This window comes from Sinohyriopsis cumingii, unplaced genomic scaffold (genome assembly GCF_028554795.1).
Source record: "Sinohyriopsis cumingii isolate HCF-2022 unplaced genomic scaffold, ASM2855479v2 utg000160l, whole genome shotgun sequence".
In the NCBI taxonomy this organism is placed as follows: domain Eukaryota; kingdom Metazoa; phylum Mollusca; class Bivalvia; order Unionida; family Unionidae; genus Sinohyriopsis; species Sinohyriopsis cumingii.
In genome coordinates, this window is record NW_028315873.1 from 10,623,423 (window position 1) to 10,695,511 (window position 72,089).

Here is a 72,089-nt window from a genome sequence, read left to right on the forward strand (position 1 = left end):
TTCATCAAGGGGATCTAACTCACGATCGGATATAATTTTTCTTAGCTGTCTTGCACGCGTATTAATTACCTTCCTGGCTTCGTATTCTTCCGATAACGCTAATCTAATTTTTTCGATTCCACGGCAGAGAGGGACAAATTCATCTAGTTGCTGTTCTTGTATTGTAGCCATTGATTTATACAACGCTGTTTGGATTCTCTTTGTGAATTTATACTAAGCGGGTAAAATATACCGACCTTCCAATTTAGCCTCATATAGCGCTTCAAAGTCAGACATGATTATTTTCAGGTTTTAATTCATCAGATATATTAATTTTGTATTCTTGTAATTTTTTAATAGAAACAATTAATTGATTGATATTTTCGTAGCTCATTATTTATATAAGTATTTAATTAAAAGAAAAAATAAACAGTTTTATCTTGATGAGCGGTTATCAATCATGGGTCTTGCACTGGACTATGTGTCTCCACGAAGGTCCTTTCAAACCATTTGTCCCAAGATTTTATCTTCGGAGACTTTTGTCTTACAGATCGTTTCTTGTCGATTCTCGGCATCCTTCGTGAATCGTTTCTTTTTGGCCGCATTCTTTCTGAATGTTTTGTTTTTGTGGGACCCATGTTACGTAGAGCTTTCTGCATCCAAGGCAACTGTTTATTTTGGGGGGTGGTCGTATTCACAAAGATACCTCCAGCGAATTCTCTAAGCAAAAGCTAGGCGAAATGTTAGAGTATTCAGAAGGCTGTCTGTGTATTTTTCATGTACATAACCCCCATGGATTAATTCCCATGGGTGATAAAACGTCACTCCCACGATTTAACGTGGAGGAGGATATGTTCATGAAGGGCCTTTGCTGGGCCCGCCACTATAAAAGCCATAATGTCGGCACCGTCAACATATGTCCGTGACGGGATTCGATCTGAAGGCAGCGATAAGTCAGAGACGAAAGTCGGCTGAGCTAACCACTACACCACGATCGCATCTGAAAATATAAGATTTGAAAAAGCATCATATAGGTAACTATTGACAGAAATGCGGCTAAATTCTTTTCTGAACTAGATTTTAAGTTCTGAACTAGATTTTGTGAAAATAATATTTACCTGTACTGACAATTGTTGATTTTATCAAACGCGGAAGTATTAATGCGAAAATAGGCTGCTGCTAGTGTGTATCTACAATAAGATGGTTACAAATGGCTGTGAAAAACTGTATATAGTTCTGCCCGCCGCTGGGTAATGCACCTTTACAGGTAATAATATGTGTTGTGCAATCTCCTGAAACATTTACCTGGGCTGACAATCAAGTGCAAGGTGAAAATAGACTGCCGCTAGTGTGCATATAATTGGCTGTGTAAAAAAAAACTATATATAGTTCTGATCTCTGGATTTACAGGTAATGACCTTGACTCGTCAAGGGGATAACTGCATCATTGAATTTTACACAGCCGCTACAGAGTTATCTCCGTTATCTTCATCTACATAACGAAATGAAATCCAGCTATTAAATTTGTATGAAAACATTGATTTGTATATTTTATCTGCAACAAATTTAACCGAATGCGACTGAATACCGAAATACTTGCCAGCCGCGTTCAATGACTTAAATATTTTTTCTTCACCGGTGCTTATGTTGAGATATCTGACAGCTCTGGGAATTTTTACAAATTTACCAGTACCTCCTCGTGCAGAAATTTCGCTCTGTGTGATGGCCTGTAAGTTTTATAGAGCGCTATTAAGTTTATTTTTGTCAATATGATCGATCACAAGGCCGTCTTTAATCTCTCCAAAGAAACATTCGAATACAAACATGTGATTGTAATATATTCTTTTCTTCCCAGCGGTAAATCTAAATGTCAACAAGACCAACTGGTATTTTCAACCTGCAATTTCTAATTTCACCATTACGCGACGCTTCGCAATTCTTGATCATAGGGTGTCGGACTAATTTCTGGTTCATTTTATATAATAATGTTATTTGCCTAATATATATTTGTCTGAAAACTTTAGTTATATAATAGCGCTCACATTTTAGCATATCATTTTTATTTATTTTTTGTTATTAATATCGCTTAAGTTCACGGTATCGCTTACCCCCACAACCCGCGCACAATTATGTTTTACCCCTGACCCAAATACCACATTGCAGACATGGTATTGATCCTGACCCTCCCCTTCGGATACTTTGGGAATGTTCTCCGCAGAATTCTTTTCTGCATGATTTGTTACAAACAGTCACAGATCCTACTTTGAGACACTTGCAATGGTTCATTATATATATAATATTTTTATTTAAATGTTTCCCTTAAATATAATTTGGAGGAAGTTGAGAGATTATCTGCAGTTAAGCCCCGGAAAGCTTCTAGATTTGATCTCGACAGATTAACCCCTGATTCGCGAAGGCGAACCCTGACTGATCTGTTTGATATTAACAGAGATGCCAAAAACGAATTTCGTAATGATGGAGCATCTCACGTGTGGTGCACATTCAAAATTATACCCAACATTGACGAAGTCAATGTCGACGAAGTCATTGATGCTACAATGAGCCACACACGAGCGAAAACAGTCATCAATTACCTCAATCAGAAATACCATTTCAGAATAAAGTTTATTGTGCAGGCAGATTCCGGTACGTAGATTATCCGTGACAAATGTGACCCTGTCCTTGCTGGTGGAAAAACTGCTCTGTTAAGTAAAGATTCCAAACCAGGAATGCTGACTGGGATTGACCAACCATATTACGCTCGAGCGTATCCTGTAACAGCGGTCATTTATGGAATTTATCCGATAAAAAACCCAACATAAATGATCTCGCCCCGATGAAATTTTCAAAGCTGAAATGTGCAGCCGAGCGAGTAATAGAACATTTTAAAAATGTGAAACGTGGAAACGGTTCAACTGATCTGCGACGTGAAAAAGTAAGCACATGGGCCGAGTCGGTTAAGGATACAGAAGCGTCAATAAATGATGTTGCTGAGTTATCAAGTAAATTGAAATTTCCAAGGACAGTAAAAACATTAACGGGAGAGGTTTTATATGAATCAGCGAATAAAGGAAAAGGAGCACCAATTGAAATTATTGACCATAACTCTCATGCTTGGACCAATGCAGTCACAATATTTCCACGAAATCGTGTTGTGAGATATTACTCGTCATAGAGCTTTTGGAGTGGAATATTTGATGCTATCAGCCAAATAAGCAAAAACGATCCTGTGTCAGTGTGGTTTTAATTAAAAGTTCCGAAGAAGGCGAGTATAATCAGTTTGTAAGACGTAACGGCGAATTATATCGTAAAGAATCTCTTCACGAAGAAATGAGAAAACTGGCACAGAAATATTCAGAAAATACTGAGCAGTTATTAACTAATTGTTTTACAGTCCCGTCAATTGCTCCCCATGACGCGAGAGAAAAAAATTCATGGAGACCAACACACGCTGAGTTCCTTGAAGATGTCCAGGATAGTTGTATCGAATACGGACACGACGGTTTGTGGAACACCAAGTATAATTCCGGTGAGATGGTTTCCGTAGACATGACCGCATGTTATCCGGGACGTTTTCTTGGGATGGACGAGTGCGCCGGATATTTTGTGAGGCTTGGTCATCCTCGTCATGAGATGGTAAGAGTATGGATTAATGGTCCATTACCTGATTTTGATCTGACAGGATTTGCTCGTGTAACGTCGTTTGAATTCACTATGAATCTTCATCCGATTTGTTATGTTTGGTTTGGCAGACACTTCTCAGAGAAACTTTGGGCGCCAATAGTGTTATTACGATATATGCTTGACAGTAAAATACTGATATCGTTGGTTGTCAGTGAAGCAATTATATCGTACCGAAAACAGACTTCGGTTTGGTTACCAACACCGGAATGTATCAGTCTCGAAGAATGTAAACAGCAATATCCGGACCTGTCCACGGATGTCTGTGTTAATATTCTTAAGATTAAACTCAACAACAGTGAAAAAACCTCAAAAGATCTTGGTAGAAGAATAATCGGTAAATTTACTCAAGGTGGTGCATATGATCATAAACGACATCACTCACGATTGATTATCGATGATGCTGAATTAGATTTCATAATTAATGATGCCACTGCGAGAGATATATTTCGTAATCGGGAAGACGCTTACTTGTCTGACGGAACAAAGTTGGGTACAATTGTTAGTTACATCGAAGGAGAATCGCCTCAGTACACCCATTTAAGATCTTCGATGCTCGCTTATGGTTCTATAAATTTACTATCGATGATAAATAGATTTCCTGACACTGCAGTTAGAGTTGCTACGGATTCATTTTATATTGCTAAAAATATTCAGAATTACTGGCTCGTTTCACAATCAATGACGAATCATGGAGTTCATGGAGAATAAAAAAAGAAATATTACATTATTATTGTGAATCCGCTGATGTTGCGGTTAAAGATAGTTATTATAAATCAGAATTATCAGAAATATCAAATGCACCATCTGTGTACGATCCAGTATCCAGACACAAAACCGTTTATTTGAACGGGGCGGGTTGATCTGGTAAGACAACTCGAGCAATCGAATTATTTCGGGAAAAATCTTCATGTATGATTGTGCTAACACCAACACACGGGCTTGCCAGGGAGATAAAACAACGAAGAGTCAATTCTAGTACTTATCACAGCTTTTTCAAATACAGCGGTGGTGTGTGGACTCCAGATCGAATGGGAGAGAAATATATTCCAAAGGTTATTATCTGGGATGAAATATGTACGGTACCGTTAGAAACATTAAAAACATTTCTCGATTGGTTATTAGCAAAAAATACAGCTGTGGTTATGCGCGGCGATCACGGTCAACCACCTCCGTTTGTTTTTGTTGGACCATCTCCACACGATTGGTTGAAGAATTTTGCTGATTATTACGAAGTAGTGGCTGATGATCATAGATCTCTCGATGCAGAATTAAAGGAATTTAAGAAATTAATCAGACTGCAACCGAATAAAATTCAGTGCAAAATTATGCGCGAGGTGATTTCCGAAACTTCCTTGAACAACATTTTGAAAACGTGGAAACCAAACGATTTGATAGTGGCAAGTAGAAAGATAGTCAGAGACACACTTCAACGGCAGTTATTTCAATTACACAAGAAAAAATTCCCAACGTTACCAGTGCCATTGTGTTATAGACCAGCTGATACATGGTTACAGAATATCGACATTGATATACCAGGACAGACCGAAAAACAGAATTTACTATTAAATGATGTTGTTGCGGTTGATATCAATGTTGTTGAAGATGCACTGCTCGCAGATAAATCCCCGTGGACGCTAGGATACGCAATGACAATACATTTATCTCAAGGACTAACTATCTCTGATACGGTTGTTTGGATCGTTGATGATCGAATCGAGTGGTCAAACTTAGTTTACTTGGCTGTGTCTAGAGAAAGAAGAATATCTCAAATGCGAAGGATTGTCTTGGATGAGTCAATAGCTGATAAAATTAAAAATGAGAACAACAATGATATAATAAGACAAAAATTAACCGGTTACAAACAGAGTGACAAAAAAATAATCGCGATTTTGACCTTAATGTTGAATTTATCATGACACTGAAGCTACAGCAGAATAATCATTGTGCAAGCTGTAATTGTGTAATGTTGTGGCAGTATTCGAGTAAACATTCAAGACAATTCACCGTAGATAGAAAAGATAATCGTCTTGGTCATACAAACAAAAATATGATGCTGACCTGTCTTGAGTGTAATTAAAGTCGTGGTGCTAGTTAAGTGATTTGAGTGGTAATTGTGTTTCCTCGGGAATTACTTGTAATTGTTCACGTGTAAACCCACGTTGAGGAGCAGTTGAATCCAACCTGTAGATTGCTGGTCTACCGGTAGATCTAGTTATGTAAGATATCTTATGTGTAGTGATGCTCCAGATGGGATCAGTCGCTCTTTTTTACCCTTTTCAAGTTCACCTGGTTCATATAAATATCTCACACTGACATCACCCAGTATTGGTTGTGCTGAAAAATCACGTCGTACGGGTATATGTTTTTGGTAATTGCGTTAATAGGTTTCATGTTGGTTGTTCGAGTAATTTCATTATTTATTGCAGCTATCACGCTTGGTAATCTCGCGACCCATTCGCGTGATCTTTTATTTTGAATGAATTCCTTCGCGTATTGATATCCAAATAACCGCTCAGCAAGTGTTCGATTAAATCGCTCAACAATTGCCTGATCACGGTGAATTTCAGTATGTCCTCGTCTGATGGTGACGTTATGTTGTTTCATCAGCGATGATACTGCACCCTGAAATTCTTTTCCAGGATCAACGTGTAATAAATTTGGCCATCGTAGACCACCTCGTTGATAAATTCTTTCAAACGCAGAAGCAACCTCAGATGCTGTTTTAGTCGTTAACGGTTCCGCATCTTTGTATCGACTTGCAACATCAACTACAGTTAACGCGTATTTGCATGTGTTTTGACGTCTTAGAATTTTAATGGTATCATGTGGCAGAAATAATATGTCAGCCTAATGAACTTCATTTGGCACATTAACTCTGAAATGTGCAAAGTGAATTTGTTTAGGCGGTGGTTGGTAAATTTGCCATATTGCCTGTTTGGATAACCACTTTTTAGCAGTATAGCGCGTAACTTTTGCTGCTTCAGCGAGTTTACTAATTGCTGCGCTACCCCTCCAATATCCTTTTGGGGAATAATATAATTAATTACCAGCACCTAGTGCTAATTTACCTTTCATCGCTTATTTTATAACCAGCTAGCTTATTTTTCCTTCATAAATTTGTCAGTGATGCAATTTAACGAGTGAATTAATTTCACATCTGCGAGATGCCTGTCTTGTAGATTTTTACTTTTATAAGCTACATCATGAGCATGACACGCTTTATCAATAGCGTGTATCGGATACTCACCTGGTTTTGGTTGATTCTCGTCATCAAGTCTGATATCAAGTCGGGTTCCAGGGCCGAAGTAACTATATCCTGGAAGATGTTTTTCTCCTGGGTATTTAGCCCACGGAGTCCCCGGTAATTTTGTTAATTTTGCTGCAATATCACCTTAGTGTTGCTATTGTTTTTTCTTGATTTTGACCTTGGTTTTGGTTTTGGTTTTGACTTTGGTTTTGATTTTGGCTTTGACTTTTGCTTTGGTTTTTCACCTGATTTGCCATTGCAGATAAATTTAAATTTCTTTGTACCGCGTCGATCACACTTACCCTTAACAGCAGATCTATTATTTTTTGTTGTATTGGTTGTTAAATCACTTGTGGGTGTGCGCGCCCTACATTTCACAGAATATAAATCCATATTCTTTTTATATATTTTCTAATGGAAATCACTGACTTTTCTGCTACAAAACGACGAGAACCAGTTAAGCATCACGCAGCGCTACCACATTCTGTTCGTATGATTCTCATAGGTCCATCTGGAAGTGGCAAGACGCAATTGTTACTTTATTTAATAATGAAGTAGATGAAATGGGATAAATTATATCTGGTAGCACCATCTGTGGACGATCAGCGTTGTTATGATGTAATAAAAGATTATAATGAAAGCGCAAAATCATTAAGCGGAGATGATGTTGTTGAATTTATAACTGACATCAATGAAGTGCCAAGTATCGATGATATTGATGGGTCAATTAACAATTTAGTTGTTTACGATGATATTATGCTGGACAAACAATCAAACCCTGCCAGGATATTTTCCTGAGGTAGACACAAAAACACAGATGTAATTTATGTAACCCAGCGGTATACACAGATTCCTAAAGTGATCAGGGATAACTGTAATATTCTTACTGTCTTTAACGGAGTTGATACTCACACGTTACGAAATATACATCAAACCTGGTGTAACGGTGATATGGACATAAATAAATTAAAAAAATTCTTTAGTCGTGCTAAAATAACCCCACACGGATTTGTAACAATAAACTTACATGATCCTCGAACACGGTATCGAATCAGGTTAGATAAAATTTTTAATTAAGCAGCAGGGAGGGCGATTCTCTCAACGCGTCACCGACACTATCGCGTAGTTTTTTAAGTTACATCGAAGAAAAAAAACTATCAGCGATAACAGGTAAGCCAATTTGTCGTTGACGGAGTTGTCTTACACTGAGTATCACATTTTTTTAACGATTTTTTACGATCCCCCAGGAAGTTGTATTTTGCGAAAATACAGGTAAATCAATTAGAGGTTGTTCGCCCTCCCTGCTGCTCTTGTTGAACATCCAAAGATAGCATACTACTATTTATTAAATAATTCGACACCCAAATAAATACCCTATTTTAAGAGGCGTTTGTATTTTCAAATTTTTGATTGCTAGCTTTAAAGTTCTAAAGTGAAATTATTTCCACAATCCCTTTTAAATGTTCACACACGATATTTATAGTAATCTAACTTAAGTTATATTGAATTATCCTACTTTGTTCGTATAAAAGCGTGTGAATTGTTTGGAAAGGGTAACGCAGTCTAATATGAATGGAATTTTATACGATATTAGAATTATCAAAGAAAATCAAGGTACACTCAACGGTAAACTAATTTTATTCAGCCTGAATCAGCAGCATACAGTAATTCAAAACTTCAGAATAAACAACCAGCTTAAACAAGATACTCATCCATCCAGTTTTAGGGATTAAAATCTGCGACAACTAAAACACGTACAACTCAACTCAGTTGCTATTAAAAACTCCTTCTGCATCTTGGTTCCTCTGGTTAACAATATGGTGAGAGAATAAAGTAGCAAAAATACTAAGCAAAACGCTTCAGCTCATCCACACCTGGGAAATACCAGAATGCCCCTTTGACGTTGCGAGACATTAACATGATATCATCATTCTCTTCTCCAGTTTTTCCAACCATCCTGTTCAACATAAAGTTGAAGTTATCTGGCGATGCAGCGTAGGCGATGACGAAAAGACCCGCTTCACCCGTCACAGACCCGTAAGGCAGGGATTGGCGCACTATCTCAAAAGCCTTAGGATTCTGAAAGGCATTGCCTAAAAAATAAAAGGTACTCTCTCTCATTCTCCTCTGCCATATTTATAAGCAGAGAAGCATTTTTCGTTAAATGGAAGCTTTATAGAACGAGTGGTATATCAAAGATACAGTGAACATACAATACATATATTACATATAAATACTTATAGTTGCCTACTGAATAGCGCTAACATTGACTGCAGGCTAGAATGTGTTGACTTAATGTTAATGAACTCCTCACATCCATGCCGAGTGTTTCCGCAATAAAATGTAGTTCTGTGCCTTTTGCGCTATTCACATTCCCCTTTGCAAATGTATAGGTTGATTGTTTTCTCTTTGAGTTTATATTTGTATTCGCAGTGATTTAATCGATATATGGCAAACTTATAATTTATACATGAAATGTGGATTTAATGAAGAAAGTTTTGCAATGTGAACTTATATGCTTGAACTCTGAACACGCAACCATTCGCGTACCGGAGTAGGAAAGTGAAATGACGAATTAACATGCGATAATTCAAATATTTTGGTATATTTACAGATAATCTGTCATTATTTTGCTTTAACTAACATTACTACCCACCATAACTTAACTCTCTCTCTCTCTCCCTCTCCCTCCCTCTCTCTCTCTCTCTAGTCTGTTTGACTCAACATGTAGCATTTTCATATTTAATTAATAAAAACCCTCGGTGACTTAGGAGCTTGCCTATCCTTGCATGCAAAGCCAGTTTCGACAGACTGGGCGGAAGAGATCAACTGAGTGATCCAACGGCCACGAAGGCGAATCTGTAAACGCTTTGTGGAGAGCGCAGGGTATGACAAGTCACGGAAGACGTCATAGCCATCCAATGCAGCCGAAGTCGTCCCGAGCCGTAACGAATCTTTGTACCACTGAGTTCTAACTACCAAGGCAGAGAGAGTGAGGCTGTCTCTGTGCAAAGGCTGTTTCACTTTAATCTCCTTCACGCACAGGTTATGTTGTGCACCTATCGCACAACTTGTCTTCCTCGACTCTAGAGACTACGGTTATTATTATTTAATTAATAATAAGCGATTTTTAGAACCTTATAATGGGCTTAATAAACATCAACAACTACAACAACCAAATATTAAATATACATTCATATACAAATTTGCTTTAGCCCAAAACTTTAAATTTTAATTTGTGCAGTACGAATAAACAAATATATGTAATATATATGTATTTTATGTACGCTGTATCAGTGATATACCACAAGGATATAAATTATTCATTAAAAGGAAACGACCCTTGCAGAGCTTCCGTTTAATGATAAATTCATGCAAGTACACATATTTGCCATTATAACGGAGTTAAGATTTGCTCCGGGCAAATGTGTTTTGACATAGAATAAGCTCCACACATCCCTACGAGTGTGTTCACTACAAAATGTAGTTCTATGCCTTTTCTTCTTGTTCACAATCACATTTGCAAATTGATAAGCTGGATGTTTTCTGCTTAAGTTTCTATTTTTTCAAATTGATTAAATCAATATAAAACACACTTAAGATTTAAGCATGAAATATTGTTTTTATGAAGAAACTAGAACACTAAGAACACGTTAGCTTCTTGTACACACTGAACTCTGAGGCATTCACGTACTGGCGTATGAACATTAGCTTGGAATATACACTATGAGAAATGGCAAACCTACAAGAGGTAATTAAAACATTTAAATATATTTGCAGTTGATCTAAGTTATTATGCTGCTTTAATAAATTTGATTTGACTGATCATAAAATGCTCTCTCTCATAATGTGATGTTTTATTGTTTTATTGTTGTTGTTTCTTAACCGTAATATCATGTTCTAAAAATTATTAATTAAATATGAAAAGGTCTCTCTTTTCCTTTTCCTGTGGCCTGTTTGACTTAACTTTACCATCATTCTTAGGTCGTATGACACAAGCGAAAATCCCCAATGCTAGTATTTTCATGGATTTTTGCCCATATCTTGCCACCATGATCCAGAGAGAGAGAGAGAGAGAGAGAGAGAGAGAGAGGTGGGCTTGGCGGCGTTTAGACATTTTCATATTTAATAAATAATAATTGAGTCTCTGAACATTATGATAAGTTTAAGAAACAACAACAAAAATGAAGCATTAAATACGCTGCAGTATGTATGCCTCGTAACCGACATTTTTAACTTATATTGTCGACCGGATATTTGCAACTATGTATCATTGATATTATGAAGAAAGTAGACAGATCCCAAGGAAAGTGTAGACATACCGTTACGACTAACCATATTCTTGTAAGTTACTTGGTGCAAGATCAGTTTTATGGTTTTTTTCCAACCCAAATTGTTTTTCTGTCTCACTCCATATTTCTACGTCTTGCCCCTTATGCATTATAGGGGCGAGGGGAACGGAAATAAGAAAGCATTGAGATGAAATTGTGTACCATTTTAAACTGGCTTAGAAAACGGGAACTATTAATACATTTTATCGTTATTTTCATGCGTCATTAATGATTGGAAATTCGTCATTGAGTCATAGACCTGCAGTTGAAAGGATGCTTGTATATTCGTATTATTGCGCTATGGGCGGATCACAATTTGTTATGCCAATAGTATTGGGACATCAATTTCCTTTATACCAACAGATTATATTCCATGTTATTTTTAATGTATATATATATATATATATATGTTTTCATGAATTTGGGTATTATTCTTTAACATTTGGGACTATAATCAAAGCATCTCCTTAAATGTTTTTCTTTCTTTCTGTTAAAAGTTATGTCTGTGAACTATTCATAAATGATCCTGAGGTATACATTAACGTTCGCGGCATACTTTGTCGATGAATTATAATAGTACAGTCAATGAGAAGGCAAGATCCCAAGCTGAACGGTTAATATATTCAATGATATGTTCAGTAGCTGGCGATAGGCTCAATTAGGTTGCATCTCTGAATTAAAACAAAATAAAAGTCCCTTTTTAAAATATTTAAATTTGGCAAATTATTAAAGGAAATTATGACCTGCGATGTTTCATCAACAAACTTCCTTGATTCTTAAAGTACACCTCTTGAGGTTATCACAAAAGGTAGGCTAGGAAATACTTCCTTAAAGATGGTAGAATACGCTTTGTCTGCTTTGTGTGCTCGACATTGTCGCATTCAAATGAGTACGAATACATCGATGAAGATGTTCATGGCGCATATATACATTATCGCAATTTCGTCCCACCCCGCCCCCAATATAGTACTGACATGCATTTTGTCTAAGTAAGAGTAAGGTAAAATCGTTAATAAAATTAATTAAAAAAACCAAAAAAAAACCCCAAAAAAACAAAACAACAAAACATAGCAAGTATTATTATAAAACCATGCTTTTATGTTTATAAGAACAATGTCTAAATATGGAAGTGGATGTTCATTTCAGTCCTAAAAAGTTTTCACTCGAATAGGCCTGTAATTGCACTTTACGACCTGAATTCAGCTTCATAAACATTTTCAGTGAAAGAAATATCTCTCAGTGTATTTTAGGTGATGCAACAGCTAATTCCATAGTGCAAACCTCCTTTTTCGGAATTAGTGAATTCGTGTTTTTCGGACGTTAAATATCATTGCATCGACTTCATTTTGCGGATCTGTCACTGTCTACCATACTTTCTACAACAAATATTAGCCATAATTTTGTATTTCGCAGACACGATCATGTTGTTATTTGCAATGATTTTATTTCGCGTGTATTAAGAATAAACATTATAGTACTTGATATACACTAATGCTCATATCTTAAGATTGATACTGTGGATTAAAGGCAAGATAATGAAAAAGTAAAGAAAAATGCATATGGCATTTTTGAACAGTCTTGTAAATAAATGGGAATGTTTCCTATATATTACGAATTTTGATAAAATTATAATTATTTGTTTCGGACGTCAATGTTTTCCGTCTTTAATATTACCAAAGTACAACCATATAACTTCATAACAAATCTCCGTTCAGGTAAATTACTTGTTATCGTTGTGTACACTGTGGTTAGTGACACAAGAAATGAAATTAAAATTGTCCTGGAGGTAAATACTTTTATTTAATTAAAACACTTAAGTCCTACCTCCCGTCATCCTATCGACATGGTTGTGCTAACACCAACACACGGGCTTGCCAGGGAGATAAAACAGCGAAGAGTCAATTCTAGTACTTATCACAGCTTTTTCAAATACAGCGTTGGTGTGTGGACTCCAGATCGAATGGGAGAGAAATATATTCCAAAGGTTATTATCTGGGATGAAATATGTACGGTACCGTTAGAAACATTAAAAACATTTCTCGATTGGTTATTAGCAAAAAATACAGCTGTGGTTATGCGCGGCGATCACGGTCAACCATCTCCGTTTGTTTTTGTTGGACCATCTCCACACGATTGGTTGAAGAATTTTGTTGATTATTACGAAGTAGTGGCTGATGATCATAGATCTCTCGATGCAGAATTAAAGGAATTTAAGAAATTAATCAGACTGCAACCGAATAAAATTCAGTGCAAAATTATGCGCGAGGTGATTTCCGAAACTTCCTTGAACAACATTTTGAAAACGTGGAAACCAAACGATTTGATAGTGGCAAGTAGAAAGATAGTCAGAGACACACTTCAACGGCAGTTATTTCAATTACATAAGAAAAAATTCCCAACGTTACCAGTGCCATTGTGTTATAGACCAGCTGATACATGGTTAAAGAATATCGACATTGATATACCAGGACAGACCGAAAAACAGAATTTACTATTAAATGATGTTGTTGCGGTTGATATCAATGTTGTTGAAGGTGCACTGCTCGCAGATAAATCCCCGTGGACGCTAGGATACGCAATGACAATACATTTATCTCAAGGACTAACTATCTCTGATACGGTTGTTTGGATCGTTGATGATCGAATCGAGTGGTCAAACTTAGTTTACTTGGCTGTGTCTAGAGAAAGAAGAATATCTCAAATGCGAAGGATTGTCTTGGATGAGTCAATAGCTGATAAAATTAAAAATGAGAACAACAATGATATAATAAGACAAAAATTAACCGGTTACAAACAGAGTGACAAAAAAATAATCGCGATTTTGACCTTAATGTTGAATTTATCATGACACTGAAGCTACAGCAGAATAAGCATTGTGCAAGCTGTAATTGTGTAATGTTGTGGCAGTATTCGAGTAAACATTCAAGGCAATTCACCGTAGATAGAAAAGATAATCGTCTTGGTCATACAAACAAAAATATGATGCTGACCTGTCTTGAGTGTAATTAAAGTCGTGGTGCTAGTTAAGTGATTTGAGTGGTAATTGTGTTTCCTCGGGAATTACTTGTAATTGTTCACGTGTAAACCCACGTTGAGGAGCAGTTGAATCCAACCTGTAGATTGCTGGTCTACCGGTAGATCTAGTTATGTAAGATATCTTATGTGTAGTGATGCTCCAGATGGGATCAGTCGCTCTTTTTTACCCTTTTCAAGTTCACCTGGTTCATATAAATATCTCACACTGACATCACCCAGTATTGGTTGTGCTGAAAAATCACGTCGTACGGGTATATGTTTTTGGTAATTGCGTTAATAGGTTTCATGTTGGTTGTTCGAGTAATTTCATTATTTATTGCAGCTATCACGCTTGGTAATCTCGCGACCCATTCGCGTGATCTTTTATTTTGAATGAATTCCTTCGCGTATTGATATCCAAATAACCGCTCAGCAAGTGTTCGATTAAATCGCTCAACAATTGCCTGATCACGGTGAATTTCAGTATGTCCTCGTCTGATGGTGACGTTATGTTGTTTCATCAGCGATGATACTGCACCCTGAAATTCTTTTCCAGGATCAACGTGTAATAAATTTGGCCATCGTAGACCACCTCGTTGATAAATTCTTTCAAACGCAGAAGCAACCTCAGATGCTGTTTTAGTCGTTAACGGTTCCGCATCTTTGTATCGACTTGCAACATCAACTACAGTTAACGCGTATTTGTATGTGTTTTGACGTCTTAGAATTTTAATGGTATCATGTGGCAGAAGTAATATGTCAGCCTAATGAACTTCATTTGGCACATTAACTCTGAAATGTGCAAAGTGAATTTGTTTAGGCGGTGGTTGGTAAATTTGCCATATTGCCTGTTTGGATAACCACTTTTTAGCAGTATAGCGCGTAACTTTTGCTGCTTCAGCGAGTTTACTAATTGCTGCGCTACCCCTCCAATATCCTTTTGGGGAATAATAAATCGACTCCATTATAATTAATTACCAGCACCTAGTGCTAATTTACCTTTCATCGCTTATTTTATAACCAGCTAGCTTATTTTTCCTTCAGAAATTTGTCAGTGATGCAATTTAACGCGTGAATTAATTTCACATCTGCGAGATGCCTGTCTTGTAGATTTTTACTTTTATAAGCTACATCATGAGCATGACACGCTTTATCAATAGCGTGTATCGGATACTCACCTGGTTTTGGTTGATTCTCGTCATCAAGTCTGATATCAAGTCGGGTTCCAGGGCCGAAGTAACTATATCCTGGAAGATGTTTTTCTCCTGGGTATTTAGCCCACGGAGTCCCCGGTAATTTTGTTAATTTTGCTGCAATATCACCTTAGTGTTGCTATTGTTTTTTCTTGATTTTGACCTTGGTTTTGGTTTTGGTTTTGACTTTGCTTTTGATTTTGGCTTTGACTTTTGCTTTGGTTTTTCACCTGATTTGCCATTGCAGATAAATTTAAATTTCTTTGTACCGCATCGCTCACACTTACCCTTAACAGCAGATCTATTATTTTTTGTTGTATTGGTTGTTAAATCACTTGTGGGTGTGCGCGCCCTACATTTCACAGAATATAAATCCATATTCTTTTTATATATTTTCTAATGGAAATCACTGACTTTTCTGCTACAAAACGACGAGAACCAGTTAAGCATCACGCAGCGCTACCACATTATGTTCGTATGATTCTCATAGGTCCATCTGGAAGTGGCAAGACGCAATTGTTACTTTATTTAATAATGAAGTAGATGAAATGGGATAAATTATATCTGGTAGCACCATCTGTGGACGATCAGCGTTGTTATGATGTAATAAAAGATTATAATGAAAGCGCAAAATCATTAAGCGGAGATGATGTTGTTGAATTTATAACTGACATCAATGAAGTGCCAAGTATCGATGATATTGATGGGTCAATTAACAATTTAGTTGTTTACGATGATATTATGCTGGACAAACAATCAAACCCTGCCAGGATATTTTCCTGAGGTAGACACAAAAACACAGATGTAATTTATGTAACCCAGCGGTATACACAGATTCCTAAAGTGATCAGGGATAACTGTAATATTCTTACTGTCTTTAACGGAGTTGATACTCACACGTTACGAAATATACATCAAACCTGGTGTAACGGTGATATGGACATAAATAAATTAAAAAAATTCTTTAGTCGTGCTAAAATAACCCCACACGGATTTGTAACAATAAACTTACATGATCCTCGAACACGGTATCGAATCAGGTTAGATAAAATTTTTAATTAAGCAGCAGGGAGGGCGATTCTCTCAACGCGTCACCGACACTATCGCGTAGTTTTTTAAGTTACATCGAAGAAAAAAAAACTATCAGCGATAACAGGTAAGCCAATTTGTCGTTGACGGAGTTGTCTTACACTGAGTATCACATTTTTTTAACGATTTTTTACGATCCCCCAGGAAGTTGTATTTTGCGAAAATACAGGTAAATCAATTAGAGGTTGTTCGCCCTCCCTGCTGCTCTTGTTGAACATCCAAAGATAGCATACTACTATTTATTAAATAATTCGACACCCAAATAAATACCCTATTTTAAGAGGCGTTTGTATTTTCAAATTTTTGATTGCTAGCTTTAAAGTTCTAAAGTGAAATTATTTCCACAATAGCTTTTAAATGTTCACACACGATATTTATAGTAATCTAAATTAAGTTATATTGAATTATCCTACTTTGTTCGTATAAAAGCGTGTGAATTGTTTGGAAAGGGTAACGCAGTCTAATATGAATGGAATTTTATACGATATTATAATTATTAAAGAAAATCAAGGTACACTCAACGGTAAACTAATTTTATTCAGCCTGAATCAGCAGCATACAGTAATTCAAAACTTCAGAATAAACAACCAGCTTAAAAAACAAGATACTCATCCATCCAGTTTTAGGGATTAAAATCTGCGACAACTAAAACACGTACAACTCAACTCAGTTGCTATTAAAAACTCCTTCTGCATCTTGGTTCCTCTGGTTAACAATATGGTGAGAGAATAAAGTAGCAAAAATACTAAGCAAAACGCTTCAGCTCATCCACACCTGGGAAATACCAGAATGCCCCTTTGACGTTGCGAGACATTAACATGATATCATCATTCTCTTCTCTAGTTTTTCCAACCATCCTGTTCAACATAAAGTTGAAGTTATCTGGCGATGCAGCGTAGGCGATGACGAAAAGACCCGCTTCACCCGTCACAGACCCGTAAGGCAGGGATTGGCGCACTATCTCAAAAGCCTTAGGATTCTGAAAGGCATTGCCTAAAAAATAAAAGGTACTCTCTCTCATTCTCCTCTGCCATATTTATAAGCAGAGAAGCATTTTTCGTTAAATGGAAGCTTTATAGAACGAGTGGTATATCAAAGATACAGTGAACATACAATACATATATTACATATAAATACTTATAGTTGCCTACTGAATAGCGCTAACATTGACTGCAGGCTAGAATGTGTTGACTTAATGTTAATGAACTCCTCACATCCATGCCGAGTGTTTCCGCAATAAAATGTAGTTCTGTGCCTTTTGCGCTATTCACATTCCCCTTTGCAAATGTATAGGTTGATTGTTTTCTCTTTGAGTTTATATTTGTATTCGCAGTGATTTAATCGATATATGGCAAACTTATAATTTATACATGAAATGTGGATTTAATGAAGAAAGTTTTGCAATGTGAACTTATATGCTTGAACTCTGAACACGCAACCATTCGCGTACCGGAGTAGGAAAGTGAAATGACGAATTAACATGCGATAATTCAAATATTTTGGTATATTTACAGATAATCTGTCATTATTTTGCTTTAACTAACATTACTACCCACCATAACTTAACTCTCTCTCTCTCTCCCTCTCCCTCCCTCTCTCTCTCTCTCTAGTCTGTTTGACTCAACATGTAGCATTTTCATATTTAATTAATAAAAACCCTCGGTGACTTAGGAGCTTGCCTATCCTTGCATGCAAAGCCAGTTTCGACAGACTGGGCGGAAGAGATCAACTGAGTGATCCAACGGCCACGAAGGCGAATCTGTAAACGCTTTGTGGAGAGCGCAGGGTATGACAAGTCACGGAAGACGTCATAGCCATCCAATGCAGCCGAAGTCGTCCCGAGCCGTAACGAATCTTTGTACCACTGAGTTCTAACTACCAAGGCAGAGAGAGTGAGGCTGTCTCTGTGCAAAGGCTGTTTCACTTTAATCTCCTTCACGCACAGGTTATGTTGTGCACCTATCGCACAACTTGTCTTCCTCGACTCTAGAGACTACGGTTATTATTATTTAATTAATAATAAGCGATTTTTAGAACCTTATAATGGGCTTAATAAACATCAACAACTACAACAACCAAATATTAAATATACATTCATATACAAATTTGCTTTAGCCCAAAACTTTAAATTTTAATTTGTGCAGTACGAATAAACAAATATATGTAATATATATGTATTTTATGTACGCTGTATCAGTGATATACCACAAGGATATAAATTATTCATTAAAAGGAAACGACCCTTGCAGAGCTTCCGTTTAATGATAAATTCATGCAAGTACACATATTTGCCATTATAACGGAGTTAAGATTTGCTCCGGGCAAATGTGTTTTGACATAGAATAAGCTCCACACATCCCTACGAGTGTGTTCACTACAAAATGTAGTTCTATGCCTTTTCTTCTTGTTCACAATCACATTTGCAAATTGATAAGCTGGATGTTTTCTGCTTAAGTTTCTATTTTTTCAAATTGATTAAATCAATATAAAACACACTTAAGATTTAAGCATGAAATATTGTTTTTATGAAGAAACTAGAACACTAAGAACACGTTAGCTTCTTGTACACACTGAACTCTGAGGCATTCACGTACTGGCGTATGAACATTAGCTTGGAATATACACTATGAGAAATGGCAAACCTACAAGAGGTAATTAAAACATTTAAATATATTTGCAGTTGATCTAAGTTATTATGCTGCTTTAATAAATTTGATTTGACTGATCATAAAATGCTCTCTCTCATAATGTGATGTTTTATTGTTTTATTGTTGTTGTTTCTTAACCGTAATATCATGTTCTAAAAATTATTAATTAAATATGAAAAGGTCTCTCTTTTCCTTTTCCTGTGGCCTGTTTGACTTAACTTTACCATCATTCTTAGGTCGTATGACACAAGCGAAAATCCCCAATGCTAGTATTTTCATGGATTTTTGCCCATATCTTGCCACCATGATCCAGAGAGAGAGAGAGAGAGAGAGAGAGAGAGAGAGGTGGGCTTGGCGGCGTTTAGACATTTTCATATTTAATAAATAATAATTGAGTCTCTGAACATTATGATAAGTTTAAGAAACAACAACAAAAATGAAGCATTAAATACGCTGCAGTATGTATGCCTCGTAACCGACATTTTTAACTTATATTGTCGACCGGATATTTGCAACTATGTATCATTGATATTATGAAGAAAGTAGACAGATCCCAAGGAAAGTGTAGACATACCGTTACGACTAACCATATTCTTGTAAGTTACTTGGTGCAAGATCAGTTTTATGGTTTTTTTCCAACCCAAATTGTTTTTCTGTCTCACTCCATATTTCTACGTCTTGCCCCTTATGCATTATAGGGGCGAGGGGAACGGAAATAAGAAAGCATTGAGATGAAATTGTGTACCATTTTAAACTGGCTTAGAAAACGGGAACTATTAATACATTTTATCGTTATTTTCATGCGTCATTAATGATTGGAAATTCGTCATTGAGTCATAGACCTGCAGTTGAAAGGATGCTTGTATATTCGTATTATTGCGCTATGGGCGGATCACAATTTGTTATGCCAATAGTATTGGGACATCAATTTCCTTTATACCAACAGATTATATTCCATGTTATTTTTAATGTATATATATATATATATATGTTTTCATGAATTTGGGTATTATTCTTTAACATTTGGGACTATAATCAAAGCATCTCCTTAAATGTTTTTCTTTCTTTCTGTTAAAAGTTATGTCTGTGAACTATTCATAAATGATCCTGAGGTATACATTAACGTTCGCGGCATACTTTGTCGATGAATTATAATAGTACAGTCAATGAGAAGGCAAGATCCCAAGCTGAACGGTTAATATATTCAATGATATGTTCAGTAGCTGGCGATAGGCTCAATTAGGTTGCATCTCTGAATTAAAACAAAATAAAAGTCCCTTTTTAAAATATTTAAATTTGGCAAATTATTAAAGGAAATTATGACCTGCGATGTTTCATCAACAAACTTCCTTGATTCTTAAAGTACACCTCTTGAGGTTATCACAAAAGGTAGGCTAGGAAATACTTCCTTAAAGATGGTAGAATACGCTTTGTCTGCTTTGTGTGCTCGACATTGTCGCATTCAAATGAGTACGAATACATCGATGAAGATGTTCATGGCGCATATATACATTATCGCAATTTCGTCCCACCCCGCCCCCAATATAGTACTGACATGCATTTTGTCTAAGTAAGAGTAAGGTAAAATCGTTAATAAAATTAATTAAAAAAACCAAAAAAAAACCCCAAAAAAACAAAACAACAAAACATAGCAAGTATTATTATAAAACCATGCTTTTATGTTTATAAGAACAATGTCTAAATATGGAAGTGGATGTTCATTTCAGTCCTAAAAAGTTTTCACTCGAATAGGCCTGTAATTGCACTTTACGACCTGAATTCAGCTTCATAAACATTTTCAGTGAAAGAAATATCTCTCAGTGTATTTTAGGTGATGCAACAGCTAATTCCATAGTGCAAACCTCCTTTTTCGGAATTAGTGAATTCGTGTTTTTCGGACGTTAAATATAATTGCATCGACTTCATTTTGCGGATCTGTCACTGTCTACCATACTTTCTACAACAAATATTAGCCATAATTTTGTATTTCGCAGACACGATCATGTTGTTATTTGCAATGATTTTATTTCGCGTGTATTAAGAATAAACATTATAGTACTTGATATACACTAATGCTCATATCTTAAGATTGATACTGTGGATTAAAGGCAAGATAATGAAAAAGTAAAGAAAAATGCATATGGCATTTTTGAACAGTCTTGTAAATAAATGGGAATGTTTCCTATATATTACGAATTTTGATAAAATTATAATTATTTGTTTCGGACGTCAATGTTTTCCGTCTTTAATATTACCAAAGTACAACCATATAACTTCATAACAAATCTCCGTTCAGGTAAATTACTTGTTATCGTTGTGTACACTGTGGTTAGTGACACAAGAAATGAAATTAAAATTGTCCTGGAGGTAAATACTTTTATTTAATTAAAACACTTAAGTCCTACCTCCCGTCATCCTATCGACATGGTTGTGCTAACACCAACACACGGGCTTGCCAGGGAGATAAAACAGCGAAGAGTCAATTCTAGTACTTATCACAGCTTTTTCAAATACAGCGTTGGTGTGTGGACTCCAGATCGAATGGGAGAGAAATATATTCCAAAGGTTATTATCTGGGATGAAATATGTACGGTACCGTTAGAAACATTAAAAACATTTCTCGATTGGTTATTAGCAAAAAATACAGCTGTGGTTATGCGCGGCGATCACGGTCAACCACCTCCGTTTGTTTTTGTTGGACCATCTCCACACGATTGGTTGAAGAATTTTGTTGATTATTACGAAGTAGTGGCTGATGATCATAGATCTCTCGATGCAGAATTAAAGGAATTTAAGAAATTAATCAGACTGCAACCGAATAAAATTCAGTGCAAAATTATGCGCGAGGTGATTTCCGAAACTTCCTTGAACAACATTTTGAAAACGTGGAAACCAAACGATTTGATAGTGGCAAGTAGAAAGATAGTCAGAGACACACTTCAACGGCAGTTATTTCAATTACATAAGAAAAAATTCCCAACGTTACCAGTGCCATTGTGTTATAGACCAGCTGATACATGGTTAAAGAATATCGACATTGATATACCAGGACAGACCGAAAAACAGAATTTACTATTAAATGATGTTGTTGCGGTTGATATCAATGTTGTTGAAGATGCACTGCTCGCAGATAAATCCCCGTGGACGCTAGGATACGCAATGACAATACATTTATCTCAAGGACTAACTATCTCTGATACGGTTGTTTGGATCGTTGATGATCGAATCGAGTGGTCAAACTTAGTTTACTTGGCTGTGTCTAGAGAAAGAAGAATATCTCAAATGCGAAGGATTGTCTTGGATGAGTCAATAGCTGATAAAATTAAAAATGAGAACAACAATGATATAATAAGACAAAAATTAACCGGTTACAAACAGAGTGACAAAAAAATAATCGCGATTTTGACCTTAATGTTGAATTTATCATGACACTGAAGCTACAGCAGAATAAGCATTGTGCAAGCTGTAATTGTGTAATGTTGTGGCAGTATTCGAGTAAACATTCAAGGCAATTCACCGTAGATAGAAAAGATAATCGTCTTGGTCATACAAACAAAAATATGATGCTGACCTGTCTTGAGTGTAATTAAAGTCGTGGTGCTAGTTAAGTGATTTGAGTGGTAATTGTGTTTCCTCGGGAATTACTTGTAATTGTTCACGTGTAAACCCACGTTGAGGAGCAGTTGAATCCAACCTGTAGATTGCTGGTCTACCGGTAGATCTAGTTATGTAAGATATCTTATGTGTAGTGATGCTCCAGATGGGATCAGTCGCTCTTTTTTACCCTTTTCAAGTTCACCTGGTTCATATAAATATCTCACACTGACATCACCCAGTATTGGTTGTGCTGAAAAATCACGTCGTACGGGTATATGTTTTTGGTAATTGCGTTAATAGGTTTCATGTTGGTTGTTCGAGTAATTTCATTATTTATTGCAGCTATCACGCTTGGTAATCTCGCGACCCATTCGCGTGATCTTTTATTTTGAATGAATTCCTTCGCGTATTGATATCCAAATAACCGCTCAGCAAGTGTTCGATTAAATCGCTCAACAATTGCCTGATCACGGTGAATTTCAGTATGTCCTCGTCTGATGGTGACGTTATGTTGTTTCATCAGCGATGATACTGCACCCTGAAATTCTTTTCCAGGATCAACGTGTAATAAATTTGGCCATCGTAGACCACCTCGTTGATAAATTCTTTCAAACGCAGAAGCAACCTCAGATGCTGTTTTAGTCGTTAACGGTTCCGCATCTTTGTATCGACTTGCAACATCAACTACAGTTAACGCGTATTTGTATGTGTTTTGACGTCTTAGAATTTTAATGGTATCATGTGGCAGAAGTAATATGTCAGCCTAATGAACTTCATTTGGCACATTAACTCTGAAATGTGCAAAGTGAATTTGTTTAGGCGGTGGTTGGTAAATTTGCCATATTGCCTGTTTGGATAACCACTTTTTAGCAGTATAGCGCGTAACTTTTGCTGCTTCAGCGAGTTTACTAATTGCTGCGCTACCCCTCCAATATCCTTTTGGGGAATAATAAATCGACTCCATTATAATTAATTACCAGCACCTAGTGCTAATTTACCTTTCATCGCTTATTTTATAACCAGCTAGCTTATTTTTCCTTCAGAAATTTGTCAGTGATGCAATTTAACGCGTGAATTAATTTCACATCTGCGAGATGCCTGTCTTGTAGATTTTTACTTTTATAAGCTACATCATGAGCATGACACGCTTTATCAATAGCGTGTATCGGATACTCACCTGGTTTTGGTTGATTCTCGTCATCAAGTCTGATATCAAGTCGGGTTCCAGGGCCGAAGTAACTATATCCTGGAAGATGTTTTTCTCCTGGGTATTTAGCCCACGGAGTCCCCGGTAATTTTGTTAATTTTGCTGCAATATCACCTTAGTGTTGCTATTGTTTTTTCTTGATTTTGACCTTGGTTTTGGTTTTGGTTTTGACTTTGCTTTTGATTTTGGCTTTGACTTTTGCTTTGGTTTTTCACCTGATTTGCCATTGCAGATAAATTTAAATTTCTTTGTACCGCATCGCTCACACTTACCCTTAACAGCAGATCTATTATTTTTTGTTGTATTGGTTGTTAAATCACTTGTGGGTGTGCGCGCCCTACATTTCACAGAATATAAATCCATATTCTTTTTATATATTTTCTAATGGAAATCACTGACTTTTCTGCTACAAAACGACGAGAACCAGTTAAGCATCACGCAGCGCTACCACATTATGTTCGTATGATTCTCATAGGTCCATCTGGAAGTGGCAAGACGCAATTGTTACTTTATTTAATAATGAAGTAGATGAAATGGGATAAATTATATCTGGTAGCACCATCTGTGGACGATCAGCGTTGTTATGATGTAATAAAAGATTATAATGAAAGCGCAAAATCATTAAGCGGAGATGATGTTGTTGAATTTATAACTGACATCAATGAAGTGCCAAGTATCGATGATATTGATGGGTCAATTAACAATTTAGTTGTTTACGATGATATTATGCTGGACAAACAATCAAACCCTGCCAGGATATTTTCCTGAGGTAGACACAAAAACACAGATGTAATTTATGTAACCCAGCGGTATACACAGATTCCTAAAGTGATCAGGGATAACTGTAATATTCTTACTGTCTTTAACGGAGTTGATACTCACACGTTACGAAATATACATCAAACCTGGTGTAACGGTGATATGGACATAAATAAATTAAAAAAATTCTTTAGTCGTGCTAAAATAACCCCACACGGATTTGTAACAATAAACTTACATGATCCTCGAACACGGTATCGAATCAGGTTAGATAAAATTTTTAATTAAGCAGCAGGGAGGGCGATTCTCTCAACGCGTCACCGACACTATCGCGTAGTTTTTTAAGTTACATCGAAGAAAAAAAAACTATCAGCGATAACAGGTAAGCCAATTTGTCGTTGACGGAGTTGTCTTACACTGAGTATCACATTTTTTAACGATTTTTTACGATCCCCCAGGAAGTTGTATTTTGCGAAAATACAGGTAAATCAATTAGAGGTTGTTCGCCCTCCCTGCTGCTCTTGTTGAACATCCAAAGATAGCATACTACTATTTATTAAATAATTCGACACCCAAATAAATACCCTATTTTAAGAGGCGTTTGTATTTTCAAATTTTTGATTGCTAGCTTTAAAGTTCTAAAGTGAAATTATTTCCACAATAGCTTTTAAATGTTCGCACACGATATTTATAGTAATCTAAATTAAGTTATATTGAATTATCCTACTTTGTTCGTATAAAAGCGTGTGAATTGTTTGGAAAGGGTAACGCAGTCTAATATGAATGGAATTTTATACGATATTATAATTATTAAAGAAAATCAAGGTACACTCAACGGTAAACTAATTTTATTCAGCCTGAATCAGCAGCATACAGTAATTCAAAACTTCAGAATAAACAACCAGCTTAAAAAACAAGATACTCATCCATCCAGTTTTAGGGATTAAAATCTGCGACAACTAAAACACGTACAACTCAACTCAGTTGCTATTAAAAACTCCTTCTGCATCTTGGTTCCTCTGGTTAACAATATGGTGAGAGAATAAAGTAGCAAAAATACTAAGCAAAACGCTTCAGCTCATCCACACCTGGGAAATACCAGAATGCCCCTTTGACGTTGCGAGACATTAACATGATATCATCATTCTCTTCTCTAGTTTTTCCAACCATCCTGTTCAACATAAAGTTGAAGTTATCTGGCGATGCAGCGTAGGCGATGACGAAAAGACCCGCTTCACCCGTCACAGACCCGTAAGGCAGGGATTGGCGCACTATCTCAAAAGCCTTAGGATTCTGAAAGGCATTGCCTAAAAAATAAAAGGTACTCTCTCTCATTCTCCTCTGCCATATTTATAAGCAGAGAAGCATTTTTCGTTAAATGGAAGCTTTATAGAACGAGTGGTATATCAAAGATACAGTGAACATACAATACATATATTACATATAAATACTTATATTTGCCTACTGAATAGCGATAACATTGACTGCAGGCTTGAATGTGTTGACTTAATGTTAATGAACTCCTCACATCCATGCCGATTGTTTCCGCAATAAAATGTAGTTCTGTGCCTTTTGCGCTATTCACATTCCCCTTTGCAAATGTATAGGTTGATTGTTTTCTCTTTGAGTTTATATTTGTATTCGCAGTGATTTAATCGATATATGGCAAACTTATAATTTATACATGAAATGTGGATTTAATGAAGAAAGTTTTGCAATGTGAACTTATATGCTTGAACTCTGAACACGCAACCATTCGCGTACCGGAGTAGGAAAGTGAAATGACGAATTAACATGCGATAATTCAAATATTTTGGTATATTTACAGATTATCTGTCATTATTTTGCTTTAACTAACATTACTACCCACCATAACTTAACTCTCTCTCTCCCTCTCCCTCCCTCTCTCTCTCTCTCTAGTCTGTTTGACTCAACATGTAGCATTTTCATATTTAATTAATAAAAACCCTCAGTGACTTAGGAGCTTGCCTATCCTTGCATGCAAAGCCAGTTTCGACAGACTGGGCGGAAGAGATCAACTGAGTGATCCAACGGCCACGAAGGCGAATCTGTAAACGCTTTGTGGAGAGCGCAGGGTATGACAAGTCACGGAAGACGTCATAGCCATCCAATGCAGCCGAAGTCGTCCCGAACCGTGACGAATCTTTGTACCACTGAGTTCTAACTACCAAGGCAGAGAGAGTGAGGCTGTCTCTGTGCAAAGGCTGTTTCACTTTAATCTCCTTCACGCACAGGTTATGTTGTGCACCTATCGCACAACTTGTCTTCCTCGACACTAGAGACTAGGATTATTATTATTTAATTAATAATAAGCGATTTTTAGAACCTTATAATGGGCTTAATAAACATCAACAACTACAACAACCAAATATTAAATATACATTCATATACAAATTTGCTTTAGCCCAAAACTTTAAATTTTAATTTGTGCAGTACGAATAAACAAATATATGTAATATATATGTATTTTATGTACGCTGTATCAGTGATATACCACAAGGATATAACTTATTCATTAAAAGGAAACGACCCTTGCAGAGCTTCCGTTTAATGATAAATTCATGCAAGTACACATATTTGCCATTATAACGGAGTTAAGATTTGCTCCGGGCAAATGTGTTTTGACATAGAATAAGCTCCACACATCCCTACGAGTGTGTTCACTACAAAATGTAGTTCTATGCCTTTTCTTCTTGTTCACAATCACATTTGCAAATTGATAAGCTGGATGTTTTCTGCTTAAGTTTCTATTTTTTCAAATTGATTAAATCAATATAAAACACACTTAAGATTTAAGCATGAAATATTGTTTTTATGAAGAAACTAGAACACTAAGAACACGTTAGCTTCTTGTACACACTGAACTCTGAGGCATTCACGTACTGGCGTATGAACATTAGCTTGGAATATACACTATGAGAAATGGCAAACCTACAAGAGGTAATTAAAACATTTAAATATATTTGCAGTTGATCTAAGTTATTATGCTGCTTTAATTAATTTGATTTTACTGATCATAAAATGCTCTCTCTCATAATGTGATGTTTTATTGTTTTATTGTTGTTGTTTCTTAACCGTAATATCATGTTCTAAAAATTATTAATTAAATATGAAAAGGTCTCTCTTTTCCTTTTCCTGTGGCCTGTTTGACTTAACTTTACCATCATTCTTAAGTCGTATGACACAAGCGAAAATCCCCAATGCTAGTATTTTCATGGATTTTTGCCCATATCTTGCCACCATGATCCAGAGAGAGAGAGAGAGAGAGAGGTGGGCTTGGCGGCGTTTAGACATTTTCATATTTAATAAATAATAATTGAGTCTCTGAACATTATGATAAGTTTAAGAAACAACAACAAAAATGAAGCATTAAATACGCTGCAGTATGTGTGCCTCGTAACCGACATTTTTAACTTATATTGTCGACCGGATATTTGCAACTATGTATCATTGATATTATGAAGAAAGTAGACAGATCCCAAGGAAAGTGTAGACATACCGTTACGACTAACCATATTCTTGTAAGTTACTTGGTGCAAGATCAGTTTTATGGTTTTTTTCCAACCCAAATTGTTTTTCTGTCTCACTCCATATTTCTACGTCTTGCCCCTTATGCATTATAGGGGCGAGGGGAACGGAAATAAGAAAGCATTGAGATGAAATTGTGTACCATTTTAAACTGGCTTAGAAAACGGGAACTATTAATACATTTTATCGTTATTTTCATGCGTCATTAATGATTGGAAATTCGTCATTGAGTCATAGACATGCAGTTGAAAGGATGCTTGTATATTGGTTTTATTGCGGATCACAATTTGTTATGCCAATAGTATTGGGACATCAATTTCCTTTATACCAACAGATTATATTCCATGTTATTTTTAATGTATATATATATATATATATATATATATATATATATATATATATATATATATATGTTTACATGAATTTGGGTATTATTCTTTAACATTTGGGACTATAATCAAGCATCTCCTTAAATGTTTTTCTTTCTTTCTGTTAAAAGTTATGTCTGTGAACTATTCATAAATGATCCTGAGGTATACATTAACGTTCGCGGCATACTTTGTCGATGAATTATAATAGTACAGTCAATGAGAAGGCAAGATCCCAAGCTGAACGGTTAATATATTCAATGATATGTTCAGTAGCTGGCGATATGCTCAATTAGGTTGCATCTCTGAATTAAAACAAAATAAAAGTCCCTTTTTAAAATATTTAAATTTGGCAAATTATTAAAGGAAATTATGACCTGCGATGTTTCATCAACAAACTTCCTTGATTCTTAAAGTACACCTCTTGAGGTTATCACAAAAGGTAGGCTAGGAAATACTTCCTTAAAGATGGTAGAATACGCTTTGTCTGCTTTGTGTGCTCGACATTGTCGCATTCAAATGAGTACGAATACATCAATGAAGATGTTCATGGCGCATATATACATTGTCGCAATTTCGTCCCACCCCGCCCCCAATATAGTACTGACATGCATTTTGTCTAAGTAAGAGTAAGGTAAAATCGTTAATAAAATTAATTAAAAAAAACAAAAAAAAAAAAAAAAACAAAACAACAAAACATAGCAAGTATTATTATAAAACCATGCCTTTATGTTTATAAGAACAGTGTCTAAATATGGAAATAGATGTTCATTTCAGTCCTAAAATTTTTTCACTCGAATAGGCCTGTAATTGCACTTTACGACCTGAATTCAGCTTCATAAATATTTTCATTGAAAGAAATATCTCTCAGTGTATTTTAGGTGATGCAACAGCTAATTCCATAGTGCAAACCTCCTTTTTCGGAATTAGCAAATTCGTGTTTTTCGGACGTTAAATATAATTGCATCGACTTCATTTTGCGGATCTGTCACTGTCTACCATACTTTCTACAACAAATATTAGCCATAATTTTGTATTTCGCAGACACGATCATGTTGTTATTTGCAATGATTTTATTTCGCGTGTATTAAGAATAAACATTATAGTACTTGATATACACGAATGCTCATATCTTAAGATTGATACTGTGGATTAAAGGCAAGATAATGCAAAAGTAAAGAAAAATGCATATGGCATTTTTGAACAGTCTTGTAAATAAATGGGAATGTTTCCTATATATTACGAATTTTGATAAAATTATAATTATTTGTTTCGGACGTCAATGTTTTCCGTCTTTAATATTACCAAAGTACAACCATATAACTTCATAACAAATCTCCGTTCAGGTAAATTACTTGTTATCGTTGTGTACACTGTGGTTAGTGACACAAGAAATGAAATTAAAATTGTCCTGGAGGTAAATACTTTTCTTTAATTAAAACACTTAAGTCCTACCTCCCGTCATCCTAGCAATGTGGGCCCTAATAGGTTTGTGTTTTAGCTCTATGCTGTCAGCTCTTGTCCTTCCTACCCAGTCCTCCAATATTTCGTCTGAAACATATTTGATGTATAAGACGCTTATTCTGTTAAAATTAACAAATTAAAAATATCACAGATTTAACTTAGTCTTTTTATACATCGCTAAGTTTCTACCAACATATAAATAAATGACAAATTTCATAAGTAATCATTGACGAAAGAATTCAGACTCACGGAAATCTTAGCTATAATTGACAACGCAAAATAAAAGCAGAGTATTTGCGCACTGTATCAAATTTGAAGAATTTTTAAAAAATTGTAATAATCATTAATTTAACATGTTTTATATAGGATATAGCAATACTTTTAACTGGCAAGGAATATTGGGTGCTTTCAACTGTTGTATTCCCTGCTTAGGTAAAAATATACCCTACACTAGAGTTACAAATTTCGAAATGAGATAGTGATCACATGTAGCAGTGCCTGTTATGAGCAAGAACACAATCAATTTTTATGTAAAAGAAAATTTGTTTTTCTAATCCAAGAATGAAACAAAGTATTGTTTTCTACGAAGGAATTTACGACGATGCCTAGTCTCAAATATGATGCCAGTTCGTTCAAATGACTAAAGGGCAGCTTTTTTACATAACCTTAGAAACCGTGGATTTCCAGCAAAAACTCGGACATAAATAGAGATTCTGCAATCCGTCCACATGTTTCCAGTGTTAACTTACACATTTTGCTATGTAAAGAGGATTGATGATTACAAATAACTACTGACGAAAAACATACAGTAATTACGATACGACGACACAAGAAACGAACAAGACAAAAATGTTATCATATCATTATTTTGACACAGAGGCCAAATATGAAAGTTCTGATCAAAGTCTTTCTAAATCTTCCGTAAATTCACAAAGACAGCAATATTTTTAAGGTAAAACACTCATGATGCTATTTGCACGTAACGGTGCATACAGTATTGTCCTTCTGACAGTATGATTGGGATTCGCGTGCCGTGACATTTTGTGGAGAAAAATGGTGAACAATTTTCTTCATTCAAGATATTGAATGCAATTGAGTAAGCGCAATAGATTATGAAAACAGGCAGACTGAAGAAACCAATGACAAATAACACTGGCTAAAATAATAGCCCGATGAACCGTTCCTTAATTTTAGTATTACGTATATATTATAGTTGAACTTGGTTAGTAATTGAGGGTCGATGCTTACCTGATTACTAACATCTTGTTTGCTTTCTGGTTTGTAACAAAATACTAATACTTGTCTATAGTTTTAGATTATATATTACCTGGAGATAAACATGGTTACGGGGCATTTTGGCCTTGGACATTTTTAAGAAGGATTATGTTTATGAATTTAACGGGAAATTTCTTTAAGATGACAGAATATTTCCTGCAAAAGGTTATGACATACATATGTCGGGTGGAGATGTTTATAAGGGTGTTGACTTCATGATTAAATATTCAATTTCTTTGAACAGTAGTCTTGGTACAATCAAGCTGTATTCAATTGAGATGTTTTCATTTATTTGTTTTAATTCTTCATTGAAATTAGTAAGTGCTCTTTATCTCTAGGACTAAATTACTATCTTGGAAATTATTGTGAATTCATTCAAGCGCATTTTGGGTTATATCACTGTGATACATAAAGACAGCTCATCAACACTAATTAAGACTACTGCCACATGAGCACATGCAATATCAAAATGCATTCAGAATACCACTATAATTCATTCCAAACACTCTCTTATTTTCTCCCTGTGATAGAACTTGTATGACTATTTGGGAGTTAATTCTCTTTTCGTATGATAGGCAAATAAAATATTTCTTGGATTTTGGTAAGGCCAGTTTGGTTTTATGTTTTTGATTTTAATACCATATAGTCGTAGTAATAGGCATCTACCTAGCAACCAAAATGTCATTTCCATATGGATAACTGTTACTTAAATGTCATTGTCCATGTGGATATCAGTTGCTTAAATGTTATTGTCCATATGGATATCAGTTGCTTAAATATCATTGTCCATATGGATATCAGTTGCTTAAATGTCATTGTCCATGTGGATATCAGTTGCTTAAATGTCATTGTCCATATAAATACCAGTTACTTAAATGTCATTGTCCATGTGGATACCAGTTACTTAAATGTCATTGTCCATGTGGATACCAGTTACTTATATGTCATATTATTGTCCTTGTGGATATTGATTACTTATATGACATACTATTGTCAATATGGATATTGGTTATTTATAAAACATAGCATTGTCCATATGAATATCGATTACTTATATGACATACTATTGTCAATATGGATATTGGTTATTTATAGAACACAACATTGTCCATATGGATATCGATTACTTTATACGACAGAACATCGACCAAATGCATAATCAATTTCTTAAATCACATACTATTTTCCATATGTATACCAATTGCTTAAATGACGTACAGATGCAGACTTATTTGTTTTTTTCTACCCGTGAAAACATGGATATTAATTGCTTAAATGTCGTACAATTACAAACTTATTGTTTTTTCTACCCGTGAGTGCTGAGAAAATACGTCCCATTAAAGCTTATATTAAAACCTTCAGCCACAATTTATTTTCCGTAAAGAAATAATGATTTTAATTATTTCAATCTATATGAAGCCATCGATTTTTGTACAATTGTGTGAAAACGTTTCTCAGTACACATTTTTTCGCTTAAGCTCATAACGTTAAGGTTCCTGTTATCTCCGGCCAATGTTTTTACACAACGAATTTTTTAAAAAGTTCTTTATTCAGTCATGATCACTGAATATGTGCATAAATTATACACCTTATTTATATAATAAAACTTGGATTTCTTACTTGAAATTATTAATAAAGGTTTTAAAAGAATGATCTTTAATGGGACAGATTTAATACCTCGATGTGTCATACATTTTGTATCGTATCAAGCTTTCTTCGCTGTCGTCTGATTATACTTTCTTCAGCTAGAAAATAATTAGTGATAAGTTTAGAGAATTTCAGTGTCTCTATACAAAACATACAAGTATGCGCAATACTTTTGTTGCTAGGTTTCTCTCTTCATGTTATCATTTAGCACTTCATAATTGGATTATAAAAAAACTTTATTTTTCTCATTTATGTCTTTAGCAACTCATGCGTTTGTAATTTAAGCTCTAAGTAATCGCATTATTAGCAAACCTTCGAATTATCGTTTTCATCGTGTAACCAGCCTTGATGTTAGTCGCAAGAGCGCAGCTTGCTTTAAAGACAAGAGCAAGCTTAGCGGTGGAAAAACCATATGCAAAACCACTTCAGTCACTTTAGTTCTCAATTAAGAAACTTGATTGGTGTGTACACAAAACCGAATTCGCAAGTTTTAATTGTATGTTTCTATGTTACCCTTTCAGGAATGCATTTCTTAAATAAGAACGATATACGTCGACACGTGAGAACGTTACCAGATTTTATATATTATTCAGTTGGTAAAGTCATCTGTCAATGTGTTTAGACGTATACTCACCCTAAAATTGATGTTGCACATAACAATATTCAACGAGATGATAATACAAGGAATAATACACGAAAAAAGCACAGGTAAATTGCAAAAACAAAGTAAAACATGAATAAAGCATGGGTAAATTACAAAAAATAAATACCGCTCGTTGTGTCGATTATTTTCATGTCGTGTATCCATTTCTGGGTAAGCTGAAGAAAAAAAAAAAAAAAAAAAATATATATATATATATATATATATATATATATATATATATATATATATATATATATATATATATATATAAACATACACGAATCCATTTAGCTAACTTTCACGCCTTTTCTTTGATTTACCTGAGGTTGCTCCTTTTATTACTGGCTTGCAGTATGACTAGAAAGTTGAACTCTAATATAATCTTGTGAAATATAATTTAAAATGCCGAAAGAAAACATAATCAATCCCTAACGTCTATAAGACAGCTAGGCATTCCATCTTGGAAGAACATATATTAGGATGTATTTGTAAGTTACCCCCAAAATGCGTTTTCTAACCCCATTTCAGGCGAAAATAAAAAATCTCAAAGGGGTAATGAGTTAACCGGCTTGGACTTATTTTGACTGGTAATACAAAAATACAAATAAAAGTGGACGAAGACACAATATATATATATATATATATATATATATATATATATATATATATATATATATATATATATATATATATATTATATATATGTGTGTGTGTGTGTGTGTGTGTGAATCATTCCATAAGTGCAAGTGTGCATACTCACACACACGCAAACAAAGAAATCCAAAAAATAGTACCACATAACTTCCGCCGGTTTCAGTCTCAACTGCTACTTTTTGGCGATGTCTTTTCTCGGCGGGATTCTCCGTGCCTATTTAAAAAATAATGTAAAAAAACTAATAAAAGGCATGTTTAGAGAAGCAGCATTCTTTGCCTCAGTTGGCTAATTGCCAAGATTTATGTTCAAGCAAGTACATACACGTCAACAAAATTAAACTCTCAACATAGTCTTATTCACACACACACACACACACACACACACACACACACACATTAGGAGAATAAGTACATCATAAGAATTGGACGATACCTTTCAAACCAAACTTTGATGTTCGCATTACTCTTTGCTTTCTACAGGTTATATTATCTTTGCTTTCTATACAGTTTAATTTCATACATTGATAAAATTAGTTTGATAAATTTGCACGATGATTTACATAAAAAGACAACGCACTGTGAGCAATTTTTCTCTCATGCCTAAATATGCATGATACCGCATACCCAATGTGTGAAAGTGCTGTGGAATACATATATCGAACTTAAGGGCACTCAGCGACACTGTAGACGACGTCATTGTGCTTATGACGTCATGAAAGTGCAACGTTTCTCGCGATTTTACTATTAAAGAGACGAATTTTGATGTCCTGTAAACAGTGGTCCTTGTTTATTGCAAAATGTTTTATTCTGAACAAAACATTGCATGCTCTGTTTAATGACATACAAACATTTAGAAAATTACCTGAATTTCTAAGGACATATCTCTGGCCACACTTATTTCATCAACATGTCCTAATTAAACATGAGATACAAATAATAAACCATACTCGTTGAAGTGCCATAGGAAAATTTCACCATTTGAACCAGAATTTTAGGCGGCAACGCCTTTTTCCTGCCTACAACTTCTGACCCTCGGGTGGGATTTTCCTAAACCACAGAGTGGATTTTATTTAGTCTTACCATCAATGAAACCCGAGAGATCCCGATTAATCTTGTACGCAAAACTGTAGGTTTCCTCTGCATTTTTCACGCTGCCTTTTGGGAGTTTTTTCAAGACACTCTGGGCCAGTTCAAACAGCTTACCATGTGTATTACTTTTAGCATGTATGAAAATATCACCAGCTGAAATTGGAATGGAAATTGATAAGATTGTACGTTGTTTTTTAATATAAATTTGTTTCCCTGAATTTATTGGAAGTGAAATAATTGTATGCATGTATATATTTCGCTTAGCAATGGGTTATTAATCCATAATTTCACGTTATGTACGTGCTATGAGTAACTTTATGCAGCTATAGATGCAACTATAGATGCCATTTTGGAAAATTTGATTACACTTGCCTTTCAGTGGAATTTATTCACTTTATTTCGTTCCTTGTCCATCAAAATTCCACTGAAGGTTATTGAATAAATTCCTCGAGAAAAACTCAGCAGCAAATTTAGTGTTACCGTATGTCGACATTTTATATATAGTCGCCAACGAGGGGAAAGCAACTGCTGTAAGTTGTACAACAAACAGAAACGTGATATTTCGTCATTTATAAATAACACATTTTGAAAACGCCGGCAGGAATAAAGTACACTATAAATTGGAGGTAATTATTTAACTTTGTATATATCTTATATCCTCTGTATCCTGTCTTATATTTGATTTCGTACATATTACCTATTTTTACCAGATGAATATCGTCCTTTATGCACGAAAAGACATGTAGAAACGCGACTGTCAATTCAGATTTATTTTAGTTAAATTTTACATTATTCTAAATTATAATACTTTAAGAAATGTCATACGTTTAAGATAAAACTAAAACGTACATTAAAAAAATGTATGTTACTCGTCTATCCCGTTCATAGTTGAACATCAATACGGAGATAAATGAAAATGCGTGAATTCTTGTTCATGCCAAAGTACATTTTTCCCTTGAACTAATACTAGTGTCATCCAATATCAACTTTCTTGACCCAAACTAATGCCGAACTGCAATTGTGGAAGTCCACAGCGAATGATAATTTTCAATTGGAAATTTTGTTATTCAGTTATTGTGTTGATCACACAACAATCAAGACTGAATAAACTTTTTTAGAACTATATTACGAACAAATTTTAAAACTAAAAATAATTTTTTTAATTCATATCAGTAAATGCGCTTACATGACCCATGTGACATCTGCCATAACATAATCTATATCAAACGCTGCAAAAAAGTAAAATATAAGGCCTCGAGAGAATTAAATTCCCCAGGGACCAAATACAATTTTTTGTTATGTTGATTTTACAATTTATTGAACGTATTCTGTTAATGCAGTTCGATTTTGTAAAATCAAGACCAGCGGCAAAGCATGCATTATGACGTCATATTTAAGGGTAGTTTGTTCTAGTACTACTAACACAGGGGGATATTGGATGCAAAACGAATTGTTCACGAATTTTGTCGGTTATTTAATAATGAAAAAGTAACCATGTATACAATTTTTTTAATTGAATAAGTGCTACTATAGAAAAAAAAAACAAAGTCATGGAATTATGTACAAGACCTATAGAAACCTTGAGTGATTCATAAGCTGAAGTAAACCATCTTCCCAAGCATTTTGTTGAGGAAAACCAATCTCAATAGTTGTCTTACTGCCAAAACATATTGCTCACCAGCAGACTCTTTTGTGTATTCGATTAGATGGGTGTTTCATATTGGAAAAAAAACCATTGCTCACCAACAGACCCTTTTGTCTATGCGATTAGATGAGTCTATTATCTTCAACCTTGTCAAATCGGATTGATTTGGCAATACTCTTTCATCTATTAATTTTATGAATAATTGGCGATAGAGTAATTGTCCTTGACTTTTCTATGGAATGAAGCGTGCTTAAAGATGTCCATCTTATCGTACAGCTTATAGTAAGTAAACCAGATTATAAATTTCTTTATTTAATTTTGACCTTGGATTGTTTGTGCACTTAATTATCAAAATATATCAGTTCTTTAAGGGTAATTTTTAAATTTAATAATCTAACAGCTCACAAGGGAGAAACAAAAACATTAGGTGCAAAAGTTTTCCTCTGGCATGTTAAACATAAATATTCGGTGAACGTGTAATTGTAATCGATCATCGTTAGAATTTCATTGGCAGGTCTTATACACTGAGTAACTTCCTGTTTCATTGCTTCGTTTGGGTACACAATATCAGTACACAGTTAATGCCGAAGACATGTTTCGCCTTTTAGAATAGATATCTGTCGATAATTTCTCTATTCCATGATTCTTCTTGTGAATTCATGATTGTAATAGTACCATTAACTTAAACAACTTTCTAAAACCTTCATGGATATTGCTCCAGTACCAAATAATTCTTATTAATATGTTAATGGACACTATGTTCTTCTTCCCAGAACAGATTGGTTCAAAGTTTTAACTTTTGTATCGCAAGTATTATCAAGTTAGCATAATATTTTCTTTGATATCTCTCTATTTAGTTAGATAGAAATTCCCACTACAATACATATGTACAAGAGTAAGATAGGGATATTACAAACATCTTCAGGATTAAGGTGATTGTAGTACGTCACGATATCAAATCGCTTATTTTCATCTTTGCCAGATACGTTACAGAGGTACACAATGCATTAAACAAAGTCGAATCCCTTATTTTCATTTTGGTCACATACGTTACAGGCACATACGAAGCATTTAAATCATAATATACGTGTCTTCAGCTTCCCTTTAAATTGATCTTGATTTTGAATAATTTTATTAAAATCTTAATAAATCAGTTAAATACTGTCAAATAAATTAAGAGTATCACAAACCCGAACTTGGCAGGGCACCAATGATTCCAGTCCTGCCTACGTAGGTGTAATTTTGTTTAGCTTTTCCGCCAATCTGAAAGATTTTTAAAAGAAATATATTGTCCATATGTTTATTATGTATAACCTATTTGTGTAAATGTTATTCATGTTAAAGCCATTGAATTGCTGCTTTTAGTTTCCAAATTGTCAAAAATGTCCGTTTCGTGATTGAAACATAACCATTTATTCAAAGACATTTGATTTGTGAATTTTTCTGCAGTTAACATTAGTGCTATTACTTCCATACATTTAATAAAGCTGGGATGCGAGAACTGGAAACGTATATTTCGCACAATAACTTAGTTTTTAAAAATATTAAAATAATCAAAATGAAAGCGATAAATTCATGCAATTGTACAATACGTTTTGTAAAATTAACGACCTTAACAACATTAATAACATTCTAGATTATTGAATACCTGCTTGTAGAACTTGGAACCGAATCCCACTCCAGCCACTATCTCGTTCTTTTCGTCCCGCATGCTAGGATCGGTTATTTTGTCAACCATCGTCTGAAGGCTTGCCGCGACTTTGGCCACCTTTTTACCATCTACTTTTGGGTTTAGTTCGATCCAGAGGAACAGAGCATGTTCCTTATTCTCCGTCCACACCTAATGAAAATATATAGAGATCAGAATCACACAGCTTTTAATTGCAATTTAGCTCGTGTATTAAAATGGCAACATAATGTTATGAGTTTAAAAATGAACAGAGCAAAAGTTAACTTAGAAATATATGTTGTGTATTAGAAGAACAACAAAGACTACAAATAAACAAACTCTTGCTCCAGATGCTAGTAATACGTTAGCCATTTAATTTCTCCGGATTAAATACGAAAATGCGAGGCATTCATTCACTTCATGCATAGCGCATACGTTTGGCTGTTGCTTCGTTATAGCCATATTATTACAATAATTTAAAAAAAAAGTTTTATTGTGCTTCCACGGGAAAAAAATCGATAAATATGATTAATAATCTATTCCTCTTAAGCGAGAGTTCATATTGACTGCGTTCGTATTGCATGACTTGCTTTTGTGTACTTATTTTGACATAAGGTCAGGAATTTCTTAATTTGTAATCTGGGCGGTTTTTAAAAAAAATGTATTTGTGAAAAAAATAACTATCATCTATCGTTGTACAGACGTATATGCAGGAATAAGTTAAACAAATTTCTGTTATATATCATTCCTGAAAGTATAAATGGCACTCTAGTTTTGAAAATTGCCTTAAGGTGTCCCATTTTCTTTATGTTTTAGAACAGAGACCATTTGGTATAACCTTCATAACGATGGCGTAGTTAAGTGGTCGTGTGGGAAAAATATATGATCTCTTATGAGCAATCATTGTAAGAACCGATATGGGTCGTATTTAATACATATATAAGTCATACGAAGCTGACGATGCAACAAGTTGGTAGTTGTTCTCCACCGCCCCAGTTACACAATTAACAGTCATATCAACCTGGTCATCAGTGAAGAGATGTTTCGGTCACATTCTTCAACGTAGGAAGAGAGCTCAGATTTGTAAAGGAATCAGTTTGTATTTTGATTTGTTTCTGTCTTCTTATAGTAATTAAAATATGCCACGATAATCATGACGCAAAATAGGTATGTTATATCAACTGAACTTGTCATAATTATACATCGGCGATAAGATTTTAATTTTGAAAAAGATTACCTCAATAATTTCAGGACAGGAAGAAAGAAAATGTAAGTCGTCTATGACGAGTTTTCTTTTACTTTTCAACCAACCAAAGCATTACGTTCATCCAAAGGAACCTAATCATAGGAATTCGAGAACACTGTGCATATAATGTTTACTTTGCGTATCTCTGGACTGCTGTTGACAGGAATGATATTTTATAGTCTCTACAAATGACCATGTGTGGAATCTTGTTTAAAGTCTGGATGTTTGCTGATATAAATGTCTTTCAGATTACTATAAGCACCATTATAATACAAGTTTTCAGATGAGCGATTAAATTTCAATGAAGGTAACTTTTTATTACAATCTATTCAGTTAAGAGTTCAGTATTCAAGAGACATGATGGTCACGATAGAAAACTTTCCTGCAAATGAGACAATTTGAAGAATTCCATATCGGAATAAGACCAACTAATGGTGATACAAATTACATAAAACCATCACTGAATGGTCACAATGACATCAAATAGAATGGAAGTCGAGAGTTAGCTCGCCCATAATATATTTCCAGGATACAAATGTTCCGGAATTGGTATATTACCGAGGGCTGAGCCTCTGGTATTCCTTCTGCTGACACAGTCTGAAAGTGTATTGGGTTGAACTCTCCCAACCTCCTCTTGTTACAGTATTTGCAGTCTCCATGGCCGGCTACTCCAACAGCGAGTACATAGACCACTGTAAGACAGCACAAAGGCAGTTTGCCATTAATAAAAATTTATATCAGTAACAATCAAGAAGTATAGTATTTATATACTTGCATACTTTATGCTTTCAGGCATGAAAACGTTGCGTCACTTACATATATATATATATATATATATATATATATATATATATATATATATATATATATATATATATTAAAAAGATGGCATTAAAAGTGTTGGTATAAAGCAAATTGATATATCAAAACTATTGGTATATCAAAATTGCGGTTCGCTCTTGGCACAATAACACTTTCTCAACCGTAAGCTATTGATTGTAGATCAATTAGGAAACTGCACACATTGGACATTAGAGACATATACAAATAACGATAAAAAGTGTTAAAAATCTCCGTTTTCTAAATGAATTGAATATGGTACACAATTTTATTGCAATCCTGCATTCTGTATCCCCCTCTCCTCTCACGCATAAGGGAAAAAAGATACAAAAGAAATCTGGAGTGAAAGAGGAAAAGAATTTGTGTTTGATGAAAATCTTGAAATTGAACTTACACGAAGTAACCTACAAAAATATGGTTCGTCGTAACGCTATGTGTGCATTTTCTTGGCATTTATCTAGGTGTTTATATAATCAATGGTACAAAAATGGAAACAACTGTCGACATTATATGGTAAATTTCTCGGTTACGTGGTACACATGATGTGATGTATTTTATAAATTTATTGTTGCTGTTGTTTCTTAAACCCGTTATATATATATATATATATATATATATATATATATATATATATATATATATATATATATATATATATATATATATATATATAATGTTCTAAAAATTATTAACTAAATATGAAAAGCTCTCTCTCGATTGATCGATTGTTCGATCGACCATCGTAGCAAGATACGGGCGAAAATATATGAAAAGACAAGTGTAAAGGATATTCGCCTTTGGCATCCAACTATATCTCCGTTCGTGTGAATGATGGTACAAGTTAAGTCAAACCAACCAAAGAATGAGAGAGAGAGAGAGAGAGAGAGAGAGAGAGAGAGAGAGAGAGAGAGAGAGAGAGAGGGAGGATGGGGATTAGTATTACAGTCAAAAGTGAGAGGGAGAGAGTTTTATGGTCGGTATTAAAGCAGAATAATGAACTAAGAGTTCATATGAATGGCGCAGCTAACCACGTGTTTATAGTGCTCTACTTTTTCATTGAAACGATCTTTCATGTTTAATCATAAGTGTACATTATATTGATTTAATCAATGTGAAAACAAATGTAAACTTATAAAGAAAACAATCAATATGCAAAGGTGATTGTGAATATCCACAAAAGGAATAGAACTACATTTTGTAGCGGATACACTCGGCAGCGACCTGAGTAGTTCATTCATTCGGTCAGTACACATGTGCCTGTAGTAAATCTGAACTCCGTTCAAAGGGCAAATGTATTTACTTGTATGTGATATAAATAAAATATATGTATAATGTGTACGCTGTATCAGGTATACCACTTGCTGTATAAATTTTACATTAAAAGGAAACTAGACAAGCCTCGTTTCCTTTTAATGAAACATTTATACATCTCCTGGTATATACATGATTCAGTGTACATACTATACCTATATTTTATTTATAACACGCATAAATACATACATTTGCCCATTAAAACGGAGTTCAGATTTGCTACAGGCAGAGAGAGAGAGAGAGAGAGCGCACATGATACCATTGGTCGATAATCAAACGGCGACAACAGCGGCCGAGAGTAAATATTAGTATACTATCGGCGTCGTGTTTTGTAAGCCAATTTATGTTGGCCGTGTGTAAAGTTTACAGAGCAATGGCCAGTTTTAAAATGATTAATATTATCATTGTTTTAACATATGTATTCCATATTAAAAATAACATGAATTACTGAAATTAAATTAGGGTTGAGTCAAGGTCGAACTTTAACTCTCCTTGGTCATGCAAGCAAGAGTACAGTCCCCTTCCGAACAAGCAGAATGTCGTATTTTGTTGTATATATATATATATATATATATATATATATATATATATATATATATATATATATATATATATAAACAACAATATACAAGATGGAAACTTGCCATTCGTTTAGGGTCTTGCAACCATTGGTTTGATTTTGAAAGTGACATTTCTTATGCACAAATTTAACGCATTATACAATTGAAGTAATTTGGACAGCTATAATAAAAAAATAGACGATATCATTTCCTTGACCTGACTGTCAATGTCAGTTCATTGCTAAAGAGGTTATGCACCCCAATATCCAAATTTATTCCAGCATTTATTACGTACGCAGAACATTTTTGACACAAAGTAACGCTCACAGTGTAAACACAAGAACTTTCTCGGCGTAATAATTCTGAAAAACATTACGTACTAAATAGTTATCATCCGAGCTGTTTAAACATATACTACTTGAATCGAAAGGTTTGCTTCTATGGGTATATAGCTCTTCTTCCTAGCCGACTATTAGTATTTCACTTTCTAGATACTGCGAAATAACTAACGGAGGTGTATATGCCCCGTGTGATTTCAATAGCCGGCGAAGTCACACCCTTACGTTAAGATATTTGACTGGATACAATTTACGAACTATTTCATGCCACCTGAAAGTCAAAAAGATCTTACGCGAACGTTTCATATCCCAGAACAAGTCTGATTGAACACACAGAATGTTATGGGGTGATGAGATTACCAAAACCAATCTGAATGAACGCGCGGTATATTATCGGGTGTTACTATTACCAGATCCTTGTGAATAATGAGTCGAAAGCTGAGATGCAGCTCATAATTAATTGAAGTATTACTTACCAGGTCAAAATTTAGCAGTGTCCTTTGCATTATTTGTCTTCAGTTGGATCAGTGAAGGTATATGAAACGTGGACAATATTTAAATAAATCAACCGATTCTCTGTTGATCTAATGTGAATTCAATTACATGGGATATATATACTCTCAATGATTTGATAAAAATGCAGACTTTCTTCCTTATTGCCTTTAACAGTGTTATATAATGATGTAGCTTTCTGTTTTATGCTGGCCGTGCCTTTAACAGTGTTATATAACGATGTAGCTTCTGTTTAATATTGGCCTTGTCATTAACAGTATGCCATAATGTCTTCTAAAGAAATATTAAAAATGATTTCAGTTTTTAAGAGCTATTGAAATTTAATAAACAATATTTGCATAACCTTCTCATGCGTATGTATTAGCTCCGTTTCGCAATGATTTTCTCGAATATATTTCCTTCTTTGATTATGTCTCGGTTTTAAAAAAAATATTTATTATTAATTTGCATTTCCATATTAGGACATGTTTTCATTTCATAAGAAATATGCGTTGGTAGGACATTTTGTCATACGTGCATAAATTGAAATATATACTGTAATAAATTTGATGGATGCGCACTTGGTTATAGCGCCCCGTTTTAAGGAATCCTTCGATTTGTGTGACCATTTGTGTGATTATTGGAATTCGGCGCAATGGAAATATTCGTAGCTCAAAATAATTAGCCAATTACTAGGAGCAAACGTCATGGAGTGAAGTGTTAGTGAGTTTCCATTATTCCATGGTTCACTAGTAGTGAATTCAGGCTAAAACCGAATGAATGTCCCTTTCGTAAGATAGTCCATATTAAAATCTAGTGGTGTACATTGGTGGTGTGACTGTAGTGGCAGTATCTACGGTAGGAAACCGGGAAATTACACATAAGAAGGGACTCGGCAGATACTGTTCATGTCGCCATTGGGGCAACTGTGGGACGGAATGTGCATGGAAAGCATACATTGACTGGCCTAAGGTGGCGTAGTTAAAATAGTTCCAAGTGTTAGGTGATACTCGTGTATTTTCTAAGGCGTGAAAGGTTGGCGGTACGGAAACCTGATGATGATAAACCATGCAGATGCGCGGTTGATATATGTTTGGCAGGTTGTTTTATCTGTAGTCTTGCATTAATTAGAGTTAAATTTAGGTATGGAATTGACACGTCGGGCTTTCTAGTTTACAACGGAAGTCTTTGGAAAGTTGGGGTAAACTTATGACTTCCAGCGGAAATCGCGCCAGGGTTTGACAACCGCTTGGTGTGTGTGTGTGTGTGTGTGTGTGTGTGTGTAAATACCGTATGCCTACAGATCAAACATGTGTAAAAATAGTAACAAGAAGTGTAATCCTCCAAGTCACCTGTAATATACAAATCGTCATATTCTTCATATTTACACATGTCTAAAATCAGTCATACTGAAGATAAACTTAGGTATATGGATGAGAGACACTGGGGTGGTGGTGGTGGTACTATAGTGTTCAGCTTGGGGTTTTCGCTATAATACTGGCTTGCTGCAAATTATAACACTACTGTGTTTCACACAGGTAAAAATAAAAAATGACTTCAGAGTGTAAAAGCTTTTAAATGTGACGTTTTTAAGATCGTCTACTACATATCTATGAGATCATTTTCACTGTCTGTTTGGATATTCGTCTTTGACTTAAGCCAAGTTGAACAATAACATATTTGTCAAATGCATATTTCGGAGCTCAATTTCATAGTCAGTAATGTTTCTTTATTCCTTTGGTTCTTTGGTTCTATCCGAGTTGAAACATTTTCTGACAAAGTAATTAATCTGCGTCTTGACCCTAAGACCTATTTTGCATTTCACTGACCATCTGCATTGATTGGAAGTCTAGTTATACGTGCTTAAGTTGTAAAGTATTTGGCCTATGTGAGAAAATACTCGTAAGGATAAGGAAAATACCAGTATATTAAGAAGTGCAATTCTACTTGTCACCTGTACTATGAAAGTCTTCATATTTACACCAGTCTTCAAGTAATGATACTGAAAGGAAAAATCAGATTTATATATGTGTGTGTGTGTGTGTGTGTGTGTGAGAGAGAGAGAGAGGGCGGGTTCTTTGTTACGTTCCCGGTGGGCGACAAATTATAACTCCCTAACATGTTTCACATAAATAATGATGTTTTTGTTATGTATCTTTGCTTCGTGCTAACACATTTTCGTGTTGTATTCATGAATACAGTGACTCCGATTGGTATAGAATTTATTGCTTGCAGATGGCATTTATATGCATCTTTACTTTTTTTTTCCAAAAGGAATCGTGAACAATTCTACTTTTATATTCATTCTAATCGTGAACGGTTCTGCTTTCATATTCATTCTGCAGAGTTTCTATTGTAACTATGCTGTTAAGTTCGCACTAGTGACCGACGAAAATGAGGGGATACAGACTGGTGGGATGGAAGTAGAGACTTTGGTCAAGGGTTTAAAACCTCTAGCACATGCGAAATATTTGTACCATGTCTGAAAGTGGGAAATGTATTATTAAGGGAATTTTGTGCTTCTCTCTGATATCGTATAAGAAGAGCGTTTGATGGACGCAGTGTCAAAATGGAGGGAGGGTGATTGGAAGAACGAAGGTTACCAAATTATCATTTTAACCTCCATGCTAAATACTCAGTTATCATCACAAACAGCAAAATAATTATTCCTTAAGTACAGATAACAATTTGATTAAAATTATAGGATTCTTGGAAAACTGCACTCTTTGTTCATAAACCCAACCATTCTTATTTTGCGACTGAGCAAGCGTGTTTTCTTATCCCTCTAAGGGTATTAGCATGTACATGGAGAATACATGTGTAAATGCTAATGGCTTACACCGCAAGTCTTACCAGTTGCAATCATAGTTTTTGTTGTTGTTGTTGTTGTTGTTTATTTTTAAACAAAACGTCGATCATTTTCATCTGACTTAACACTATGGAGTCTTTATTATAGTTGTTAGTTAATGCATGTAATATTGGTCTTAAAAACTGAGTCGAAACGAAAAACTTTGCATCCCGCCCCAACATGTCGGAAAGAATTTAGCGAACCAAGAGTCATGGGTCCACTTCTTTCCATATCAAACCATGTCACATGTAGCTATCCAAAACTGTTGTGAACAATTGTTCTCTGCGAACGAAAGGTTACTGATAATAATAAGAAAATTGCCTGACTACCTGCTATTTGACCGGTTAGGCTCTCAACAGTGTGGCTTCCATGATATCCAAGGACTTTGACTTGAATGAAAAACGCACATAACAGGTTTAAAATGGGGAAATTTACACAAAACGTGTCGCTGTTAATGGAGGATGTAATTATTATTCAGACTAATTTCCAAGGTATATGTAACGATTAATCTGATTGGCTTGCATATAGCGGACACATATCCACATGATCAACGTGGAGTCAGTCATGTGATTTGTACCTTACATCCATATTAAGTGCATTTGTTACAACTCATTACAGCAAAGCTGATACTATTGTCTATTATAATAACTATTGTTATTAAACTCCCAATTGTTGCAACGTATGTGTCGTACTTTATAACAAGGTACTAACAGTAACAAATCTTTTCTATGTACTCGTTTAATAGCGTGACAGTGTCTTTAACACATTCAAGCATCACTTTGAATTGTAGATAGGTGGGAGTGTGAGATACATTAAAAGTTTGAAGCAATCCTTTGCACAATTTCTTCGAGTTATCAAATATTTCATTTTTAACCTCTATTTGTGTTACGCATTCTTCTGTATCATTTTTGAAAAACTCATTTTCTGTACAATAAATATAGTTGAGGATGTTTGAGTGAAAGTAGTGATTAGTTTCCGGTAACTTAAAAGAAACGTACAATTTCTATTAAGATGTGAACACTGCATAATCAAGTAAAATTATCACGCATGCTTTTGAAAGCGAGTAGATGTATAGTTCCCTTAAATCATATGCATTTATAAAGTGGGCATTATTGTCTTGGTCTGACGCTGAAATCACGGTACACACCAGAAGTGGTATGTTTCACATGGAAGACTTTTACATCAAGAGGTAATAATTTTAGTTTTCCGTGCATTAAAAACTACGGCCCACTTTTGATAAAACTTTGTATTCATAACTACTCAAACTCTTTGTAAGTAGGAAGTGCATTCTGCCTGTAAGTCACACGCTGATAAACTGATTCAATCAATATATTTACCACTAAATTTACATTTTTTAAAAAATAATTTATTTATATATTTCAGATGTGAAAATTCTGAAGCAAGTAGTTTACAACCAAATAATTTAGTTCACAATATTCCACGAATAAAACTATCAGTTTCAAATTTGCATCATTAAAAATGGCTTTGTGAGCGATATGGTCCAATCTTTTATATTTTTGCAAATAATCAAGTATCTTTATATTTTCGTAACTTTACTGACACTAATTTTTATTACAAGTTATTCATATTAAAGTGTTCGTGTAACCATTCAGATTTCAAGGCATATTTAGTTATCCATGTTGGCGCTGTCACCTAAAGAGACAAGATATCACTTCATGTCGAAGTGTGTGCAAGTACAATTTTCATTAGATTAGTGCTTGGGACAATAAATACTCATTGGGTCCTGCTGCATGAGTCAGCACTTCAGACCTTTTCTCATTTTCTCAACATGTCCCATTGGAAGAATCTCTTAACAATCCTGTTTATTTATCCTAATCAAACATTATATGAACTCTTAGTGTGAAGCTATGTTATTATGTGCAGATCAAGGCGTCCCCTGCTTATTAGCACTAGGATCTAAAAAAATCGGAATAACACCTACTTTCCACGGGTGATTGATTTGTTTGTGTTTCACTGCACATCACAATCAAAGTATGCTATTTATTGCTGAGGCAATAGGGTTACGTGATTTCCCCAAGAGAAACCATTTTAACCGAAGGTAATAATCAATTCCACGATCTTCTTGACGTGAGATCACTTCCACTATATATGTGCGTGTGTATGTGCGTGTGTATGTGCGTACTTCTTACTTAATTGGAAAAAATAATGATGACAAATTGATTATATTTAGTTTGGTGCACATCTGACCTGAGGTATCATCTTGATCATATAACCCTATGGGCTCAGGCTGAGGGGACCTCTGCGGTATTGTATAAATCGTATATATATATATATATATATATATATATATATATATATATATATATATATATATAATTGTGTATATTTAATTTAATTGTTTTGATAGTTTATTTTTTTTCTCCATTACATGTTATTGTAATGTAACCTTGTATGTCGGACTTGACCTTTTCTAAAATTGAGTTAATTTCAGCTGGATCTGATTTACTTTCTTATTGTTTTAATTTTATTTAATAACTTCATTATTCTCTATGTGTATGAGCGTATTATCAGGATTATTATTTAGGTAAACAAGAAGTGGTAAATATGTTTCTTTCAGGTTCAGAGATTCCTACGTGAAGTTTGCAGGCTGTTGTGTTGTACATCAACAAGGTTCATTAGATCATTCTAGAAGGTTATTTTCCATTAGGTAATTATTGTTTGAAGATAATGCTAATTGTGCTCTTATGTCAAGCAGAGGACTATACTATCTTGTGACTCTGAGGATTTTACCAGTCTTGCTTTAAAATCTTGCACTTTAAGTTATATTATGTTGTGACCAGTTTGGGCTGAATTTTATTTTCTTCAAATTATTGAATTCAAATCATAATTTTTGTCTGCAAATACAAAATTACTCTGAAAAAGTTCTTGGATTAGCACATTCATTGGAATTTATACTAAATTAACACCTGGAATAATACTTCCCTCGATTCAGTAAGAGACTGTTGACACATCATCACTTCGCAGGCCGAAAATGACACGTCATCGCCTTCGATTCAGGGTCTCTTCTAGACTGGAACTGAATTGTATTCAGGATTTTTTATTACTAGGACTTGTGTCTTTAATTCTTTGATTATTTTTGGATTCAATTTCGCAATACTGTAAGTTCTTTCTACTAATTTTTCACTTTGTTTTCTAAGGAAATAAATTATTTGTTAAATTTTACAAAGTTTGTTGTCTTCACTCTTTTCTGTTATTTATTTTAAGAACATAGACACGATACAATATATATATATATATATATATATATATATATATATATATATATATATATATGATGTCCTGTCCACCTCTCTATTTTGTCTATACTACAATATTATTAGCTACGTGGTTTCCAGATATGCAACTGTCCAATCTATTATGGTCCTCTTATTTCACTACCTCACGCTCTAAATTTCCCTTTCAATCTATCTGTATATACTATATGACATACCAACACCCCGGTCCCTTACATACAAAATATGGTTGGATTACCGTTACTAAATGAAGGCCAGGCCCTACAGAACAGCCATTCATGAAATGATTTTGACCCAGCATTTTAAAAGAATATGACCAAACTTCTCAGATAAGTGATTGTCTTCCTGGCTACTACAACCGTATCTTTTCAACTGTCCCTGATGTTGATATGTTTTCCAAAACCATCCTCTCTACTTGTTGCTAATTTGAAACCTGATAACGGTAACTGTTGATTCTGTTATTTCCATTCATCCTGCCTGTTTAATGTTGCGCAGCGTTAACTTTTTTCATTTTTTTGCACACTAAAATCCGTTTGGTCATACGAACATAATTTCTTAAATTCAAAAACGGGAGAAAGAAATGTAGACGTAACTCATGAGAATCAAAATTTACGTTTCCTTTTGTGACGAAAATCAGGGAAATAAAAATAAAATATTTTCTGTGTAATCTATTGCATCATATTGTTTTTACAAATTCAGTGTTTTATAAAGTGTGCCAAGTCCATTCGAATAAATGATTATATTGCAAATAAATAAAAGAAGCAGCATTCCAGTTATTTTGTGTTTGCTTTAACAAACTTAAATATTTTGGAAAGTTGTAAATAACTGGTTAAAACATTTCATTTAAATTGTGACAATAGTTTAATAGATGTAATCTTGGGAAATTCAAACACCATATCATACGACTAGAGTCAGTCCAAACAATTTTGAAGGATGTTGGTCGAAGTTGAACATTATCCAATAAACAAGCTTTCCTTTTTTGACGAATTTGACAATGAAAGGTCTGTTAATTACAATTTCTTATCAACTTAGACTATTTTGACTGTAGATATTAGTTTCTTTCTCAGCCTAGGTAAAATGTTATGGGTAATTTTGTTTCTGTATTGCTTTCTTTCTAATCCGTCTGTTGACATAATATTTTATTGTTCATTTTCGTATCTAAATCTTTGTTACATATCTTTTCGGGTTGGGACTGTATGTAAACTGTTGACGTGTACTGATTATGCATTAGCATTTGCTATAGATATATGTAATATTGCTGTGTGAAATGTTTGCGTATCCCTTATTATTGTATCAATTACAAATATTTAATCATTAATAGAAATGAGAACAATAATGTATTTTAATCGGCCTAATACTAATATAACATCATATAATATAATATAATATAATATAATATAATATAATATAACATAATATAATAATAATATGCTCATTTTTTCTCCGTTAACTTTACATTATCAGAATCGTTCAGTATTTTGCGATATTGCACATCTTCATATTGCACCGACGCGCAAGACACGTGAGCCCAATAGTTTATTAGGAACTACTTTGTAAACAAATCATGTACATTCGCATAGTAGGCGCAGAACGTTTTGGTTGATTAAATTTGTTTCTGAATGAACTAAAGCAGATGTTTCGTGGACTGCAACATACCAAATTGCTTTGCTACGTTCCATGTTAACTTTCTGATACATTGTTTCAGATTTGGCGATAGACACCAGATTTGATAAAATTGCTTGATACTTTGAAATAACATCCAAGTTATAAAGGCATAAACTGCCTCCTTTAGCTGGTAATAAGAATGGCAAGAAATATACTTACAGTTTTACATCCGAAATTTCCTTAATTTTTTTTTTTTGTACTGCAAATCTGAATTACATCAGCCATGTCTTGAGTTCTCAAGCTTGATTACACATATCGAAATTGTACTGTAGTTATAGGTCACTGCATTTGAATGGAAAATATGAACGAGTTTTTTTTTTGATGGATACTGCACGACCTCAAAATGAAATAAACATTAAATTCAATAGCGTCTTTTTGATAATTGCAATTGAACTTCATATTTTCCCCCACATTATGATTTCAAATAGTCAAAGACTGAACAAACACACTTGCAGATGTAAACACGCTTCTCCCACGTTGCACAGATGAATCCAATCCCAAATCACGAACGTTCGTAGAATCGATACAAGATACCAAAATATATTCATTCTAGCATAAATAGAAAGGTTGTTGCAATGAACATTCATTCACAATATGCCTGCAAATTTCACTTTTGACTAGACACGCCATTTTGTTTCGAAAGTTATGCCTAGCGTGCGACTAAGTTCAAATTTATCTGGGCGGAGTTATGTGCGCATTAATAATGTTGTTGTTGTGTAATAATGAATCTGAGCTTATGTATTATTTTGGAATACGGCATACATTTATTTACGTTGTTTCTTGTACCGTGTTTTGTTTATATAACACTGGATAACAAATTTTTACAAAAGTCATGTTACTGAAATAAAATTAGTCAATTCTTATCAATTTTTATGTGCTGAACACGAATATGACAGTCAAATTGCAAAATTGGCTCTAGTTTTTTTGTAATCTGCAAGAAATTAATGTTTACATAACGAAATGCATTCCAATAGTAAAAGGTCAACTGTAATAGCCTACCTATAAAAAATCAAGTCATTGACTACATCTTAGATTTCTTCGCCTGTCTCTTGTACAGCTGTTCGGGAGCATCTCTGAGGAGTGTCCAGCAGTAGTCAGCCAGCATTGTAGTGGACCATTTTCCCTGGTATCTTTGTTCCATTGTTGCGATATCTTGATGAAAACGTTCGCCGTGTTCATCACTAACAATACCACAGTTGCTAGGAAAGAAATCCAAATGGGAATGAAGGAAGTGAATCTTTAGAGACATATTGCAGCCAAGTTTCTTATACTTCATCAACATGTCTTCTACTAGTTCCTTATAGTTTTCTGCCCTAACATTTCCGAGGAAGTTTGTAGAAACTAGGCGAAAAGCATTCCATGCTTGTTTCGCGTCACCTTCCAGCAAGTTGTTGAACCGGTCATCTTTGAAAAGCTCTCGAATCTGAGGACCCACAAAAACTCCCTCTTTAATCTTTGCTTCGCTGAGTCGAGGGAATTTTTCATGCAGGTATCGGAATGCTGGCAAAGTCCGGTCAATGGCTTTCACGAAGTTCTTCATCAAACCTAGTTTGATGTGAAGGGGTGGTAGCAAGATTTTCTGAGCCTCAACCAGAGCTGGGTGTTGGATATTCTTCTCTCCAATGGCTACATTCTGCCTGTGAGTCCATTCCTTCCTCATGTAGTGCATTTCCCTTGCTCGGCTATCCCACTCGCATAAGAAACACATGTATTTTGTATATCCTTGCTGCAGTCCCATTAAAAGGGCAACTACCTTCAAATCACCACAGAGGTGCCAGCTGTACTTGTTATACTCAATGGAATTCAGTAGCTGCCTTAAGTTATCGTATGTCTCTTTCATGTGGACAGCATACGCTACTGGAATAGATGGAAGAATGTTTCCATTGTGCAAAAGCACAGCCTTGAGACTCAGTTTCGAAGAGTCCACAAATAGTCTCCATTCTTGTGGGTCATGATTGATTTTTAAAGCATTCATGAGGCCCTCAATATCGGAACAGAATATCAGATTACTTTCCTTTCTGAAGAAAGGCTCCAATTGCTGGTGGCGCTTTCGATATGCAGTAATTGTGACATCTTCTTCTAGAAGATTCCATTGTTGGAGTCTTGATCCTAGCAATTCTGCCTTGTTCTTTGATAAGTCCAAATCACGAATCAGGTCATTTAGTTCTTCCTGTGTTATTCTGTGTGGGGTTGATGATGCACCACAGTGAAAATCTGGATCACTGCATGCTGATGGACCAGGAGAAGAACAGGTCGACTCACCTTTGTCTTCGTCAGATGAATCAAGAGAATATTCTGCTGGAGGTTCTGGAATAGGAAGTCCCTCACCATGTGGAACTGGTCTCAATGCAGACGGAATGTTTGGGTAGACTATTCTCGACTTCTTTCGCTTCGTTATTCCGCCGGAAAGAGGAGGAACCAAGCAGAAGTAACAGTCATTTAGGTGGTTGCTTGGCTCTCTCCACACCATTGGGACTGCAAACGGCATTGATGACCTTTTGCAATTCAACCACTGTGAAAGCTGTGTTGTACATGTAGCACAGCATATATGCGGAGCCCAAGGCTTGTCTTGGTCACCAACCTTGCATCCGAAGTAAAGATGATATGCCTTCTTCACTTGAGAATTGATACTTTTCTTCTGGTTGGCAAATGTCACTTCCCCACAAATATAGCAAAAATTGTCCGCGGTATTAACACACTTTCGAGGCATTACTGTTCTTTATTGTACGTAAATGGATAAAATAATAAGTTTTATGTAACAGTAGCTTGAACTGTCTCGCACAACGTCTAAAATATTTTAAATGCTGAACCTATCTGATTGGGCTTTATATAGTACACTGCTTACGTCAGCTTCAGCAGCCGCCTGGCATTAGTATAATAGGCCTACACATGTATAGTACACTGCTGACGTCAACTTACTTCAGCAGCCGCATGGCATTAGTATTGCATTGCATCAGAAAATGATGCAATCAACTGTGGATGATGTGAGCATGATGGTATTATGCAATGTTACATCATTATTCCGGATGTTGCTGCAGTCCTACTGGAGAAATTTACACAGTGAAACATAGAAAATGAGGTATATGAATATCTTCAAAACGAGAGCCAATACAAATTTTTCACGGTTATATTCGTGTTCGGCACACCAAAATACTACAGATTAGGGCCTTTTCAAGTCAGTAATGATTTCACTGTTGACCAGTGTAATTAAGCCTTGGGTAGAGAAAGAAAATCAGCATATAATAAAAAGGTTACAGCATTTCTTCGGAAAAATATGAACTCGTTTTGTCGGCTCGATATACTGCACTCCCAAGGTCGTGCAGTATTCCATACAAAAGCTCGTTCATATTTTCCCATACAAATGCAGTAACCTATAATATAATATAATATAATATAATATAATATAATATAATATAATATAATATGTGTAAAGGAGACAAAAGAAAACCTATTCCATTTACCAATATATACTATTGTTTAAATCTTAAATGATAATACATGATGTGACTGCACTGACATAAGACACCAACAAACATTCATACATTATCTCTTACTTTCAAACGCAGATGTTCTCAAGGAAGGTATATAGATGAAAATATAAACATTGGTGTACAAATTATATTGCCACGAGCTTGACTACCTTGCAATTATCTTGACATTCATAAACAGCAACAACAAACAAATAATCAACAATAGCACCACACACTCCTAAAAATGCAACAAACAATGCTCTGATGAATGAATCTTTGACTAATGCAGGGTTTGCAAATTTAATATTCGTTGTCGAGTAATATTTTGCAGGTAGTCATCATGAAGATCATTGTTTTCCTTTGCAAGCGGAACCAATGTTTATGTCGTATGCTGTCTTATTACTGCGTGTACAATAGGCTCAAAATCGCTTTGGTTCAGAAGTTGGTTAGAGTCCCGGATTTGTGGCCAGATGGTTTCGGGTTCGAATCCTGCCAAGACTAAATCGGGTTGGCTTCTTGATGCGTCCCTGGGCGTTGCTCTGATTGAACTATAGAACCTCTCAAATGTTGATAGGTCATTAACGACCAACTCAACAACCCAAAGAAATGGAAGACTCAGACGACCACCGCATTAACAATTGACACTTATAAACAAATTTGGTGATATCCCTGAAAAGTTTTGAGACACGATACCAAGGGGCACTCGGACACACTTGCACACCTTCAATCGAATCAACCCAATTAGTAAACAAAGGGAGACAATCTCATAAAATTGTGTATGTCCTCTGAATATGTCCTTTTCTCAATCTCGTTCAGAGTAATATCCTTGTTCTGTCTCAGGATTGACACAATTAAAGAAAACTAACTAAAGAGATATAAACATGCTTGTATCGTTATAGAGATAGATCAACTAATAAAAATTAAATAGTAAACATATATTTAAACACACACACAAACACACACGCACACATACATACATACATACATACGTACATACATACATACATACATACATACATACATATATACACACATACACACGTACATCACAACGTACATTTCCTAGACGCCCATTCACGTCAAAAAACAGAAGTTGATGGCAATCACACAGACCTGTTTACAATGTACAAAGAAGTTAAGTGAAACAAACAAAATACATTAATACCGAAGCAGCCTTAACGAAACCTGTGGGTAAATGACTTTAAACTCATCGCGTACCCTTACAGCTGCACACAGAACCTGCGTCAACGATTGCTCAGTGAGCTTAATTTGTGCCAACGCCTGTGCAAAATGTCGAATTACTGTCTTAAGCAGTAAACAAAACATAAGTTATAGATTCTTGAGTTGAATTGAATGGGAGTTGTATAATGGGGAATATGATATATTGTATACAGTTGTCTCTGCATTTATGAAAAAAGTAATGTTAGCTGGGATTCATAAGGAGTCAGCTTTAAATTTCAACCACAACATTTTCCAGAACCAGTCTTGTACAATATTTTTTAGTGTGTTTGCTTTTCAACCGCAACATTTTCTAGAACCAGTCTTGTACAATAGATTTATTGTACAATGGACAATGGTTTTAGTGTACAATGGTTTTTAGTGTACAATGGATTTTAATGTCTTTGGTTCAAGTTGCTAAGTTGATCCAGATCTTCAAGTAATACTTTGACGACAATTTCACTTATGATTCCAGATTTATTAATTTGAAAATTGCAATAAGACATAAAAAATGTCATGATACATTGTTTCGAGAAAACGTATTTGAAGATTATACTAAAATATTTCTGTTCATAATTATAGACGCTAGAATTAGTAACGTGTTTGGCCAAAGACTTTTAATTTTTCACTTCAATTATAAACTGGTCAATGATTATGTTACAGGACTTCTACTTCACGACTGTAACATATTCTTTTTATCTATTCAGTCCCCCAGAAAACATGTATCCATCCTGTAGTATAAAATTGCAAATATATGTAGTTGCTCTTCTATTAGAAGATTGTAGTAATTTAATGTACATTAAATAATTTATAAAAATATGTACGATTATCATCCAACACCACAGAGTAGTATGGCATTCAATTCTAACTTAAATGTGGAATAAGAGAAAAACATTAAACTAATACAACAAGATAACAACAAGACGTATATATATATATATATATATATATATATATATATATATATATATATATATATATATATATATATATATATATATATATTGCGTATGGCAAAGTGTAACTTTGCACAAGTTAACCATACTTTGCGAGAAAAAGACCTACTAATGCGAAGTCAAATATACTTCTAAGTGAAGGCTCTTAGAGTGGATTCAAGACTACCAAATGGACAGAGACTCTGACAACTTAAAATTTGGCATAACAGAACCATTTTTATGAGGACATGTTTAGTTTTGTGATTCTCTGTTCCTCCCATCTAAAATAATTTATCATAGTCTCTTAGACTAGAATCCTCTTTCACATGTAGGGAACAGCATAGCACAATAGGAAATTTTCCCCATGAAGATTCTTGGAACATTCTGCCATAAGAAAAGAGTCTAGTCATTCTATGTAAACGTTGTCGAAAGCTATGTAGAGTAGTAATTCTATTTTCTTACCAACAAGGCGAAGTCGAAGAGTTTGGAAGAACTTCTGACCACTTCTTGCAGCCATCATGAGAGTAATGGCAGCTAATATTGTCGCACCCAAAGAAACTATTCAACGACACAGATTTGAATGGTCCCGGATTTTGATTTTAAAGTGTTTTATACTTCGTTGTAAGGGTATATCTGCGCATTACTTAAACGCTATCGCAAACTAAAGCATCCCACACTGTATCCTGAATCCGTGTATATGCAATCTTTATCACATGATTAAAACGGCTGGAGTCTTCTCATTTTCTAGTTATGTCAATGACAAGAAAGATGTGTTCCTTTCTTATGTCACCAATCATAAAAGCTTTTAAAATAACATAACATTTATGATGTTTTGAAATATTTCTCACTGAAATAGCAATATTAATGGAGATAACTCATTAGATTAATATAGATTTAAACCCCGTTCACATACAAAATAGTTGTTACGATGCATATATATCTTCCATATGTGTAAATTTCCACACAGTTTAATATCATATTGACATGAGTTTTGATGAAGCAGTATCAATGTTGTTCTTAAATATGTGTCTTTTGTTAAATGCATGTTATACATTATAATTCTGTTATGGCTATTGCATTCATTATGAAATATATGTAATTGTTGAAACTAACTTAACATTGCTGATAAATAAATTTAAAAAAATATCAAAATCATTTAGGGTAACTTAATTACGTCAAGGAGGGAAAAATAAACATATCCAAAATATGTGCTACTATTCCAATTTTAGGCTTGATATATAAAATTTGGGGCTGAGAACTAATGTTAGAAACTCGCAAACATTTACATGTGCACACTGATGTTCAAACGAAGTCACGAAAATTTACATCGAGAAAGTCATATCGCTTTCAAAAAGGAAATATTATCTTTGATATTTTTACGTGTGCGAATAATTTGTACTGTCCAGAATCTCGGGAATAACACTAACATATCCCAATGTATCATCTAATACACCCAAATGAGCTAGAAACGGTGATTTTATGAACTAATCGTTCCGTAATCTTTCAAAGTTCAAGTTAGGCGGAGTAGGTAAATTGCGTATTGTTGTGCAATATTTATAGGTTACTGCATTTGCATCGGAAAATATGAAAGAGTTTTGAGATGGAATACTGCACGACCTTGGGGGTGCAGTATATCCTTCTGACAAAACAAGTTCATATTTTCCCATACAAAGGCAGTAACCTTCTTATTATATGCTCATTTTTTTATTCTTCCATAGGTTTAATTATATAAAAACTATATGCTATAAGAAACAACGTAAATGATTGTATGCCGCATTCCAAACTAAATATACAAGCGCATATTCATCATTACACAAATCAACATTATTACTGCGCACATAACTCTGCCCAGATAAATTTAAACTTAGTCGCAAGTTCAACATAACTTTCGAAACAAAATGGCGTGTTTAGTTAAAACTGAAATTTGGAGTCATCTTGTGAATGTACGTGCATTGCAACAACTTTTCCATTTGATCTGGAATAAATAGATTTTGGTATTTTTCTCGATTCTAGGAAATTTCATGATCATTGACTGGATTTGTATGTGATGATTCTACATGAAATACATGAGATTTAATAAACCAGGGAGAACCGTGTTGACATCTGCAAATGTGTTTCTGTTTCTATCATTGAATGTTTCAAATCATAATGTGGGAACAAAATGAAGTATTTCAAATGCAATTATCAAAAGACGCTATGGAATTTAATGCTTATTTCATTTTGAGCGCAGTAAGGAGGATGCAATTGCACTTATTGTCGAAATTACAGTACAATTTCGAAATGTGTAATCCAGATTGAAAACCTATGACATGGCTAATGTAATTCGGATTTGCAGAATTAAGAAAATACATTTTGAGGAAATTCAGGATGCACATCTGTAAGTATATTTTATTTTGCCATTCTTATCACCAGCTAAAGAAGAGAGTATATGACTTGTCAATTATATTTTATTTGTAAGGACATTATCTTGCGTCTGTTATGTAATGTAGCTTGCCTAAATCCGTTACATTGTATCAACGCGCAATGTGCCAAAGCAGCTGGTATATGGCAGTCCACGAAAGATGTTTTAGTTCGTTCAGAAACAAATTTAAACAACCACAACGAAAAGAGTCTCTAATGCGAGTGTACATGATTTGTGTACACAATCATAAGTGCTGGGTCTGCGTCCATTGTTTGTTTACAATAGAAAGTAGTTCCTTTATGTGCGTGAATGCTATATGTGTATTGTCGCGCGAGTTCAGTATTGGGTAATATTGAAAGACTCTGACAATGTAAAGTTAACGGGGGAAAAAATGAGCATATCATAATAATTTTTTTGCAGACAATGAAACCAATATCATCGTCGTCGTTGTTGTGTGACAAGGGAAGAAGCATTTAAGTCGTATTTTATCTTATTACGACGTATACGGTGATGCAGAGGCACGGTGGCTCAATGGTTAGAGAGCCGGATTTGTCACAAGAAGGGTGAGATTACGAATCCTGGAAAGACCACGGCAGATCGACAGTCATGACATCTTTCTGGTCCATACTCCGAAAGCCTCAGAACAATATAACCTCGCAAATGTTTATCGTTGGATGGTCTAGAGATTCAAAGTATGTTTCTTTTTTCCATTTAATGTTTTCGTTATGCGTGAACACCCGCCCCCGGTGAATCGCTAAGTGTGAAACAATCTTTTAGAGATTCAGAGGGCTGTCCAGGATGAATTTTAGTTTGTTAATTTATAGTCAAGCACCCCCTTCCCACGTCAACTCCTGGCGCTTTAAAATGAACGCGCTTTTTGAGGGTCGCGGGAGGGGGGCAGGTAAGTTGCACCTGGTTATTTTGTTTTACAAGTTACGTATATCTTGTCGTTTTTCAGTGCGGTTCCACCCATTATAATAGCATCTTTCGCAAACGTCGACAATGTGTCTACTGCGTTTTTTTTTTAACTCGAACCCATGAAGTCCTAATAATAGTTCGTATGTACTCTTTTACCACTTTGGTCACTGTCTCACTTAAGAATATACGATAAAATAATTTATATGAGATTTGCTTATTGAACAGACAGACAGACAGACATTAAACACACAAACGTACTTAAACCGTATAGTTCATTTTTATATAATGAAACATATATTTCTTCAGAGAGTGTACAAGAATCGATTTTGCCTGTACATTCCAGTGAGATAGATCATTCAATCCTCTGACCAGGGCATTGTATATTAATCCCATGAAAACACTGCGTGTTTTTAATCAAGTAGTTCTTAGTTGAATCAAAATACGTTATGTTACTGGAAATATTTAAATTTTATTTTTTGATCAAACAACTTTGATGTAGCTGAGTTAGTTACACAATTTGCGTAAAGCTGTTCTGAGTATGAATAAATATGAAAATATTTTTCAGCAACTGTAATATATTTCAATTCTTTTATTTCAGCTGTTATTAGATTAATTGATTTAATTGGCTTAGGTATAACTTCCGACCACTTCTTGCAGCCATCATGAGAGTAATGGCAGCAGTCATTGTCGCACCCAAATAAACTATTCAACGACACAGATTTGAATGATCCCGGATTTTAATTTTAAAGTGTTTACTACTTCGAAGTAATGGATATCTGCGCATTACTTAAGCGCTATCGCAAACTAAAGCATCCCACACTGTATCCTGAATCCGTGTATATGCAATCTTTATCACATGATTAAAACGGCTGGAGTCTTCTCATTTTCTAGTTATGTCAATGACAAGAAAGATGTGTTCCTTTCTTATGTCACCAATCATAAAAGCTTTTAAAATAACACAAAATTTATGATGTTTTGAAATATTTCTCACTGAAATAGCAATATAAATGGAGATAACTCATTACATTAATATAGATTAAAACCCCGTTCACATCCAAAATAGTTGTTAAGATGCATATATTTCTTCCACATGTGTAAAGTTCCACACAATTTATTATCACATTGACATGGGTTTTGATGAGGCCGTATCAATTTAGTATTTGAATATGTGTCTTTTGTTAAATGCATGTTATAAATTATAATTCTGTTATGGCTATTGCATTCATTATGAAATATATGTAATTGTTGAAAATAACTTAACATTGCTAATGACGTTGACGAAAATAATAATAATAATACTAACAATAATACTAATAATAAATAAATAAATAAATAAAAAATAAAAAAATGTCAAAATCATTTCGGGTAACTTAAATATGTAAAGGAGGGAAAAATAAACAGATATCTATTTACAAAATATGTGCTACTTTTCCAATTTTAGGCTTGATATAAAATGTGCGGCTGAGAAATAATATAAGAAATTACATGTGCACACTGACGTTCAAACAAACTCACGGAAATTTACCTCGAGAAAGTCATGTCGCTTTCAAAAAGGAAATATTATCTCTGATATTTTTACGTGTTCGAATAATTTGTACTGTCTGGAATCTCGGGAATAACATTAACATATCCCAATGTCAGTTAATACACCCAAATGAGCTAGAAACGGTGATTTTATGAACTAATCGTTCCATAATCTTTCAAAGTTCACGTTAAGCTGAGTATGAAAATTGCGTATTGTTGTGCAATATTATTTTTTTTGCAGATAATGAACACCAATATCAACATCGCCGTTGTTGTGTGACAACTGAACCAATATTTATGTCGTATTTTATCTTATTACGACGTATACGGTGATGCTGAGGCACGGTGGCTCAATGGTTAGAGAGCCGGATTTGTCACAAGAAGGGTGAGATTCCGAATCCTGGACAGACCAGACCAGATCGACAGTCATGACATCTTTCTGGTCCATACTCCAAAAGCCTCAGAACAATATAACCTCGCAAATGTTTATCGTTGGATGGTTTAGAGATTCAATGTATGTTTCTGTTTCCATTTTATGTTTTAGTCATGCGTGAACACCCGCCCCGCGGTGAATCACTAATTGCGAAACAAACTTGTAGAGATTCAGAGGGCTGTCCAGGCTGAATGTTTGTTTGTTAATTTATAGTCAAGCACACACCCCTCCCAAGTCAACTCCTGGCGCTTTGAAATGAACGCCATTTTTGAGGCTCGCAGGAGGTGGGCAGGTAAGTTGCACCTGGTTAGTTTATTTTACAATGTCCAAATTATCTACTTACGTATGTCTGGTCGTTTCTCGGTGTGGTTCCACCCATTAAAATAGCATCAGTCTCAAACGCAGACAATGTGTCTTCCGATGTTTTTGGAGTCGAACCCATGAAGTCCAATTAAAAGTTCGTCTGTACGCTTTTACCACTTCGGCCACTGTCTCACTTAAGAATATACGAAAACATAATCTATATGAGCATTTGCTTACTGAACAGAGACAGACAGACATTAAACACACAAACGTATTAAACCGCACAGTTCATTTTTATTTAACGTAACAGATATATTTCTCCAAAGAGTGTACAATAATCGATTTTACCTGTACATTCCAATGAGTTATTCGAGTCTCGTATTCAGCAAAGGTGGGAATGTGAGAAAGCTTGCCAGTAGCTTCTCGTGGGTTGGTGGTTCTTTGCGAGGTTTTCCCGTGTTCTGCCTCCACCATTAATACTGGCCGTAATGTATAGCCTATTGTGTGGTGAAGAATGGCGTTAAACCATACAACAACAACAACCAGTGAGTTATAGATCATTCAATCCTCTGACCAGGGCAATGTATATTAATAGCATGGAAATCCTGCATGTTTTTAATCGGGTAATTCTTAGTTAAAACAAAGTACATTATGTTACTGGATATACTGAAATTTTATTTTTTGATTAAACAATTTTACAATACCTGACTTAGTTACACAATTTGCGAAAAGCTGTACATAGTATGAATGAATATGAAAATATTTGCCAGCAACTGTAATATATTTAAATTCTTTTATTTCACCGGTTTCTAGATTAATTGATTTAATTGGCTTAGGTATAACTTCTGACCACTTCTTGCAGCCATCATGAGAGTAATGGCAGCTAATATTGTCGCACCCAAAGAAACTATTTAACGACACAGATTTGAATGATCCCGGATTTTACTTTTAAAATATTTTGTACTTCGCAGTAATGGTATATCTGCGCATTACTTAATCCTATCAGTAGTAATATGGGCGAAATAGGGACAATGGGAAAATACATTACGGACCCCCCTTGAGCCTGTCTAGGGGGACAAGATTTATAGGGACAATGGGAAAATACATTAAAGACCCCCCTTGTGCCTGTATAGGAACAAGGTACACTTTGACAGGTATAGGGACAATGCGAAAATGCAGTCAAAACCATAGTGGGCCTGTATAGGGACAAGGGAATGATAGCGTCTGAGGTCAAGGTAAGGGAGATTGGTGACACTGTATCAACTAAGGGAGGAAACGTCCCAGGACTGAGCAAAGAGCGGGGTGTACAGAGAGGACACATGACCAGAGACAAATATTGATACAACATTTAAAAAATTTAAGGCAAGAAAGTCAATTTCTTTTAGAGGCAAATGAGGGGCCCTAAAAAGGCTTCTGGGTTTATGTTAACATTATTCCTTTAACGTAGAAGACATCGTATAGGTCTTCTTCTTTTCCTCAAACTTTGTCTGATTTCTGGTCCGTAAATCAGAATTTTATTCAAACAGCCTTGCCTCTCCACATAAATTATTCTTTTCCAAACGCTTGTATCCGTCATCCTTACAATGGTCCACGATGATCTGGCATACATGGGTAAGTCCATACGGAACAGCATTGAAGATACAAGAGTAGACGATTCTACGTTGATCCACATCTTGAGAAGAGAACAGGTGAAGGAATGCGGCGAATTTCAGTCATTTACAGGGAAAGGGAGGATCGAAACGGATAGAGTTCATTCACCAATCCAAACACGCGTTACAAAATTCAGTCATCACACGTGAAAAAATCCTTCGGGGACCGAACACGTTAGCCGAATTCACTCAATGGATCTTAGACCACATCGACGAGATGTGGAGCCAAGAGGACATCGAACGTTACGGAGATTGTCATCGCCATGCCACGGTGATGGCTCACAATTTCTCGGGATACTATGGACAGTTTCTTCGCAGATACTATACGGAACAATGCACCGAACATCCTAAAGTGACTTTAAACGGAGCCAAAATAATTTCCATGCAAGTGGGGCAAGTACAGTTTAAAGATTCGATGAGTTACTTGGCCATACCTTTGAGACGAATGAATAAAACGTTTGGAATGACAGAAATGGCCAAAGGCGATTTCCCACACTTTTTCAATACTGAAGCCAATCAACACGCCGTTCAACATCAGTACTCGGTCAAAGCCCTACGTTGGTTACATTACTTGTGCAACAAGGAAGACAAATGGATTAAACATGCCCGCAACGGATGAGGCGAAAAGACCATCGCAATGTATTCGTAGATAGTTGGGACTTAGAAAACCCCAAGATCGTGTATGATTTTAACGGTTGTTTATTTCACGGATGTCCCGTCTGCTAACCTGAACGTGACACTAAAAATCAGTTTTTACAACGAACCATGGAAGATTGAAGTTAGAACAGCAATGATACAAAGTGGTGGAAATGTGGGAACACGAATGCGATCACCGTTTGAAAACCAATCATGTGTTTAAACGCATCGTAGAAAGTTACAAGTTGATGGAGCCCCTGAATCCGAGGGACAGTTGGTACGGAAGACGGAGAAATCCCACCTGTTTGCTGTACCACGCTAACGAAGAGAAAGGAGAAGAAATCAAATACTTGGACGTGTGCTCGCTGTATCCCGACGTGTGCAGATATTGTCGATTTCCTGCAGGGCACCCGCAATTGTTGACGGAACACATCGACCTGGACCACATTCGACAATACGAAGGCCTGATCAAGTGTAAAGTTTTGCCTCCCACGACTTGTACCATCCTGTGTTACCTCACCATTGCCAAGGCAAACTGATGTTTCCCTTGTGACGAAACGTGCAACTAAGACCAGCCTTGTCAGCACACCCAGGACGAACGCGCCTTAACGGGAACTTGGGTGAGCGTATAATTGTTTAAAGCTCTGGACCTGGGATACCAACTGTTAGAAGTGTACGAAATTTCCCACTTTCCCAAGACAGAACAGTACCAGAAGGGTGACCCAACTCAAAAAGGCATTTTCGCAGACTACGTGGATGCCGTTTTGAAACTGAAGCAAGAAGCCAGCGGCTATCATTCTTGGTGTCACACTCCCGAAGATGAAAAGACATTCAAATACTGGGAACAAGAAGGCATCACTTCAGACCACATCGAGAAAAACGAAGGCAGGCGATCGTTTGCCAAAGTGATGTTTAATTGCTTGTGGGACAAAATGGCACAACGACCGTGTTTACCCAAGACAGAATATTTGACGGAACCTTCTTGCTACTTCCAGATGATTCACGACAAACCAAATACATGAGACACGTGGACGTCGTTCGCGAGAATTTGATCTTAGTCAGTTACGAAGAAGATCTGGACTTTGTACAAGCCGACGAATTTGGAAATGTCATCATTGCGGCCGACGTGACTGCCCATGCTCTTTTAAAATTGCACGAAGCTTTAGAACTATTAGGTGATCGTGTGCTGTACCTTGACACGGAGAGTTGCAGCTACTTCGATCGCCCGGATCAACATCACCCTAACATCGAAGAGACCGTTTAGGAGCCTGCACAGACGAACACCCCGACGAGAAGATTTTAAATTTCGCTAATGGTGGTCCTAAAAATTACGGCTTCGAATACCGGGATAAACAAGGAGATGTGCACACGGAGTGTAAAGTGAAAGGATTGACTCTGAATTATTGAACCAGTCGAGTGGTAAATTTTGGGATATTGAAAGAAGCCTTGCAGTTTGGAGAGGATGGAAACTTTAAAGTGACCACCTACCAACCGAACAAGATTGTACGTTTACCCACTCACCAAATCGTCAGTCGACCCTTGGAAAAAGTCTATCGAATCGTGTACCAGAAGCGAGTGCGACTTCCCAACCACTTCACTTTGCCGTATGGACATGGTGATATAAAAAAATTGGTTGAAAGAGGATAGCCACCAACAAGAAGTATGACGTCGCCACAGCAAATCAGTGAGAAACCCAATGAGAACTCCAAGTTCAAACCATACCATTTTCCGGTCTTCTTGCCTGACTATTGTGATTGTGCCCGTCGATTGAAAACGTTTCAAAAATGGCCCACGGATAGGGAATGATAACCTACTTCGAACGTTTTAGCTAGAACAGGATTTATCTACTTGGGACCTGAAAATGGATTGGGATACAAAGTACAGTGTTTCAGTTGCGGCCTAAAGTTACGAATGGATCTATGTACCTATAAATATTCAGCTATTCTGGAACATACTCGATAGTCTCCTCGCTGTTCTTACCTTTCTTGATTGCGACTAGTATAAAAAAGAGACAATCTCCAAGATCGATAGTTCATTGTGACTACCAAGACCAAGCGAACAAGATGAATGCCTTCAGCGAAACACAAAACAAGTTCAGACAGGCACAATATAAGTTGGTGATTCTCAAGTGGAGTGCAATGCTGAGCCTTGTGATGTGATCAATGCAGTAAAGCATCATGGGAACTTTGTTTTCACTACTACTACTTCTACATCTATCATGGCAAGTGATGCTGTACGTGTCAAACCTGAAGGATGCAAAGGCGATGCCACTCGTCCTCGTGGACACTTTACTGGTTTTCATTGTGGATGTCAACCTTCACGTCTACCACCCTACGGATGTCATCCAGCCCTGAGCAAACTACTGTCGATGTCACCTTACCCTCATCGAAACGAACCTGTGAAAGACGAATATTCGATCCCTGTGCGTTTGCCTGAATACTGCGACTTTGAAAATCGTTTTCAATCGTTCAAAGGAAAATGGCCTAAATATCTGGGAGGAGTGACCCCTGAAAAATTAGCCAGAGCCGGATTTTTCTACTTGAGCGAAGGGGATAAAGTCAAGTGCTTCAGTTGCGGTGTGTCACTTCACCAATGGGAACAACAAGATTGGGTCTACATAGAACATGCTCGATGGTCTCCCAATTGTCGCTATTTACCTTTAGTGGGACAATATCAGTAATCCCTGAATGGATACTTTACAAGAGAACATTCGTGGTTTGCCTGTGGAGTTGAGAGAACGGATTTACCGAGAACTGGTCAAAATACAAGTCAAACGTAAAGAACAATTGCATCCGTTACGTCACCGGTATTTAAACCACTGGTATCTGAATGCTGTAAAAGGACTGATTCAGACGAAACTGTTTCAATGGTCAGATATTCAACAACTACCCTTTGGTTCAAAGGATTGGTTTGTTATTGATGATTCTATTCGATACAAAGTATACTTACTGCAACGAATTCCAGAGGAAGAGTTAAAGAATTACCAAAATCTTTTACACAATGTCAACTTAGTGAAAGAGGAAACTTCTGAACGAACTTTGATATGCAAGTTAGTGACTAAACTATTTAGATTCGACACTGGAGTAAAATCATGTCTGTTTAGACAGTACACTTATTACACTTATCAGACAAAAGAGGATGTAGTATGACATGATCATGGATACTTTACAAGACAACATTCGTGGCTTGCCTGTAGAATTGAACGAACGGATTTACCGTGAACTGGTCAAAATTCAAGTGCAACGTAAAGAAAAATTGCATCCGGTACTTCACCGATGTTTGAACCACTGGTACCTGAATGCTATAAGAGGGCTGATTCAAGTGCTCCAGTGGTCAGACCTTGTTAAACTGTTCAAGGATGAGAAGGATCAACATGTTCATGATTTTCTTTACTTCGAGAATTGAGCAAGAAGAGTTAGAGAGTTACCGAAATCTTTTACGCAACATCTGCTTAGTGGAAGAGGAAACGTCTGAACGAACTCTGAACTGTAGGATAGTGCTTGGAGTGTTTCGATTCCCTACTGGAGAAAGATTATCTTTGGGTAGAAAGTACATTTATTGCTTCCGAAAGAAGAGGGCATAAAACAGTCCATCCCCCACACCATAATCCCCAGTGGTCGTGAGAGATTCTACCCCAAGAAAGCCTGAGGAAGAAGAGATATGAGAAGTTTTTCAAACACCGTCAGCAGCTCCCATTTCTAGTAAGATTTAAGCGTCCTTGTTGACCCATAACCCCACACCCAAACCAGAAGAAATGAAAGCTTGGGTTAAAAAGATATTGTCCACTCCTCCTTCGACAGAAGTGAAGAAGAAAGAAGGGAAACTAGAAGTGAAAAAGAAAAGAAGACCAAAGCCATTCCATTACTATCTCCACCACTAGCTTCGACTTCTACTCCCGAAGCCCATCGGATACGTAAATCCGTTTCCAAGACGCCCTTTCGCCCCGTTCAAAGTAGCATCAGCAAAGAGTGGGTGACTTATTAACAAAAAAAATGGAGAAGGTGTTAGCCAGCATTTATTACGATCCATCCCATCCTGCAGGTTACGGATGAGTTCAGAAATTGTATCGTGCTGCCAAAACGCGACTGAAAAGTCTCCGGTTACCTCAAGTGCAATGATGGTTACAAGAACAAGCTACCTACACTTTACACAAACCCATTCGACACAAGTTTTCCAGAAGTGGAAGGTATCGATCATCAATGGCAAGCCGATTTAGCCTCTGTCTCTCATTTTGCCAGCTACAATGGTGGCTACAAATATTTGTTTTGTGTCATCAACGCCTTTTCCAAATTTGCCTGGGTCGTGTCCTTGACTTCCAAATCGAGCAGCGAGTTAGTGCGAGCCCTGCAACGGGTGTTGAAACAAAGCGGTAGTCACCCTCTCCGATGGCAAATGAACAAAGGCACCGAATTTCTGAACCAAGCTTTCCAAAAAGAATTAAAGAAACGTGACATTCATTTTTTCACCACCGAGAATCCCGAAACCAAAGCCAGCATGGTGGAACGTTTTCAACGTACCTTGAAAGAACACATGTGGAAATATTTTACTCATCACCACACTCTCATGTACATTGACATCTGGTGCAAGCGTACAACCAATCATACCGTCGAAGCATTTGACGTGCCTCGCAAGAGGTGACTCTCGACAACGAAGTGCTGGTTTCTGATTGCCTGTTTGGTACGTTCCCGACTGTGGCTGTCCCCAAGAAAGATGAAGTGTTGGCCGAAGGAGATTGAGTGCGCATTGGCAAAACCAAACGCACTTTGACAAAGGTTTCTTACCTAACTGGACCACCGATTTGTCTCGTGTCACTGGACCAGTGCATGGCCGTTATCCTACCGTCTATAAACTGGAAGACATGAACGAACATGTACTTGTCCCTTTACGAAGCCACGGGACAGTTAGGGACGAACATCAACCACGACATTTCGTACGAAGATTATGTTGGAGGTTATGCTTTGTGGGCTTTGATCTCAGTCCAGACAAAGGCAGCGATGAGGGACATTTCCACTCTATTAAATCCTGTCAACTTCGTGTGGAACTTCAGTTTGCAGAAGCTCTGAGACGGTGAGCGTCATCATGTTAGCCGAATTCGACAACATTCTAGAAGTCAACAGTTTGAGAGAAGTAGTTCTAAACTATTAGAAGGTATGGAAAACTCTTATCCCTCTTTGAATGGTGGAGTCTCTTGGAAGCAGAAACCATCCACCGAAAAAAGACAAAGACGAAGAGGACATGGTGATGTCCAGAGGACATGGTGATGTCCAGATGACCAGAACAAGAACAACATTTGGTGTCCTGTTTTGCCAATCACCAGGCAGACACAATTACAGGGTTGACCAGGAAACATTGCAATTGATGTCAAAACGATTATCCCAGTCAAATGCAACACGATAAATGTGTGATGATGAGCTAAGAATAAATATTGGACGAGTATCTGGATGACGCTTGAGGTCTTGTCTTGGAAGAAGAAGTGTTGCATCAGTGGTATAAAGACTTGCGTCATCATTCCCCTCCTTCATTGACTGCTCTGGAGTTCCGCCGCATCGAATCTCTCTTTCCAAAGAGTACGGACACAAAGCGAAGAGACTTTTCCTTGACAGATTTTAAAACAAAATGTCCGAATTGAATTGATGACTTATCATTACACGTGAAACAAGAATAAATTGATACCTGGAAAATCGTTTACCTTTTGAAAAATAGTTCATACACTGCTTCTTGGAATCGTGTCGTGTACGCGAAAGATGACCTAAAGACCATCAAGCTTATGTCATCAACATGGACGACAGTTATCTTCCAGGAACCTACTGGGTAGCCATCTACTTTCAACACGATACCTGTGTGGAGTATTTTGATTCGCATGGATTACCGCCTTTTGAAGACGACATAATCGACTTTATGAGAAGAAATGTCAAGATGACAAGATTCAAAAATGTGAAATTACAAGGCACATATTCCATGGTGTGTGGACAATATTGTGTGCATGCAGTCTTGGGCATCCCTTAGAAGATGTATTGACTTAGTTTGACCGTGATTCTTCCAGAAACGATCAAGAAGTAGATAAATGGTTTTGTGACCATTATGGATATATATATTGTCTTTAGCTAGGAAACGTAGAGTACATCAATGACCAAAATGCCGCCATCAGTGGAAGTCTAACTTGACTTCACAACGTTGTCAACCGTGAGAAAATTTGTTTTCTGAAAATGTGTTGATGGTATTTATTTGTTGGTTGTTAGTTGGTTGAATAAAAATGTTGCATTTTGAAAAATGAGTGTCTATGGTTTGTTTAAAAAAATTAATAGTGTATAAAGATATATGTTCTTTCACATCTCTCTATCCCTTTCAATTAGACGAGTTTTATTTCTGTTGTGGTGTATTTACACTCTTTAAAGTAAGGAGTGTGCTTTCCTTTGTAATTGGCATGTTTGAGGGTGTTAGCATTGCATTTTCTCTATGTTTGTCGCCACATGTGGAACATCGTGCACGGTATCGGCAGCTGGAAGTTAAGTGGCTCCATCGTTGGCAGTTGTTACAAAATCGAGGCTTGTTTATATATTTTACTTATTTGAGTGTTTTTCAGTGGGACCCAATTTGACCGATTTTGATGGTGGCTCTGCACATTCTAGCAGCACAGTTGGAGTTTCTCTTCCCATATGATTTAGGTTATTCGCCTGTATCTGATGTTGTGGTATGTGAGATGCTATGCTATCTCTCTTGTAGTTTTCCATTGGAATGTGCCCGTCAGTTTCAGGATTGCTTTGAAGCCACAGTTTGGATTTATCTCTTATTTGTTTCGTGTAGTAGGGGGTGGTATGGTGTTGCCCTTCCTTGTGGTGTTCGTTGGATGAATTTTTAAGGAGGTTGCATCAACTGCTTTATCACTTTTAACAGTGATCGCCATACCAGCTATGCTTTTGATTTCGAGGTATTTCTCGAGTTGTCTTGCACTATTGCACCAGATGATAACGCAGTTAGCACCTCATCTAACGATCTTAAATGTTCCTACGTGTTGCTGAACAAGTGTGGCTGCTAAACCTTTGCTGCTAATTTCAATGATTTTTGTTATTGTTGCTGCTGATATACAGTGTTGGTACTTTGCATGTCTGATTCTTTCCTGCTCTGTATGTGTTTTGGTGTGAGATTGGGAGGTTGTAAGTGTTTGACTTACTTGTGTTGTAGAAGTGTCCTTTGTTGTTGTTTTGTTTGTTAACCGATTGTGTTTTTTTTTGATTTTGTTGTTGTTCTCGGATATTATTGTTCTTTTAATGTTTTATTTGCCTTTAATTGGGTGTT

At 35.7% G+C, this 72,089-nt stretch overlaps 3 protein-coding genes across 3 annotated transcripts; all 3 read right to left on the minus strand.

The window, feature by feature from the left end:
* Positions 1-8,530: 8,530 nt before the first annotated feature.
* On the minus strand, positions 8,531-13,082 carry LOC149774766 (uncharacterized). The gene is made up of 2 exons (XM_089944818.1): positions 13,066-13,082; positions 8,531-9,003 (listed from the first exon to the last, which is right to left on the minus strand). Exons 1-2 carry the CDS (start codon positions 13,073-13,075, stop codon positions 8,756-8,758), a joined length of 258 nt encoding a protein of 85 aa, XP_089800944.1. The 5' UTR covers positions 13,076-13,082; the 3' UTR covers positions 8,531-8,755.
* Positions 13,083-17,055: 3,973 nt separating this feature from the next.
* On the minus strand, positions 17,056-21,608 carry LOC149774767 (uncharacterized). Its single transcript, XM_089944798.1, has 2 exons — positions 21,592-21,608; positions 17,056-17,531 (listed from the first exon to the last, which is right to left on the minus strand). The coding sequence occupies exons 1-2, from the start codon at positions 21,599-21,601 to the stop codon at positions 17,284-17,286; spliced, it is 258 nt and encodes an 85-aa protein (XP_089800924.1). The 5' UTR covers positions 21,602-21,608; the 3' UTR covers positions 17,056-17,283.
* A 3,972-nt stretch (positions 21,609-25,580) lies between these two features.
* On the minus strand, positions 25,581-57,550 carry LOC149774768 (uncharacterized). Its single transcript, XM_089944741.1, has 9 exons — positions 57,392-57,550; positions 40,557-40,690; positions 38,732-38,923; positions 38,274-38,346; positions 35,430-35,591; positions 34,490-34,563; positions 33,823-33,871; positions 30,122-30,217; positions 25,581-26,056 (listed from the first exon to the last, which is right to left on the minus strand). Exons 1-9 carry the CDS (start codon positions 57,447-57,449, stop codon positions 25,809-25,811), a joined length of 1,086 nt encoding a protein of 361 aa, XP_089800867.1. The 5' UTR covers positions 57,450-57,550; the 3' UTR covers positions 25,581-25,808.
* Positions 57,551-72,089: the final 14,539 nt, after the last annotated feature.

What these genes read in the sequence shown, in the direction of transcription:
- LOC149774768 (XM_089944741.1), bottom strand. Translation starts at nt 57,449, where the DNA reads ATGATGGCTGCAAGAAGTGGTCAGAAGTTCTTCCAAACTCTTCGACTT. An exon ending in GTTCCAAGTTCTACAAGCAG is followed by an intron (nt 38,347 to 38,731) that starts GTATTCAATAAT and finishes AAAATCTTTCAG; the next exon opens with ATTGGCGGAAAAGCTAAACA. An exon ending in TCTCTCGGGTTTCATTGATG is followed by an intron (nt 34,564 to 35,429) that starts GTAAGACTAAAT and finishes TTTTTTAAATAG; the next exon opens with GCACGGAGAATCCCGCCGAG.